The 60,948-nt window shown below is 43.8% G+C and overlaps 7 protein-coding genes, 1 long non-coding RNA gene and 1 pseudogene across 16 annotated transcripts in view; all 9 read right to left on the bottom strand.

The window, feature by feature from the left end:
• Window positions 1-52, bottom strand: part of LOC148062465 (uncharacterized) — a 2,618-nt gene extending 2,566 nt beyond the window's left edge. The window contains exon 1 of the mRNA XM_087812633.1: window positions 1-52. This exon is cut by the window's left edge and continues 52 nt beyond it. The gene's annotated coding sequence lies outside the window, so the exon portion shown is untranslated.
• Window positions 53-3,853: 3,801 nt separating this feature from the next.
• On the bottom strand, window positions 3,854-6,845 carry LOC148062466 (uncharacterized). Of its 2 annotated transcripts, none has more exons than XM_087778878.1 (7): window positions 6,743-6,845; window positions 5,640-5,834; window positions 5,392-5,511; window positions 5,106-5,162; window positions 4,755-4,964; window positions 4,430-4,552; window positions 3,854-4,204 (listed from the first exon to the last, which is right to left on the bottom strand). In XM_087778878.1, exons 2-7 carry the CDS (start codon window positions 5,814-5,816, stop codon window positions 4,142-4,144), a joined length of 750 nt encoding a protein of 249 aa, XP_087635004.1. In that variant the 5' UTR covers window positions 5,817-5,834; window positions 6,743-6,845; the 3' UTR covers window positions 3,854-4,141. The 2 variants fall into 2 exon arrangements, with proteins under 2 accessions (XP_087635004.1, XP_087635003.1); XM_087778877.1 differs by lacking the exon at window positions 6,743-6,845 and adding an exon at window positions 6,364-6,466.
• Window positions 6,846-13,841: 6,996 nt separating this feature from the next.
• LOC148062467 (uncharacterized) lies at window positions 13,842-16,511 on the bottom strand. The gene is made up of 7 exons (XM_087778869.1): window positions 16,409-16,511; window positions 15,682-15,876; window positions 15,434-15,553; window positions 15,141-15,197; window positions 14,796-15,005; window positions 14,471-14,593; window positions 13,842-14,201 (listed from the first exon to the last, which is right to left on the bottom strand). The coding sequence occupies exons 1-7, from the start codon at window positions 16,412-16,414 to the stop codon at window positions 14,139-14,141; spliced, it is 774 nt and encodes a 257-aa protein (XP_087634995.1). The 5' UTR covers window positions 16,415-16,511; the 3' UTR covers window positions 13,842-14,138.
• Window positions 16,512-30,425: 13,914 nt separating this feature from the next.
• On the bottom strand, window positions 30,426-33,059 carry LOC148062468 (uncharacterized). Its single transcript, XM_087778879.1, has 7 exons — window positions 32,938-33,059; window positions 32,213-32,407; window positions 31,965-32,084; window positions 31,678-31,734; window positions 31,327-31,536; window positions 31,002-31,124; window positions 30,426-30,776 (listed from the first exon to the last, which is right to left on the bottom strand). Exons 2-7 carry the CDS (start codon window positions 32,387-32,389, stop codon window positions 30,714-30,716), a joined length of 750 nt encoding a protein of 249 aa, XP_087635005.1. The 5' UTR covers window positions 32,390-32,407; window positions 32,938-33,059; the 3' UTR covers window positions 30,426-30,713.
• Window positions 33,060-40,401: 7,342 nt separating this feature from the next.
• On the bottom strand, window positions 40,402-46,803 carry LOC148062469 (membrane-spanning 4-domains subfamily A member 8-like). 4 transcript variants are annotated; one of them, XM_087778874.1, is made up of 7 exons: window positions 46,776-46,803; window positions 42,242-42,436; window positions 41,994-42,113; window positions 41,701-41,757; window positions 41,356-41,565; window positions 41,031-41,153; window positions 40,402-40,761 (listed from the first exon to the last, which is right to left on the bottom strand). In XM_087778874.1, the coding sequence occupies exons 2-7, from the start codon at window positions 42,416-42,418 to the stop codon at window positions 40,699-40,701; spliced, it is 750 nt and encodes a 249-aa protein (XP_087635000.1). In that variant the 5' UTR covers window positions 42,419-42,436; window positions 46,776-46,803; the 3' UTR covers window positions 40,402-40,698. The 4 variants fall into 4 exon arrangements, with proteins under 4 accessions (XP_087635000.1, XP_087634999.1, XP_087635002.1 ...); XM_087778873.1 differs by lacking the exon at window positions 46,776-46,803 and adding an exon at window positions 43,903-43,984; XM_087778876.1 differs by lacking the exon at window positions 46,776-46,803 and adding an exon at window positions 43,907-43,927.
• Window positions 44,425-46,841, bottom strand: LOC148062470 (membrane-spanning 4-domains subfamily A member 15-like). Of its 2 annotated transcripts, none has more exons than XM_087778887.1 (7): window positions 46,776-46,841; window positions 46,033-46,227; window positions 45,785-45,904; window positions 45,497-45,553; window positions 45,239-45,355; window positions 44,913-45,035; window positions 44,425-44,797 (listed from the first exon to the last, which is right to left on the bottom strand). In XM_087778887.1, exons 2-7 carry the CDS (start codon window positions 46,207-46,209, stop codon window positions 44,735-44,737), a joined length of 657 nt encoding a protein of 218 aa, XP_087635013.1. In that variant the 5' UTR covers window positions 46,210-46,227; window positions 46,776-46,841; the 3' UTR covers window positions 44,425-44,734. The 2 variants fall into 2 exon arrangements, with proteins under 2 accessions (XP_087635013.1, XP_087635012.1); XM_087778886.1 differs by having other exon boundaries at window positions 44,425-44,800.
• A 2,392-nt stretch (window positions 46,842-49,233) lies between these two features.
• LOC148062471 (uncharacterized) lies at window positions 49,234-52,988 on the bottom strand. 3 transcript variants are annotated; one of them, XM_087778880.1, is made up of 7 exons: window positions 51,800-51,877; window positions 51,057-51,251; window positions 50,809-50,928; window positions 50,520-50,576; window positions 50,186-50,392; window positions 49,858-49,980; window positions 49,234-49,594 (listed from the first exon to the last, which is right to left on the bottom strand). In XM_087778880.1, the coding sequence occupies exons 2-7, from the start codon at window positions 51,231-51,233 to the stop codon at window positions 49,532-49,534; spliced, it is 747 nt and encodes a 248-aa protein (XP_087635006.1). In that variant the 5' UTR covers window positions 51,234-51,251; window positions 51,800-51,877; the 3' UTR covers window positions 49,234-49,531. The 3 variants fall into 3 exon arrangements, with proteins under 3 accessions (XP_087635006.1, XP_087635008.1, XP_087635007.1); XM_087778882.1 differs by lacking the exons at window positions 51,057-51,251; window positions 51,800-51,877 and adding an exon at window positions 52,797-52,988; XM_087778881.1 differs by lacking the exon at window positions 51,800-51,877 and having other exon boundaries at window positions 51,057-51,764.
• A 1,017-nt stretch (window positions 52,989-54,005) lies between these two features.
• Window positions 54,006-54,752, bottom strand: LOC148062472 (uncharacterized). The gene is made up of 3 exons (XR_015709201.1): window positions 54,737-54,752; window positions 54,395-54,517; window positions 54,006-54,283 (listed from the first exon to the last, which is right to left on the bottom strand). It is a non-coding gene; the product is annotated as an uncharacterized LOC148062472 (long non-coding RNA).
• Window positions 54,753-55,984: 1,232 nt separating this feature from the next.
• LOC148062473 (uncharacterized) lies at window positions 55,985-57,935 on the bottom strand (annotated as a pseudogene). Its single transcript, XR_015709199.1, has 6 exons — window positions 57,759-57,935; window positions 57,514-57,630; window positions 57,226-57,282; window positions 56,883-57,098; window positions 56,609-56,731; window positions 55,985-56,344 (listed from the first exon to the last, which is right to left on the bottom strand). The product of XR_015709199.1 is annotated as an uncharacterized LOC148062473 (transcript).
• Between the last annotated feature and the right edge of the window lie 3,013 nt (window positions 57,936-60,948).

The following is a 60,948-nucleotide window of genomic DNA, read 5'->3' on the forward strand; positions in this document are numbered from 1 at the left end:
AAACTGCGCAATCACTGGATTAGGAAGAGAAACACTTCCCTTTAAGTGAAAGATCCGCCTCTTCTAGGAAGTGAAGTGCAAAAAATATTAACTATTTCAGTGACACTCTTTTAAACGACATACAGGCTGCAAAGGTTTTTGGTCAAAAATGACTTATAAATATATAGACTGGCATTTTACAAACATGTATATGATTTCACAAAAACAGGATTAGGGAAAAGTTGACTAAAATGACGCACAAACACATCACACTGAAGGTGTGGCTACATCTAGATGTATAAAAGGTGTCAGAATCATGGGCCAGCGTACTTCTCGATATGACGTATTGAAACAACTTAAATGTTCTGTTATTAATGCTTCTACAAAGATCACACAGAACTAGGCAGCAAGAATTCTGAGCAGCTCTAGTAGAAGAACTCACATTTCCCCGATCCTCTTCACCGGCTGCCAGTTTCTTTCAGGATCAACTTTACAATTCTGGTTCTTACTTTCAGATCTATTCATGGTCAGACTCCTCCTTACATCAGTGATCTGATCCAGCCTTACACCCCAGCCCAGGTCTGTGGATCAGAATCTACTGATGGTTCCTCGCACACAGTTCAGAACCAGAGGACAGCAATCCTTCATGGCGGTTGCTCCTAAGCTTTGGAACAATCTTCCTCTCTCTCTGTGTTGGATGGATCTACTGACTCCTTCAAGAAACCTCTCAAGACTTTTTTATTCATGCAGGCTTTTCCTTAATATTCTGAGACTCCTGTGTTTGTCTCGGTGTTGTCTTGACCTTTAAGTATATCTTTTATTGAGTATTGTTTTGATTGTTTAAGCCATTTTCTTTATTTGCTAAACATAAACAGCTTCCTTGGTAGCATTTTCTGGAAGCGAAACTTGTAGGCTCGCTGCATTCTCTCTCCAGTAACTCACATAGTCATCAAAGTCAACATGAGCGGTGTCAAGTCAAAGAGCAGGTCGACGGGCAGGTGTCGTGACCGCTCGAGGATGATGTAGTATTGGGGCGTGGCCTGTTGCCTCACTATTCGTGCAATAATATGCACTGTTTTGGTAAGTGACTCGTTCCATTCATTGTTCGCCTTGTTCTGTCCAGTACCCTGCGGGTGATATGGTGTCGGGACTCTGAGGCCTCCAGTGTTCCACACTCCAAGCTCGGACCATTGATTAACCCCTCAGGATGTGATGAAGGCGAACAAGTGGCAACTTTCTTCATCCGGGAAACACTGGTGAAAAACCTTTCCCTGGTCTGCCATGGAATACCAGAGGCTTCCAGCCCACAATCTTCTTCTCCATCTCCCCTTAAGATAACTTTGTTGGGATTTAACAATTCATATAAAATCGAATTAAATTAAAATGAACACACTACAAACTACTGTCCATTATGGATGATGACAGTCATCCTCTGAACACTGTCATCAGCAGGGGCGGACTGGCGTACGGGGCTACTGGGGATTTCCCCGGGGGGCGTGTGGGTTTTTGGGCCGGTGGGCCGACGTGCCGGGCCGTTATTATTATTATTTTTTTAAAGGCTATCTCATCGGCCAAAGGCGTTATGTTCCGCCTGTGTGACTGGGTCGGCGGCTATTGTTGTGATAGGTTCTCCATGTGTTCACCTTTCACTGTTTATGCTGATAGCCAATCACATTTCGTCTCGGTTGGTAAGTCCCAGCCATTTCTCACCTGTCAATCAAGCTTCTGTAGACGCGCTAGAACTTTGATATACAATTGATAACAAGCTAATTCTGGGAAAATGGAGCATAAAAAAACGCAAAGGTGCTGCTGAAAAGCTCAGGGATAAAAAAGAAAAATAATTGAGTCAACTTGCAGCTACAAGTTTTTAAATAATGGAACTATTTGGACTTCGTTCGGGACCGGTGTCCGCCGATGATGACGTACTCAGCAGTAGCGCTGGCAAAGATGGTGTTGACTCTGAGATGACAGAGCACAGTACAGAGCGAACGACCTCATGATAAGGTAAGTTATATTTGTAACTTGGTGAAAATTATAATAACGTTTAATCTAGACACTCACCAACTGGATGCGTCCTGTTTTTATCAACCTGCCTATGCAACAACTAAATTGTCGGGGTCTTATCTGGGAAATGGCACAAACGATTGTACAAATGAAATGGAAATGATGATTCAGCATCATTAGTGCATTCATAGCTAGTGATGAGAAGCATTATAAACTTTGTTATGTATGAGTTTAAGGTAAGGTAAGGTAAGGTATATACATACACTGACGATGATGCTGCTGTTCATAAAGATGGTCAAGACAAGGAAGCCAGTGCTCTTCATGCAGCAGTTGATAATTTCATCAAACCAAAGGAAAAAATATTAGAACTCTTCCTTCATTTTCACCCACAGCAAAAGTCAGAAAACCATGTAGTGCAGAGGGCATTTTTCTACAAACATGCATTTGCATGGCTTACACTAATCCTAGGGATAGCGGCTCCTTCATCACTGGCATGTCCAACTTAACACACATTCACCTTAGAGTCGATGAGCATGAGCAAATTGATATCCACCGAAATTGTGCCGAGGTATACTTCCTAAGGTCGTTTAAAAATTAACAATTAAGGATCTTCTCCTGGGACCTCAGATGTCTCCTCATAGACAGCAAGTCCTCAGATGGCGAGAAGTGTTAGAGCGGCGCGTCATAGACGTCATGAAGCTCATCGGCAAAAGGGGTTTGAGCTACAGAAACAAGCAGGCTGAGGCAGCATAGACACTGGACTATGACACTATTGATCATGGGAGATTTTTAGAAATAATTCTTTGAAATAACTTCTAATTGAGTAAGGTAGAAGTATTTCTATTGACGTTGCTTTAATTATTAATTTAAATATTTATCTCTTTGGTTTTCACTAAGGCTTTGGGATGTTTTAATTGCATTCAATTAAATCCTATAAAAAGTACGTCAGTTGCCTTTACAATTTTTCATATTTTTGTATAATCACTTTAAGAGCCTCTTACCCAGTAAAGAACAGATAATCACGACAACAAGTAGTAACTTCAGTTAAATGAGATTGATTAACACTAGTGTTTCATAGTTAATTAATAAGGCAAATTAAATTAATTATTATCCACGCTTAAATGTAATAGTTTCCCTTGTACTATAAAACAAAGGGTGGTGCTCCAACTTCAGGTAAATTTTACCTAGAGGCAATTTTAAATTTAAATCGACCAGAACTAAGATGTTCTGAAAATAAACCGTTTTATAAGGCATATATAATAACTACACAGTCATCCTCTGGACACTGTCATCAGTGAGCAGCTGTTTGTAGTTTTTCTGTCAAGTGTTTGATATCTACCGGTGGATCCCATGACTTTAAGACTCTCGAGAGAAATAGTGTGGCCTGTATTATTATTCAACATCAGTCACCAAAACAGGCTCAGTTGGCGCTCCTCTTTCTGGAATTCATTCCAGCACGTCATTGAGATCAGGCCCAACCACATGTACTCAGCAGTATAGCCTCATTTGATTCAGGGTTCAGCGTGACTTCCACCTTTTCTTTGTCTCTAGCGCCACCTCCTGGCTGGCTAATATTCAGAATAAAGTAAAATAAAATTGGGCAGTAACTATTTTCATATATTAAACACTGCACATTGCCACACATACACAAAGTATTGATAAAAAAAATAAGTTCATGTTAATATAATATCACAGTGTTGTGGACCAGTGGTTCAGCTGAAAGAGGGATGGATTACTTGGTATCGTGAGAAGTCAGCAGCACAACGTTTACTTTGTTTTTAGAACCTAGTCCAGAGATGAATCAATTAAAAAAAAAAAAACATTGATCTCATAATTTTCAAAGTAAGATCCAACTACATCAACACAAACATGACTTTTGTATTTATTTATTTAAAAGAAAACATACCACTATATTTACCAGGGCAATAAAATATAATGTCCACATAAACAATTAAACTGAATAATTCAAATTACCTGTGAAAACAAAGGTTTCCATTTTAAGTGGCATAAGACAATAAGGCACAATACAAATGAAGCAGAAACAAATGCAAATGTTTAGTTTATAAATCTCTTCCCATCGTTATTGTATAAATGAAAGATACCCTAGAACAATAGCAGAGTTTGTAAAGCAGCATGCAAGAGGTCAACATCCCTTTGTTTAGGCGGTGCAGTTGTCTTTGTCCTCCAAAAGTGGACTGTAGATTTCTGGATCAAAGTCAGCCTTAAAAATAAAAAAACATTTAATTTATGCGTTTATTTCAGTTTTATTTGTATTATTCCTTTATGGCAAACAGGACTCAGAATATGTTTTCCTGACAGATGTGTTAAAAAGATCTTTGTGAGTCATGTTTGTTGTCATGTATGAACGCGAAAGTGATGGATGTCGATACAGAAACAACTGGAAGAGACTCAGTGATTTGATCACTAAAATATGTCCAGTATTTACCTTTTCTTCTGGATTCTCTCTCTTCCTCAGAGCCTTGATGCCCAGCACAGAAGAGCTGATGGACAGACACAACTGAAGAGCCGACAGGATGATCAGCAAAGCGTTGACACCATGAAAAACCATCTATGGAGATGAAGACGGGTTTTTTTTTGTTTGTTTGAAATTGTAGGAATGTCTACATCAAACTAGAAAAAAATAGTTTGCAATGCAATCCATCGGGACCAAAACATATGTGTAAAAAACAGTTTCTATCCATTTGATTCTGATTAAAACACATCATTGTAAGATGGAACTCGAAAAAAACAAATGTTAATCTCATACTTACAACGAGCACAAACGATGCCCGAAGGCAGTTCTCCTTCATAGCACTGTGTGGAGTTGGAGATGGTTGCACATCTTCTGACCGGTATCTATAATAATAATCCGGATTGCAAAAGTCCCAAAATCCAATGTGTGCCATGTTGATGCTGTACAGAACTATTGCTGTAATCGCAAAAGCAACTCCACACAGATTCAGAAGCACATTGATGATGACCTTCAAGGGAGAAAAAGACAGTCAAAGAATTTCGTTGTACAAAAGAACTCTATAAAATAATGACTTTATTGATAGTCAAATACAAGCTGCTACACATCAGTGTGGACGATGCAGATGTACTTTTGTTCAACATGCTCTCACCAGACAAGGACTTGAAAATCGGTGGGACAGAATGCAAACGATTCCAAACAGCATGAACTAGACAAAACAAAAGAAAAAAAATCAGAAACAACAGATTTCAGCAAATATTTATTTTGTATTGTTATAGAAAATAGCTTTATGAATAAAGAAGATGCAGTCATATTTTTTTCAGTGCCAAGATTATTAAACATTATTTCAATATCAAACTTCTTGAATTGATTTAGGAATGGACAATTGCAGATATGAAGAATATATTTTTCACACTTAATTTGCTCTTCATACTTACCAATCCACCCAGCCAATAAGGGAATCCATATTCAGCCATTTGCCACCAAGACCCAACACGGGAGATAATCAAGATCATCCCGAGACCGATGTTGAGCAAACCAACCAGGATCTGCAAAGCCTGTCAAGAACAAGCAAATAATGAAGTTCTTGAAATAAACAAACCTTGATTTGGTTTCTGTTGTCCATCATTCTCTGTCATGCTGGATGAAAGTGTGTCTTCACAGAGCATGTATTTCTGTCACTCACCCCCAGAGTGGATTGAGAACCTCCCTGGACTCTCCTCAGGGTCCTGGACACGCTGCAGCACACTGGGCTGTAGCACAAGTTCTTCAGAATTTGGCAAATTGGAGGCAAACTACTCTTTGGGTCGGCTGTCACCGTGAACACCGTGGCGCCCTCGGACTTGGACATGGTCACAGACATCCTGCTGGATCCTTGAAGCTGAAAAAATACATCGTTTAGTTCATTAAAGAAAATAGTTTTTGCATCAAATGATGACAAATGTGACAAGAATATAAACTAGTAGCAATATTTATCATCATCTTAGTTATTATTTTTAATAACATAACGATTCATTTATTCATATGTCTTTGGGAGAAACTTTGAAATCAGAACCAAAACATGAAGATATGTGTACATAATGATTGAATGAACAAAATGAATCATAACACCATGAAAGCACCATCGTTTAATGATGATTTAACAAAGTGTTGAGAACGGAACACGCCTTTTGTCAACATCCAACTATAACCATAATAAAACAAAATGGTGTGACTACTATGATCAAGTTTTATTTCATATCTTCCCGTTTTAAATTTAAATTATTGTTAAAAAACATGGATTCAGCAGCAAAGTTTTAAAGTTCAACCAGGAGATACACCAGGTAAACGAACTAACTAGTAAAGAGCAGCTAAAATCACTTAATTCACCGGTAGATTTAACACTAAACCGAGACAATAAAGGTCAATACCTGCACAGAACCACTTCAGAAACAAGAAAACACTGGATAAAATATTCCAACAAACTGCGCACTAACTGGATTAGGAAGAGAAACACTTCCCTTTAAGTGAAAGATCCGCCTCTTCCAGGAAGTGACAGCAAAACATATTAACCATTTCAGTGACACTATTTTAAATTACATACAGGCTGCAAAGGTTTTTGGTCAAAAATGATCTTTAAATATTTAAGAGACTGGCATTTTACAAACATGTATATGATTTCACAATAACAGGATTAGGGAAAAGTTGACTTAAATGACGCACAAACTTTTCACACTGAAGGTGTGGCTGAATTTTTTGTTTACAAACATCTAGATGTATAAAAGGTGTCAGAATGATGGGCCAACGTACCTCTTGATGTGATGTATTGATTCGTTGAAACTGTCAAAACAACTTAAATGTTCTGTTATTATTGCTTCTACAAAGAACACACAGAACTATGCAGCGAGAATTCTGAGCCGCTCTAGTAGAAGAACCCCTGAGTTATCTATCATAACCTCAGGTTCTACGAGTTGGTGCGAAGCCCTCTAACGGCTTCGCTATTGGTTTACCCCAAGGCACCGCCTCGTCTCTGAGAAAGCTTAATGAACTCGCCACCCAGCAGGGGGCAGTCCACTTCCTATAAAGGCGGGAAGCACCCGCCGCACTTTCTCCAACTGAAAACTCAGCGAGAAGGGCGGCCGCTGGGCGACGAGGTTAGAGGGCTTCGCACCAACTCGTAGAACATGAGGTTATGATAGATAACTCAGGGGTTCTACGTCATTGGTGCTCCGCCCTCTAACGGCTTCGCTATTGGTTTACCCAAAAGGCGAAGCCTGACGGGATAAATGTACCCCCAGCTGGACGCCGCTCCTGAAGCAGCATCGCTAGGGCCCCACCGGCCCAGGATCCAAGTCCACTGGAGCCGTGGGCCTCGAGGGGGGGCACAGCAGCGCTCAAAACCGTATGAGCTACTGATCCCGCCGTCACGTCGAAGAGATAGGCCTTAGCAAGGTAGATGTGGACGCCCAAGAAGCAGCTGAGCAGATATCCTCTGCTGCCACACCCCGCAAAAGAGCCATTGAGGCTGCCACGCCACGGGTGGAATGTGCCCTCAGACCGCTAGGAGCGGATCCACCCGCTGCTCGGTAGGCCCGGATAATGGCCGATCTCACCCAATGAGAGAACCTCTGGGGGGAGACCGCCTCTCCCCGTCGGCATCTACCGTGGCAGATAAAGAGGGCATCAGAGCGCCTAAACACGGCCACCCGCCGCAAGTAACAGGCCAACGCCCTCACTGGACACAACAGGTGGAGACGTTCCTGACCCGGGTCCGAGTGGGGCGGCGGGTGAAAGGCCCGCAGCGTGAAGGTCGTCGCCCAGAACAAGGAACTCAGAATCTTCGGGCGGAACGCTGGGTTAGGACACAAAGACACCGAAGACTCCTCGACGCCAAAGGAAGACACTCAGGGCTAATGGAGAGGGCACAAAGCTCACTTGCTCTCTTCGTGGTTGTTAGGTTGCCAGAAGGAGCGATACCTTGAAAGACAAGATATCCAGTGGGACTTGGTCAAGAGGCTCGAAGGTCGGGCCTGTGAGAGAGTCCAGTACCAACTGGAGATCCCACTGAGGGCTGGAAGGCCTTGCAGGAGGTCGAAGCCTGCAGGCACCCCGCAGGAAACGCGCCACCAAGGGGTGGGCGCGAACCGAAGCACCCTCAAAACCGACATGCCTCGTCGCTATGGCTGATGCGAACACTCTCAGTGTCGCCACAGTCCGCCCGTTATCCAGCAAATGTTGCAGGAAAGACAGGATAGCGGAGACCAAACAAGAGCTGGGGTCCAAGGACCTGTCTGAACACCAGCGGGAGAAATCCCCCACTTTGAGGCATAAAGCCTGCGTGTTGACGGGGCCCGGGCGTTCTCCAGTGTGTGGAGAACGTCCGGGTCCAAAGTCCCGATCAGCTCGTCCCGTGCAGGAGCCACACCTTGAGAGGCCGACCCAGCACCGGGGGCGCTGTCAGAGTCCCCCCCCGCCTGACACAGGGCAGCAGGGCCCCAAGGGATGGCCCACGGGGCCCCGACCGCCATGCGCACCAGCTGTGGGAACCAGAGCGCCCCCGGGGAGTCTGGTGCTACTAGAATTAACCTCAGCCCCCCCCCGCCTCGCCCTCCGAATCAAGGGGAGAAGGAGCAGCGGAGGAGGGAAGGCGAACAGTAGACCGACCGGCCACCTCGAATGGGCTAAGTGTCCACGCCTAGTGGGGGGCATCCGAAGCCCTGAGGGAGAACCAAAGAGGGCATTTGAAGTTCTCCTTGCTGGCGAAGAGGTCTGCAACCGGGTGACCGAATCGAGACCAAATCTCGCTTGCCACTGCCTCGGACAGACCCCATTCGTCCTGGACGGCCCCCCTCGACAGTCTGTCCGCTACTGCATTCAGCTCGCCCGGTACGTGCTGAGCTCTGAGCGAAAGCAGGTGACAGTCTGCCCACAGCCAAATCTTCTTTGCCACACTCAGAAGGGCTGGGGATCTGACTCCACCTTGGCGATTTACGTACGCCACGGCGGTGGAGCTGTCGGATAGTACTAGGACGTTGGACCGTGACAGTTGGGGAGAGAGGTGAAGCAGGACAATGTGAATCGCCTTCAGCTCTAGCCAGTTTATGTGTCTGAGCACCGGACTGCTCCAGACCCCACTGGCGTAGGCCTGACCCGAGGTGCCTCCCCAACCTGTCAGAGAAGCGTCTGTAAACACTTGAGTGTAACGAAGGACGCAACCCAATGGAACTCTCCGCCTGAGGTTGGCTAGAGAGTTCCAAAACTGGATGTCCTGCAAAACCCGAGCGGGAAGGCGCACTTTCCGACCTCTTTCCCGCTTTAGGTCTAGCTTGAGACGACCAAACCATCTCTGAAGCTCCCTCATGTGCAGCAAGCCCAGCCGAACAACCGTGTGGGCTGCTGCCATGAGCCCCAGGAGGGACATAACAGTGCCTGCTGTTGTCACGTGACACCGAGCTTCCAGCAACTGTGTTGTCAGTCGGAGAATGGGCTGGATACGCACGTCCGGGAGGCGCGCGTATCCCTCCTCCGAGTTCAACAGTACCCCCAGGTAAACTAACTGTTGAACTGGAGTCAGAGCGCTCTTGCTGAGGTTCACTGTGAACCCCAGGGTGGCAATATGGCTCAACACCTTCTGTGTGTGAGCGTAACTTTCTGCCTCTGACCTGGCAAGGATCAACCAGTCGTCCAGATAGGTCAAGATCCTTACCCCACTCACTCTCAGTGGCTCCACTGCCTCTTCCACACACTTGGTGAAGGTCCTGGGTGCCAGAGAGTAGCCGAACGGGAGTCGAGTGTATTGAAACACCCGACCCTCGAGGGCGAAACGCAAGTACTTTCGATGTCTCTTGACTATCGGTATGTGAAGTACGCGTCGGTCAGGTCGATAGATGTCATCCAATCTCCTGGACTTACACCTGAAAGCAGTTTCTTGACCGTCAACATGCGAAACGGGCGGGTAGCTATGAACTTGTTCAAATAGCTGAGGTCCAGAATGGGCCTCCAACCCCCGGTCTTCTTCGCCACGAGGAAGTACCGGGAGTAACCCTGTCATCATATCGGCTGCAGGGACCAGTTCTACGACCTCCTTCTGCAGCAGAGTAGACACCTCGTTTCTCAAACAGGATAATTTCTCCTGCTCCGCCATACGCGTCCAGAGAATCCCTGAAAACGCGGGGGTTGACGGGCAAAAAGTAGCGCATAGCCCCGCCTGATTACTCCCCCCAGCCAAGTGGGTCTTAGAAGTAAAACCAGGCGACTCCAAGCCGAATAATGTTCTGTCAGAACCGCAGCCCTGGCGAACCTTGGGTAGTCCTACCAAGGGCGGGCCGTAGACGAAAGGGCATCACACAAGCCGCGTCTCTATCTCTTGAATCCACAGAGCATGTACTCGAGTTGGATTCACTAGAACCCCCACTCTCATACATAAAACCGGCTCTGTGGGAGAAGCGCGCAAGTGCGCGTGAGACACCTCAGATGCGCGTCGTGCGTGTTCCCTTCCCCCCCCGGAAGTCTTCCCAACTCCCTGAGCACTTCTTAGTGTCACCGGAGCTGACAAAACCCGCGATGTGGAGGAATGTGCTGGAGAATTAACCCGGAGCTGAAGTGAGTTAGGTCGCGCGCGCGTCGGCACCGCATCACTCACCCGGTCCCGTACATTCTCAAGCTCCGCTGGCGGTCCAGACCTGCTCGTCACTCGTGAGATCCGACCGCCACGCACCTCTCCAGTTGATCGACCAGACGGGGCGGAAGTTCTTCGCCCTCGCCTGGTCTCAGGACGGCGAGAAAACTTGTGCGTAAAACACCAGGTTGCGTCAGTTCCATGGCGTTTCTCTGCCGCCAAACGTGACGTCCTCCACGGTGCCAGTGCTTGTAGACAGCGCTGTGGGGGAAGGAACAACCTCCGGTCAACATAGACATGTCTGGACTAGTTCCACTCACCTCCGCTGTCAAGCTCTGTCGGGCACGAGCGCTGGTCGACGCGGAAGTAAACACAGCTGACTCAGCCGGTCTCGCGGACCTCTGCTCGTCTGTAAACAAAACACATGTGGTTGGAGTCTGCCCCTCATTCGTGTGGACAGACTCCGTTATTACAATCTCGGCATGACCCGGGCGAAGGGGTTTAAACCCTCCTTCGAACTGTGTTCTGAGAGGAAACTCTCGCCGTCTATGAACGGCGGAGCATGTTAGCTTAGCATTAGCGGCGAAAGTCTCTAATGACGCCTGTGAATACGTCACACTCACAGGCGGAAACACATGCACACTACTAACATCTCTCAGAACGAACCACAGAAACGTCATACGTTCTCTTGTTTTATTCCCGACACATTCCCTTGAATGAATAGGGTGGAGGATCCCTCGGCCGTCGACTCTGCTGCGGCTGCTGGCTCCCCGGCTCGCGCTGCGGATCTTGGCGACGCTCACTCGTCGCACGCCGCCGCCGATGTTGTTGGTGCTGCTGGGGTGGCTGGTCTCTGGTGACGCTTCCCCCCAGCACCAGATGATGATGCCGACGAACGGGATCTCTGTGTATCCCCGTCGCGCCTCGTCATCACGTCAAACGTGACGTCATCCATGACGTTTCTCCGCCAAACGTGACGTCATCCATGGCGCCGGGATTTTCTTGACAACGCTCATCGGCGGTCAAACCCCGTCAGCGCATGTCAACACGGAAGTAAACACAGCTGATCAAGCCGGTCTCGTGGACATTTGCTTATCAGGCCGACGAACGGGATCTCCGTCTCCACGTATCCCCGTCGCGCCTCGTCATCACGCCCATGCAGGTGATGGCGGAGCTGCGCCGCCTCCTGCCGGGCCATTCCTCTCAATGGTGCGTCCGTTCCATGGCGTTTCTCCGCCAAACGTGACGTCATCCATGACGTTTCTCCGCCAACGTGACGTCATCCATGACGTTTCTCCGCCAAACGTGACGTCATCCATGGCGCCGGGATATTTTTGACAACGCTCATCGGCGGTCAAACCCCGTCAGCGCATGTCAACACGGAAGTGAAGTAAACACAGCTGATCAAGCCGGTCTCGTGGACATTTGCTTATCTGGAAACAAAGCACATGGTTGAGTCTGCCCTTCATTCGTGTGGACAGACTCCGTTATTACAGTCTCGGCATGACCCGGACGAAGGGGTTTAAAACCTCCTCCGAACTGTGTTCTGAGAGGAAACTCTCGCCGTCTATGAACGGCGGAGCATGTTAGCTTAGCATTAGCGGCGAAAGTCTCTAATGACGCCTGTGAATACGTCACACTCACAGGCGGAGCCACATGCACACTAACGCCTCTCAAGTGAACCCGTCGAGTGCTGCAGGAGGGCCATGTGGCCTGCAAGTACTTACCTGATCGCTCTCGCATACCTCATGGTGGACTCCATGCAGCGAGCCAGTCGTCCTCCTCGTCGACGTCTGTTCATGATACATGGACGACTCAGCTCGACTCATCAGGGCCCAACACGTTGGAACGTGAGCTTGTCGAGTGCAGCTCACAGGACTGCCGTGTTGTTTTCTTAAACAACACGGCAGTCCTGTGTTGATCATAATCATGATCTGAGGCGGCGTGGGTCGACAAGCCTCGAACGCTTCCCAACACTGTCAAAAGCCGTGGGAAGCGCTCGGAAGGCCACATAATCATCACGTGTGATTTGGGCCTCTAGGCAAAACGAAGCAGACATGTGTGTCTCCTCTTCAGGGAGTCTTCGTGCACACATGGTTCACTTCAATATTCATTCGCCATCATTACATTCCACTGTCAGGAGCTTTCTCGCTGAGTTGAAAAAGGAGAAAGTGCGGCGGGTGCTTCCCGCCTCTATAGGAAGTGGACTGCCCCCTGCTGGGTGGCGAGTTCATTAAGCTTTCTCAGAGACGAGGCGGTGCCTCGGGGTAAACCAATAGCGAAGCCGTTAGAGGGCGGAGCACCAATGACGTAGAACTCACATTTCCCCGATCCTTAAAACTCTTCACCAGCTTCCAGTTTCTTTCAGGATCAACTTTACATTTCTGGTTTTAACTTTCAGATCTATTCATGGTCAGGCTCCTCCTTACATCAGTGATCTGATCCAGCCTTACACCCCAGCTCAGGTCTGTGGATCAGAATCTACTGATGGTTCCTGAACACACACTTCAGGACCAGAGGAGAGAAATCCTTCCAGGCTGTTGCTCCTAAGCTTTCGACAAACTACTGTCCATCATGGATGATGACAGTCATCCTCTGAACACCGTCATCAGTGAGCAGCTGTTTGTAGTTCTTCTGTCAAGTGTTTGATATCTACAGGTGGGTCCCATGACTTTGGTCGTTGTACTGTTCTTGTCTTCCTGTGTCTAGCCATTTACTTTTGACTGGACGTCAGCTGCATATAACTTCTTGACTTGTTGAAGGTGAACATCGACTTTAAGACACTCGAGAGAAAAAGTGTGGCCTGTATTATTATTCAACATCAGTCACCAGAACGGGCTCAGTTGGCGCTCCTCTTTCTGGAATTCATTCCAGCACGTCATTGAGATCAGGCCCCACCACATGTACTCAGCAGTATAGCCTCATTTGATTCAGGGTTCAGCGTGACTTCCACCTTTTCTTTGTCTCTAGCGCCACCTCCTGGCTGTCTAATATTCTGAATAAAGTAAAATAAAATTGGGCGGTAACTATTTACATATATTAAACACTGCACATTGCCACACATACAGAAAAGTATTGATTAAAAAAAAAGGTTCATGTTAATATAATATCACAGTGTTGTGGACCAGTGGTTCAGCTGAAAGAGGGATGGATTACTTGGTATCGTGAGAAGTCAGCAGCACAACGTTTACTTTGTTTTTAGAACCTAGTCCAGAGATGAATCAATTCAAAAAAACAAAAACATTAATCACATCATTTTCAAAGTAAGATCCAACTAAATCAACAAAAACATGACTTTTGTATTTATTTATTTAAAAGAAAACATACCACTATCTTTACCAGGGCAATAAAATATAATGTCCACACAAACAATTAAACTGAATAATTCACATTAACTGTGAAAACTAAGGTTTCAGTTTTAAGTGGCATAAGACAATAAGGCACATTACAAATGAAGCAGAAACAAATGCAAATGTTTAGTTTTTAAATCTCTTAAGGCTCTTCCCATCGTTATTGTATAAATGAAAGATACCCTAGAACAATAGCAGAGTTTGTAAAGCAGCATGCAAGAGGTCAACATCCCTTTGTTTAGGCGGTGCAGTCATCTTTGTCCTCCAAAAGTGGACTGTAGATTTCTGGATCAAAGTCAGCCTTAAAAAAAAATTAAAAAAAAATGTATACAATTATTTCTGTTTAATTTGTATTACCGGTATTCTTTTATGGCAAACAGGACTCAGAATATGTTTCCTGACAGTTGTGTTTAAAAGGTCTTTGTGAGTCATGTTTGTTGTCATGTATGAAGTGAAAGTGATGTTTGGATCAAAACGTTACATAAAAGATTTTATACTTGGATGGATTCGTAACAGAAATAACTGGAAGAGACTCAGTGATTTGATCACTAAAATATGTCCAGTATTTACCTTTTCTTCTGGATTCTCTCTCTTCCTCAGAGCCTTGATGCCCAGCACAGAAGAGCTGATGGACAGACACAACTGAAGAGCCGACAGGATGATCAGCAAAGCGTTGACACCATGTAAAACCATCTATGGAGATGAAGACGGGTTTTTTTTTGTTTGTTTGAAATTGTAGGAATGTCTACATCAAACTAGAAAAAAATAGTTTGCAATGCAATCCATCGGGACCAAAACATATGTGTAAAAAACAGTTTCTATCCATTTGATTCTGATTAAAACACATCATTGTAAGATGGAACTCGAAAAAAACAAATGTTAATCTCATACTTACAACGAGCACAGACCATGCCCGAAGGCAGTTCTCCTTCATAGCACTGGGTGGAGTTGGAGATGGTTGCATATCTTCTGACCGGTATCTATAATAATAATCCGGATTGCAAAAGCCCCAAAATCCAATTTGTGCCATGTTGATGCTGTACAGAACTATTGCTGTAATCGCAAAAGCAACTCCACACAGACTCAGAAGCACATTGATGATGACCTTCAAGGGAAAAAAAGACAGTCAAAGAAGTTCATCATACAAAAGATGAAATAATAACTTTATTGATGGTCAAATACAAGCTGCTACACATCAGTGTGGACGATGCAGATGTACATTTGTTCAACATGCACTCACCAGACAAGGACTTGGAAATCGGTGGGACAGAATGCAAAAGATTCCAAACAGCATGAACTAGAAAGAACAAAAGAGAGAAATCAGAAACAACAGATTTCAGCAAATATTCATTTTGTATTCTTTTAGAAAACAGCTTTAGAAATAAAGAAGGTCAAAGATGGAGTCATATTTTTCAGTGCCAAGATTATTAAACATTATTTCAATATCAAACCTCTTGAATTGATTTAAAAAAGATGGACTATTACATATATAAGGAATATATTTTTCAAACTTAATTTGCTCTTCATACTTACCAATCCACCCAGCCAATAAGGGAATCCATATTCATCCATTTGCCACCAAGACCCAACACCGGAGATAATCAAGATCGTCCCGAGACCGATGTTGAGCAAACCAACCAGGATCTGCAAAACCTGTCAAGAACAAGCAAATAATGAAGTTCTTGAAATAAACAAACCTTGATTTGGTTTCTGTTGTCCATCATTCTCTGTCATGCTGGATGAAAGTGTGTCTTCACAGAGCATGTGTTTCTGTCACTCACCCCCAGAGCGGATTGAGAACCTCCCTGGACTCTCCTCAGGGTCCTGGACACGCTGCAGCACACGGGGCTGTAGCACAAGTTCTTCAGAATTTGGCAAATTGGAGGCAAACTACTCTTTGGGTCGGCTGTCACCGTGAACACCGTGGCGCTCTCGGACTTGGACATGGTCACAGACATCCTGCCGGATCCTTGAAGCTGAAAAAATACATCGTTTAGTTCATTAAAGAAAATAGTTTTTGCATCAAATGATGACAAATGTGACAAGAATATAAACTAGTAGCAATATTTATCATCATCTTAGTTATTATTTTTAATAACATAACGATTCATTTATTCAGAAGTCTTTGGGAGAAACTTTAAAATCAGAACCAAAACGTGAAGTTATGCGTACATAATGACTTAAATGAACAAATTGAATCATAACACCATGAAAGCACCATAGTTTAATGATGATTTAACAAAGTGTTGAGAACGGAACACGCCTTTTGTCAACATCCAACTGTAACCATAATAAAACCAACAGTTGTGACTCCTATGATCAAGTTTTATATCATATCTTCCCGTTTTAAATTTAAATGATGGTTAAAAAATAAAGGGATTCAGCAGCAAAGTTTTAAAGTTCAACCAGGAGATACACCAGGTAAACGAACTAACTAGTAAAGAGCAGCTAAAATCACTTAATTCACCGGTAGATTTAACACTAAACCGAGACAATAAAGGTCAATACCTGCATAGAACCACTTCAGAAACAAGAAAACACTGGATAAAATATTCCAACAAACTGCGCACTAACTGGATTAGGAAGAGAAACACTTCCCTTTAAGTGAAAGATCCGCCTCTTCTAGGAAGTGAAGTGCAAAAAATATTAACTATTTCAGTGACACTCTTTTAAACTACATACAGGCTGCAAAGGTTTTTGGTCAAAAATGACTTATAAATATATAGACTGGCATTTTACAAACATGTATATGATTTCACAAAAACAGGATTAGGGAAAAGTTGACTAAAATGACGCACAAACACATCACACTGAAGGTGTGGCTAAATATTTTGTTTACAAACATCTAGATGTATAAAAGGTGTCAGAATCATGGGCCAGCGTACTTCTCGATATGACGTATTGAAACAACTTAAATGTTCTGTTATTAATGCTTCTACAAAGATCACACAGAACTATGCAGCAAGAATTCTGAGCAGCTCTAGTAGAAGAACTCACATTTCCCCGATCCTCTTCACCGGCTGCCAGTTTCTTTCAGGATCAACTTTACAATTCTGGTTCTTACTTTCAGATCTATTCATGGTCAGACTCCTCCTTACATCAGTGATCTGATCCAGCCTTACACCCCAGCCCAGGTCTGTGGATCAGAATCTACTGATGGTTCCTCGCACACAGTTCAGAACCAGAGGACAGCAATCCTTCATGGCGGTTGCTCCTAAGCTTTGGAACAATCTTCCTCTCTCTCTGTGTTGGATGATCTACTGACTCCTTCAAGAAACCTCTCAAGACTTTCTTATTCATGCAGGCTTTTCCTTAATATTCTGAGACTCCTGTGTTTGTCTCGGTGTTGTCTTGACCTTTAAGTATATCTTTTATTGAGTATTGTTTTGATTGTTTAAGCCATTTTCTTTATTTGCTAAACATAAACAGCTTCCTTGGTAGCATTTTCTGGAAGCGAAACTTGTAGGCTCGCTGCATTCTCTCTCCAGTAACTCACATAGTCATCAAAGTCAACATGAGCGGTGTCAAGTCAAAGAGCAGGTCGACGGGCAGGTGTCGTGACCGCTCGAGGATGATGTAGTATTGGGGCGTGGCCTGTTGCCTCACTATTCGTGCAATAATATGCACTGTTTTGGTAAGTGACTCGTTCCATTCATTGTTCGCCTTGTTCTGTCCAGTACCCTGCGGGTGATATGGTGTCGGGACTCTGAGGCCTCCAGTGTTCCACACTCCAAGCTCGGACCATTGATTAACCCCTCAGGATGTGATGAAGGCGAACAAGTGGCAACTTTCTTCATCCGGGAAACACTGGTGAAAAACCTTTCCCTGGTCTGCCATGTGTTACCAACCAGGGCTCCTCATTATGCAGGCGGATGATGCGGGGTTGGGGGCGTGTCTAGGTGTGCATGCTCTGAGTGCATGTTCTGTGCGTGTTCGTTGTTGTGATGGTGAGGAGGCGAGGAGTGAAGCCGCATATGCACGTTTGTCCGGTAAAAATAGTAAGAGAAATAAAAACCCTTGAAGCCAGTAAAGTTGTCGTTCCTGTGGAGACTCTCCGTGACTATCTTCAGCTCAACTATACGGACATTAAGTTACCAACGACGAACGAGCAGCTAAGTTGATAACTTAGTTTCGGGAACCAGCGGGTCTTAACTAAGGTAAAGACGCCAGAAGGCTGGAAAGGTAACACTGGGGGCTCGTCCGGGATCGTTTTGCACATGAAGACCGGAGTTTCACAGAGAGAAAAGAGGAAATACGAACTTTTAAGTGGATATAGTGACAAGATGGCGGCCCGCGGTGAAGACGCGAATCAAATCACCGGAGCGACATATTTCAAAATAAGGACACCAGTAAGCAATAACCCTTTTCTGTCGGATATAAAACATGTTGAAGTTGAAGACGACGGGGATTATATGAATGACGGACATTTTCCTCTATTAGAGTTAAACCCGATTCGAGCTAACTTTGCTAGAAGGCTAACAAGTGATGAGCCGACATGTTACACTCCAGCCACACCGCATCAGGGAGCCATGTTGCTCAGTCCTCCAACTTTTGCATCCACCAACCCTTTCTTAACGGAATATTCTGCAGCAAGGAGTGTGTTTCCGAGCCCTGCCCAGCCAGAATATGATGGTTACAATTACATTTCTTCCCTGAATTCCATTGAAAATGACTTTGAACGGACTGCGATTACTGACAATTACCTACCTACAGTCCTATCCATTCCCACAACGTGCCATCGTTCTCCAGCTGGATATCCAACCCATCCAACAACAGTTCATCCTTATTACAGTACCATGACTCATTCAACACCAATGGGCGATGGCCAACTTTACAGTGCAGGCCAGCAAGATTCGCGACGGGTCCACTCCACACCATGCCGCCGTCATGCACGGAAGGTAGTTAACCGGGACGCCACAGACAGCAGCGATGATGAGCAGCGTGGAACGAGAGAGAGAATTCCCACGCTGCGACCAGGTCAGTTTGACGGTTCAGGTTCATGGAAAGACTTCCTTTACCAGTTTGAAAGCTGTGCAAGTGCTAACCACTGGACTGAGAAGACCATGGCCGTCCAACTGCGCTACAGTCTGACTGGTGCAGCTGGTGCCATCGTCCATAAGAACCCCGGATCTGCCAATTGGAGCTTTAAGCGCATGGTGGAGGAGGTGGAGATCGCCTATGGACCATGCTCGGAACATGCGGCCGCCATTGGCATCGAATTGAGGCAAAGAGTCCGTAAGCCAGGTGAACCTCTACACGCACTGAGGGACGACATATACGAGAAGGTCTCCATTGTTTATGCTGACCGGACTGATGCAGAGCAAGACTGTATCCGTGTTGAGATCTTCACCAACGCCCTGGCGGATGCTGAGGTAGTGCAGAGGCTCTTAGAAGACCGACCCCGCACCCTGGCGAGAGCTTATGAAATAGTACATAAGTATGAAGCCACCAGGAGAGCTGCCAGGGCCGTAACACAAATGATGCATCAAGGGGGCCGTGGCTCTGTGGCACCAACGACCAGAACTGCGATGCTACGGGAACCGGCGTGCATGGTGAGGAATGAGGAACCTGAGAGGGCACCAAGGATGCTCACTGAAACACCGCAGAGGGCACCAAAAACGTCCATACCATGGCAGGCTAACAGAAGCAGGTACAAAAAGGCAAGCAGAGGAGAAGTTGTATGTCACAACTGCTCTGGAGTGGGACACATTCAGAAGAACTGCCCCTCTCCTCGACAGCAACCATGGCGTCCCACTAATGATGGCCTCAACTCCGCACTTGATCCAACCACAGTCATCTTTGTGACAAAGAGTGAAGATGGCGAGATGTGTGTCGGAATATGGATACATGGACAAGAACTGCAGGCACTGTTGGACTCTGGAGCACGTAGAAGCGTGTTGCCTCTACATCATTTTAACTCCATTCCCTTAGACTTTAGACCCTCACTCCAGCCATCTGTGGCACAAGTTTTACAGGGTATCGGACCAGCTGGGCTACCCGTCCTGGGGGAAGTTATCATCCCTGTGCAGACCGGAGGCACAGTTACCCAGGTGAACTTTATCGTGGTCGATACGGTTCAAAGTACTGAAGTCATCCTGGGTCACCCTTTCTTGCAGCAAGCACAGGCTCTTCTCGACTATGGCCGTCTCATCTTGTCAGGGTGGCACGCACGACTGTGTTGGAACCAGGACGTGAGTATGTTGTCCCCGGCGCTTCCCGTTTGGGCCATGTTATTGGTAGGGACATGATGTTAAGTCCCACCCAGGGTTTCATTGAGAAGCACCATGTTTTGGTGGCCCGGGTCGTCGTGAAGCAGCAGCAGTCCACCAGCGTCCCCATTCGCGTTTTCAATGCAAGTGCCACACCTGTAACTTTGAAGAGAGGGGCCGTTGCGGGGGTCCTCCAGTCTGCCCAAGTGTTGAGCGCCGGGGAGTCTGTCTTTCCAGAGGCTCAAACAGATTTTGCTCTCAGCAACCCCGATAATGTCCTTGTACCGAGTCACCTGCAAGCCCTATATGTTGAGAGTTGCCCTAACCTGTCCCAAAGTGATCGTCAAAATCTGGCAGCCTTGCTGAAGTCTCACAGTGATGTGTTCTCTTCCAGCCCCACTGATCTCGGCCGTACTAGCATTGTCCAGCACGACATTCTGACAATTCCTGGACCACCTGTAAAACAACCACCACGCAGAATGGTCAGGGACAAACAAATATCATCGGACCAGCAGTTACAACAAAGCCTGGATGCTGGTGTGGCCCGGCCCAGTAACAGCAGCTGGGCAGCACCGGTTGTGATGGTCAGAAAGAAAGACCAAACTCATCGGCTCTGTGTAGATTACAGACCCCTGAATGAACGGACTATTAAGGATGCCTACCCTTTGCCCCGCATCCAAGACACTCTAGACACACTATCTTCTGCCAAGTTCTTCAGCACTCTAGATCTGACGTCAGGGTACTGGCAAGTACAAATGACCCCCAGGGCCCGAAAAGCTGCTGCATTCTGTACACGAAAGGGACTCTTCGAGTGGAATGTGATGCCATTTGGACTGTGCAATGCGCCCGCCACGTTTCAGAGACTTATGGACCGTGTCTTAGTTGGACTACAATGGGAGACCTGCCTTGTCTACCTTGATGACATAATTGTTCTGGGACGGGACAGCGCTCAAATGCTGGAGCGGTTAGGCCAGGTGTTTGCTAGGTTGCGGGAAGCAAACTTAAAGCTAAAACCTTCCAAATGTTGTCTGTTCCGGGAGCAAGTTGTTTACTTGAGTCATGTGGTCTCTGCTAAGGGAGTAGCTACTGACCCCCAGAAGATCGAACAAGTGAAGGACTGGCCTGTACCCAGGAATGTCCATGAAGTCCGGCAGTTTGTTGGTCTGGCCTCCTACTATCGGCGTTTTGTGGCAGACTTCGCAACAATAGCCCAGCCGCTCCACGAACTCACCAAAAAGTATGCTCACTACCGATGGACAGAAGAATGTCAGGAGGCATTTGAGGAACTCAAGCAGCGACTGACCTCGGCTCCTATTCTGGGCTATCCGCTCGATGAAGGTGAACTGTTCGTTGACACTGATGCTAGTGACTGGGGGATAGGAGCTGTCTTGTCCCAAGTGCAGGGTGGTGAGGAGAGAGTCTTGGCATATGGAAGCAGAAGGTTGACGACTACAGAGCAGAATTACTGCACAACGAGACGAGAACTCTTAGCAGTGGTAGGGTTCACTTCCCATTTTAGACAGTACCTGCTGGGCCGACCCTTTACCATCCGCACCGACCACAGCAGCCTGAGATGGTTGACCAGGTTAAGGGAACCGGAAGGTCAGCTAGCTCGTTGGTTGGAAAAGCTCGCTGAATATAATTTCTGTGTGGTCCACCGGCCGGGGAAAAACCACCAAAATGCAGATGCACTTTCGAGGAAACCGTGTCGGAGCTCATGTCCATGTACGATACCAGACCCTGCCATCAACATTGTCCAGTATCAGCATAAGGAGGTACAGTGCAACCTAACTGGTGACATAGAGAAGTCGGTTGTTATTGCAGGTACCACAGAGCAACCGCCAGTGGGGGTAGTGGAGCCTGAAGGCTGGGTTGTCAGCAGGGTTGCAGAACTGGGGCCAGTGATAGTGGGGGTAGGGCACAGTGGAGTCAGCAGCTGCAGGGGGGTAGACACTTACCCAACCATTCACAAAGTTAGTGAGACAGCTCAAAGTGAATTGTTCAGAGGTTGGACCTGCGAGCAGCTCAACACAGCTCAGAAGTCAGATCCAGACATAGCACCAGTGTTGGAGTGGATAGACGAAGGAAGCGTTAGGCCGCCTTGGGCTAACATAGCAGCCTGCAGCCCCGCTACAAAAGCTTACTGGGCGCAATGGAAAAGGTTGTATAAGAGGGATGGAGTACTTTTGAGGAAGTTTTATTGCACCGAAGGGAAGGTTCAGTATTCGCAGATCTTGCTGCCCCATGCTTGCCGCAAACCAGTGATGGAGCAGATGCATGAAGGACCTGTGGGTGGCCACTTTGGAGCAGAGAGAACACTAGCACGCCTTAAAACCAGATATTATTGGTACAACATGAGAGATGATGTTATATTGTGGTGCCGTACCTGCACCAGTTGCGCTGCGAAGTCCCGGGCCAAGAAAACCCCTCATGCCGCTATGGGCACCGTACGAGTCAGTGCACCTATGGAGAGAATTGCAGTCGACTTGATGGGGCCTTTGAATGAGACGGAGAGACACAACAGATACATACTGGTAGTGCAGGACTATTTTAGTAAGTGGGTGGAAGCTTATCCAGTCCCCAACGAGCAAGCAACAACGGTGGCCGAGAAGATTGCCTCTGAGTGGGTATGCAGATACTATCCATACTCTCTTCACAGTGACCAGGGCACCAACTTCGAATCAGCTGTCTTCCAAGGAATGTGCGAGATGTTGGGGATCGAAAAGACAAGGACTACCTCCTACCATCCTCAGTCGGACGGTCAAGTGGAACGTTTTAATGCCACCCTACAGAAGATCCTAGCCACCACAGCAGAACGATGTCACTGGGATTGGGACATAATGATTCCATATGCAGTTATGGCCTACCGTGCAACTAAGCACAGCTCCACAAATCTCACCCCAAACATGATGCTCTTTGGCCGGGAGGTAACGGAACCCATCGACCTCGTCGTTGGCCTGCCACCTGACGGTGTGGACAATACTCCTGCAGAATACGTCCAACAGCTCAGGGAACGGTTCGAGGTCTCACACCAGCTAGCCCGAGAGTCATTAGGAAAAGCATCTGAGCGTGCCAAGAGACAGTATGATAAAAATATTTGTCAAGTCCAGTACAAGGTTGGCGACACAGTTTGGTACCTGATTAAAGGGACCAAAAGAGTGAAGAACAAAGTCCGGAAGTTCCTACCTTTTTACGAGGGCCCTTACTTTGTCGTAGGTCAACTGGACGACCTAATCTATCGGATCAAGAAGAGCTCCAGGTCCAAAACCAAAGTGGTTCATCACGACAAGCTCAAGCACTACTACCCTAGAACTCCACTTGACAACAGCTGGGTGTTCCAGGACATCAACATGCAAACACAAGAGAGGACACCATCAGCCGCTGTAGACGAGGATGCTTCGGACGATGACATCGGTCCCCTCGACTTGTGGGACGCCTCATCTGATGCTGAGCATCCTGCTGCAGAGAGCTCACGCGTCGCTCCACCTTTTCCATCCAGCGGGGACCAGGCTCAGGAGAGCCCTGACCAGTCTCAACGGGGGGAGGCCGACGACGAGCATCAGGGAGAGAGACTAGCCGGCCGCCCATTGGTGTGTGCTGCACCCCTTCCTCGGCGACCACCAAGGGTGCGCAGAGCTCCAGACATGTTTGGTGACTGGCTGAGTCACTGAACGCGGGGTGATGATCACCTGAGATAGGGTGTAGGCGGATCGCTGCCCTACTCAGGTCGAAAAAAAACACTGTTACATTGTTTACAATCGTTGGTTGCTAAAATGTGTATTCATATTGTTATCTTTATCACAGTTTTATGATGATAAGAGTAAGGAGAATGTTTCGTTCTGAAAGAAAAAAAAGCTTAAAGGTTTACTAAATTACCTTTTGTGTAGTAATTGAGGTTTTCAGGGCATGTACACGTTTGATATGAATATTTTGATACCCAAAGCTAAATACCTTGTGCCTTATATTGACGGGAATGTTAGAATGTGAAATTGAGCAACTGTTACCTATTTCCGGAGTAATGCACATATTCGTGATGGACACTTTGTTGCATTTACATGTGAATGGTACGGGTTTTTGTCATTTCGGTTTGCACAATAGATTAGACCAGGGGTCTCAAACTCAATTTACCTGGGGGCCACTGGATGCAGAGTCTGGGTGAGGCTGGGCCGCAAGAAAATATTTCTTGAAAAAAATCTTTTTAAATGTCTTTATTTTTATTTTCAACACAAAATAAAATCAAAATATAAATGAACAAAATCAGAATTAAGTAAATAAATCAGTCATAATTAATAACAATAATAATTAGATTTCTCCAGTCAGCAACAATGTATACACATACTTACTATGTGAGAATTAACGATAACTAAATCCGTGAACTTGAACATGGCTTGAACATGGCTTCTCTTGCCTACTTCTTGCTGCTAGACACCTGACAGCGCTTCCTCTCGCATAGTTGAGCTACATTTGGCTGGAGAGAGGAAGCAGTTGAGACCCTCAGTATTGCTTGAAGATGATCATCAGTAAGTCTGGACCTGTACTTGGACTTATTGAAGTTCAAGGTGGAGAAGAGCTTTTCGCACAAGTATGTGCTCCCAAAAAGGCACATGGTCCTCTTGTACATTCGGGAAAGCTCAGGGAAGCTGGGAGGCAATTCTCTCAAAAATTGTCCAAGTTTGTCTGCTTTTCCACCCACCTCCCTGAACTTGGCTTTGAGGTCAGAGTTGCACTGCAGGTCAATTAGCTCCATTTGAAGCAAAGGAGGTGCATCTTGCACATCAATGGAGAAGGGGTCTGCAAAAATTTGAAATGTGGCTCTGTGTGTCTTGAAGTCTGCAAATCTGTGATCAAATTCCTCCCCTAGCTTCAAAATGGCATCAACATACATCTCACCACTGAATGGTGTGCCTGCATCCACTAGTGCCTTGCATGCTGGGAAATGGCAAAGGTTTGTCTGAGAGAGCTGGGTTTTCCATAACAGACATTTTGTGGAGAATGCTCTCACGTTGTCATAGGCAGCACTGATGAGTTGCCCCTGGCCTTGTAATTTCTTGTTCAGTACATTAAGCTCATGTGTGATGTCAACAAGAAAAGCTAAGTCCATGAGCCATTTGGGATCACTTAGCAAAGGAACATCCACCCCAACCTTCTCCATGAAGGCTTTCACCTCTGCTCTCAACTCAAAAAATCTCTTCAACGAGTTTCCCCTGCTGAGCCAACGTACCTCAGTGAAGTAGATCACATCCCCATATTCAGACTCCATTTCCTCTAAAAAAGCACGGAAACTTCGGTGCTTTAAGCCCCTAGATCTGATTTGGTTTATGCATTTGACAACAACAGACATCACATGATCGAACTTCAGGCATTTGCTGCAAAGGGCCTGCTGATGGATAATGCAGTGCAAAGCAATGGCCTCTTCTGCGCCCTCCTCTTTCAGTTTTTTTTGAACAAGTGTCACTAGTCCATTTTTCCTCCCAGTCATTGATGGCGCTCCATCGGTTGTTATTCCAATTAACCTCTTCCATGGCAAACCGGCATTCTCAATGGCATCACACAGCTGGTGAAATATCTCCTGAGCGGTGGTCTGGCCATGCATTGGAGCTACTGTGAGCAACTCCTCTATCACTTCAAAATTGTCATCAATACCACGGACATGTATTGCGAGCTGGGCAGTGTCTGTGATGTCTGTGGTCTCATCAAGAGCGACTGAGTATGAACTGAAATATTTGGCTTTCTCGCACAGTTGATCATAAATGTTAGTTGACAAGTCAGAAATGCGCTCTGCCACGGTATTGGCAGAAAGGCTGATGTTGCTAAACTGATCCATCTTTTCCGGACAAACTATACTTGCAGCCTTTAACATGCACTTTTTAATGAATTCACCTTCTTTGAGTGGCTTTCCCGCGCTAGCAACCATCTCACTCAGCATGTAGCTAGCTTTGACTGCTGCATCGCTCTTTTTGGTTGCTTTCTTGAAGAAATCTTGTTGCCTCAGTAGACTCTTTTTTAAATTTGCAACTCGGTTCACTCTCTCATCTCCCTGGTATTTTTCATACTCCTCAGCATGTCTAGTTGTGTAATGACGTTTCAAATTGTATTCCTTGTGCACCGCAACTTTCTCTGTGCAAATAAGACACGTCGGGGTGCCCCCGTGCTCAAAAAATAAATAATGCATCTCCCACTTTTCCTGGAATCGTCTTTGCTCATCACTAACCTTTCTCTTCACTGCAGGCTTTGAAAAAGACATGTTTGGGGTTGTGGAATATATTTGTATTCAGCCGACGCACGGAGAATAATGTTATTTCCGCAATGTGTGTAGATCCGCTTTTCCTCCCTACAGCGACACGGCGGTCGGCGGATAATAGCCGGCAAAGTACCGGGATAGCGAGCGCAAAAAAAGTGACGGCTCCCGGAGTGTTATCCGGCGTCATAAAGAAATATATGTTCATCGTGTGAGGCAACACAAATTAAACAATAAAAAAAAAAAAACGGTTTGAATTGGTCCAGGTTATCGGGGACTGTTATTACTGACGTACAGGTGTCGCGGTGTGACTGCAGCCAGGCACGTAAATAAACCCTCGTCTCCATGGCAACGTTCCTGTCGCGATCACTCATTTGCCGCTTTTCCACTACACACAAAATCATCTCTGTCTGGAGCCAACGGGAGGGGGTGGGGGGGCTCGCCGTGGAGTTTACAGTTATGGTAGCACAATTAGCCCCGAACGGGCGAACATCACGACTATCGTGTTTCACGTCCGTTTCGCCCGGCGACTCTCTGTCGGAGCATCAGCGCTGGGGTCCAGTGCACCACAGTTTTGTATTGTCGCTCAGGCGGAGTGAAGCTACCGGACCGCTCGTCTCCCAAGCCCGTTTACAGCGGCGCCGGGGGAGGGAGCAGGGGAGAGACACAGTGACAGAGAGAGCGAGAGAGCAGGCGGGCGAGCGAGCGAGGAAGGGAGGGAGGAAGAGCGCGTGCGGGTCTAGTGGAAACAAAAGTTTCTCTCCTTGCATCACACAAGTGACGTCAATGTCCGGCCCCCGAGAGCCATATACCACACCGTGATTGGTAGATTTCTTCAGCTCCGCACACAATGCTGTCAAGCGCCATTCATATACAACTCGCGGGCCGCACTAACATTAAACTTTTATATTAAGGTGGGGGCCGCAAAATAACGTCTCGCGGGCCGCAATTGGCCCGCGGGCCGCGTGTCTGAGACCCCTGGATTAGACGATCATTCTCATAACAGGTTTTCTCCCGCTTAGAATAGCCACTGAGGGCCCCTAGGGGTTGGGATGAGTATTGTGGGAATGTTTGCAAGTGTGATGTCACATGTCCTGTCTATAATGTGTATTATGTCCTGGAGTGATATTAGGAGTTAATTATCATCCAGAGTGGGGGTAGTGTTACCAACCAGGGCTCCTCATTATGCAGGCGGATGATGCGGGGTTGGGGGCGTGTCTAGGTGTGCATGCTCTGAGTGCATGTTCTGTGCGTGTTCGTTGTTGTGATGGTGAGGAGGCGAGGAGTGAAGCCGCATATGCACGTTTGTCCGGTAAAAATAGTAAGAGAAATAAAAACCCTTGAAGCCAGTAAAGTTGTCGTTCCTGTGGAGACTCTCCGTGACTATCTTCAGCTCAACTATACGGACATTAAGTTACCAACGACGAACGAGCAGCTAAGTTGATAACTTAGTTTCGGGAACCAGCGGGTCTTAACTACGGTAAAGACGCCAGAAGGCTGGAAAGGTAACACATGGAATACCAGAGGCTTCCAGCCCACAATCTTCTTCTCCATCTCCCCATAACTTTGTTGGGATTTAACAATTCATATAAAATCGAATTAAATTAAAATGAACACACTACAAACTACTGTCCATTATGGATGATGACAGTCATCCTCTGAACACTGTCATCAGCAGGGGCGGACTGGCGTACGGGGCTACTGGGGATTTCCCCGGGGGGCGTGTGGGTTTTTGGGCCGGTGGGCCGACGTGCCGGGCCGTTATTATTATTATTTTTTTAAAGGCTATCTCATCGGCCAAAGGCGTTATGTTCCGCCTGTGTGACTGGGTCGGCGGCTATTGTTGTGATAGGCTCTCGATGTGTTTACGTTTCACTGTTTATGCTGATAGCCAATCACATTTCGTCTCGGTTGGTAAGTCCCAGCCATTTCTCACCTGTCAATCAAGCTTCTGTAGACACGCTAGAACTTTGATATACAATTGATAACAAGCTAATTCTGGGAAAATGGAGCATAAAAAAACGCAAAGGTGCTGCTGAAAAGCTCAGGGATAAAAAAGAAAAATAATTGAGTCAACTTGCAGCTACAAGTTTTTAAATAACGGAACTATTTGGACTTCGTTCGGGACCGGTGTCCGCCGATGATGACGTACTCAGCAGTAGCGCTGGCAAAGATGGTGTTGACTCTGAGATGACAGAGCACAGTACAGAGCGAACGACCTCATGATAAGGTAAGTTATATTTGTAACTTGGTGAAAATTATAATAACGTTTAATCTAGACACTCACCAACTGGATGCGTCCTGTTTTTATCAACCTGCCTATGCAACAACTAAATTGTCGGGGTCTTATCTGGGAAATGGCACAAACGATTGTACAAATGAAATGGAAATGATGATTCAGCATCATTAGTGCATTCATAGCTAGTGATGAGAAGCATTATAAACTTTGTTATGTATGAGTTTAAGGTAAGGTAAGGTAAGGTATATACATACACTGACGATGATGATGCTGTTCATAAAGATGGTCAAGACAAGGAAGCCAGTGCTCTTCATGCAGCAGTTGATAATTTCATCAAACCAAAGGAAAAAATATTAGAACTCTTCCTTCATTTTCACCCACAGCAAAAGTCAGAAAACCATGTAGTGCAGAGGGCATTTTTCTACAAACATGCATTTGCATGGCTTACACTAATCCTAGGGATAGCGGCTCCTTCATCACTGGCATGTCCAACTTAACACACATTCACCTTAGAGTCGATGAGCATGAGCAAATTGATATCCACCGAAATTGTGCCGAGGTATACTTCCTAAGGTCGTTTAAAAATTAACAATTAAGGATCTTCTCCTGGGACCTCAGATGTCTCCTCATAGACAGCAAGTCCTCAGATGGCGAGAAGTGTTAGAGCGGCGCGTCATAGACGTCATGAAGCTCATCGGCAAAAGGGGTTTGAGCTACAGAAACAAGCAGGCTGAGGCAGCATAGACACTGGACTATGACACTATTGATCATGGGAGATTTTTAGAAATAATTCTTTGAAATGACTTCTAATTGAGTAAGGTAGAAGTATTTCTATTGACGTTGCTTTAATTATTAATTTAAATATTTATCTCTTTGGTTTTCACTAAGGCTTTGGGATGTTTTAATTGCATTAAATTAAATCCTATAAAAAGTACGTCAGTTGCCTTTACAATTTTTCATATTTTCGTATAATCAATTTAAGAGCCTCTTACCCAGTAAAGAACAGATAATCACGACAACAAGTAGTAACTTTAGTTAAATGAGATTGATTAACACTAGTGTTTCATAGTTAATTAATAAGGCAAATTAATTAATTATTATCCACGCTTAAATGTAATAGTTTCCCTTGTAATATAAAACAAAGGGTGGTGCTCCAACTTCAGGTAAATTTTACCTAGAGGCAATTTTAAATTTAAATCGACCAGAACATAGAAAATAAACCGTTTTATAAGGCATATATAATAACTACACAGTCATCCTCTGGACACTGTCATCAGTGAGCAGCTGTTTGTAGTTTTTCTGTCAAGTGTTTGATATCTACAGGTGGGTCCCATGACTTTAAGACACTCGAGAGAAAAAGTGTGGCCTGTATTATTATTCAACATCAGTCACCAAACAGGCTCAGTTGGCGCTCCTCTTTCTGGAATTCATTCCAGCACGTCATTGAGATCAGGCCCAACCACATGTACTCAGCAGTATAGCCTCATTTGATTCAGGGTTCAGCGTGACTTCCACCTTTTCTTTGTCTCTAGCGCCACCTCCTGGCTGGCTAATATTCTGAATAAAGTAAAATAAAATTGGGCAGTAACTATTTACATATATTAAACACTGCACATTGCCACACATACACAAAGTATTGATAAAAAAAGAAGTTCATGTTAATATAATATCACAGTGTTGTGGACCAGTGGTTCAGCTGAAAGAGGGATGGATTACTTGGTATCGTGAGAAGTCAGCAGCACATAGTTTACTTTGTTTTTAGAACCTAGTCCAGAGAAAAAACAAAAAACATTGATCTCATAATTTTCAAAGTAAGATCCAACTAAATCAACACAAACATGACTTTTGTATTTATTTATTTAAAAGAAAACATACCACTATATTTACCAGGGCAATAAAATATAATGTCCACACAAACAATTAAACTGAATAATTCAAATTACCTGTGAAAACAAAGGTTTCCATTTTAAGTGGCATAAGACAATAAGGCACATTACAAATGAAGCAGAAACAAATGCAAATGTTTAGTTTATAAATCTCTTCCCATCGTTATTGTATAAATGAAAGATACCCTAGAACAATAGCAGAGTTTGTAAAGCAGCATGCAAGAGGTCAACATCCCTTTGTTTAGGCGGTGCAGTCGTCTTTGACCTCCAAAAGTGGACTGTAGATTTCTGGATCAAAGTCAGCCTTAAAAATAAAAAAACATTTAATTTATGCGTTTATTTCAGTTTTATTTGTATTATTCCTTTATGGCAAACAGGACTCAGAATATGTTTTCCTGACAGATGTGTTAAAAAGATCTTTGTGAGTCATGTTTGTTGTCATGTATGAACGCGAAAGTGATGGATGTCGATACAGAAACAACTGGAAGAGACTCAGTGATTTGATCACTAAAATATGTCCAGTATTTACCTTTTCTTCTGGATTCTCTCTCTTCCTCAGAGCCTTGATGCCCAGCACAGAAGAGCTGATGGACAGACACAACTGAAGAGCCGACAGGATGATCAGCAAAGCGTTGACACCATGAAAAACCATCTATGGAGATGAAGACGGGTTTTTTTTTGTTTGTTTGAAATTGTAGGAATGTCTACATCAAACTAGAAAAAAATAGTTTGCAATGCAATCCATCGGGACCAAAACATATCTGTAAAAAACAGTTTCTATCCATTTGATTCTGATTAAAACACATCATTGTAAGATGGAACTCGAAAAAAACAAATGTTAATCTCATACTTACAACGAGCACAGACGATGCCCGAAGGCAGTTCTCCTTCATAGCACTGGGTGGAGTTGGAGATGGTTGCACATCTTCTGACCGGTAGCTATAATAATAATCCGGATTGCAAAAGTCCCAAAATCCAATGCGTGCCATGTTGATGCTGTACAGAACTATTGCTGTAATCGCAAAAGCAACTCCACACAGACTCAGAAGCACATTGATGATGACCTTCAAGGGAGAAAAAGACAGTCAAAGAATTTCGTCGTACAAAAGAACTCTATAAAATAATGACTTTATTGATAGTCAAATACAAGCTGCTACACATCAGTGTGGACGATGCAGATGTACTTTTGTTCAACATGCACTCACCAGACAAGGACTTGGAAATCGGTGGGACAGAATGCAAAAGATTCCAAACAGCATGAACTAGACAAAACAAAAGAAAAAAAATCAGAAACAACAGATTTCAGCAAATATTTATTTTGTATTGTTATAGAAAATAGCTTTATGAATAAAGAAGATGCAGTCATATTTTTTTCAGTGCCAAGACTATTAAACATTATTTCAATATCAAACTTCTTGAATTGATTTAAGAAATGGACAATTGCAGATATGAAGAATATATTTTTCACACTTAATTTGCTCTTCATACTTACCAATCCACCCAGCCAATAAGGGAATCCATATTCAGCCATTTGCCACCAAGACCCCGCACGGGAGATAATCAAGATCATCCCGAGACCGATGTTGAGCAAACCAACCAGGATCTGCAAAGCCTGTCAAGAACAAGCAAATAATGAAGTTCTTGAAATAAACAAACCTTGATTTGGTTTCTGTTGTCCATCATTCTCTGTCATGCTGGATGAAAGTGTGTCTTCACAGAGCATGTATTTCTGTCACTCACCCCCAGAGTGGATTGAGAACCTCCCTGGACTCTCCTCAGGGTCCTGGACACGCTGCAGCACACGGGGCTGTAGCACAAGTTCTTCAGAATTTGGCAAATTGGAGGCAAACTACTCTTTGGGTCGGCTGTCACCGTGAACACCGTGGCGCCCTCGGACTTGGACATGGTCACAGACATCCTGCTGGATCCTTGAAGCTGAAAAAATACATCGTTTAGTTCATTAAAGAAAATAGTTTTTGCATCAAATGATGACAAATGTGACAAGAATATAAACTAGTAGCAATATTTATCATCATCTTAGTTATTATTTTTAATAACATAACGATTCATTTATTCAGATGTCTTTGAGAGAAACTTTGAAATCAGAACCAAAACATGAAGATATGTGTACATAATGACTTAAATGAACAAAATGAATCATAACACCATGAAAGCACCATCGTTTAATGATGATTTAACAAAGTGTTGAGAACGGAACATGCCTTTTGTCAAAATCCAACTATAACCATAATAAAACAAAATGGTGTGACTCCTATGATCAAGTTTTATATCATATCTTCCCGTTTTAAATTTAAATGATTGTTAAAAAACATGGATTCAGCAGCAAAGTTTTAAAGTTCAACCAGGAGATACACCAGGTAAACGAACTAACTAGTAAAGAGCAGCTAAAATCACTTAATTCACCGGTAGATTTAACACTAAACCGAGACAATAAAGGTCAATACCTGCACAGAACCACTTCAGAAACAAGAAAACACTGGATAAAATATTCCAACAAACTGCGCAATCACTGGATTAGGAAGAGAAACACTTCCCTTTAAGTGAAAGATCCGCCTCTTCCAGGAAGTGACAGCAAAACATATTAACCATTTCAGTGACACTATTTTAAATTACATACAGGCTGCAAAGGTTTTTGGTCTAAAATGATCTTTAAATATTTAAGAGACTGGCATTTTACAAACATGTATATGATTTCACAATAACAGGATTAGGGAAAAGTTGACTAAAATGACGCACAAACTCTTCACACTGAAGGTGTGGCTGAATTTTTTGTTTACAAACATCTAGATGTATAAAAGGTGTCAGAATGATGGGCCAACGTACCTCTTGATGTGATGTATTGATTCGTTGAAACTGTCAAAACAACTTAAATGTTCTGTTATTATTGCTTCTACAAAGAACACACAGAACTATGCAGCGAGAATTCTGAGCCGCTCTAGTAGAAGAACCCCTGAGTTATCTGTCATAACCTCAGGTTCTACGAGTTGGTGCGAAGCCCTCTAACGGCTTCGCTATTGGTTTACCCCGATGCACCGCCTCGTCTCTGAGAAAGCTTAATGAACTCGCCACCCAGCAGGGGTCAGTCCACTTCCTATAAAGGCGGGAAGCACCCGCCGCACTTTCTCCAACTGAAAACTCAGCGAGAAGGGCGGCCGCTGGGCAACGAGGTTAGAAGGCTTCGCACCAACTCGTAGAACCTGAGGTTATGATAGATAACTCAGGGGTTCTACGTCATTGGTGCTCCGCCCTCTAACGGCTTCGCTATTGGTTTACCCAAAAGGCGAAGCCTGACGGGATAAATGTACCCCCAGCTGGACGCCGCTCCTGAAGCAGCATCGCTAGGGCCCCACCGGCCCAGGATCCAAGTCCACTGGAGCCGTGGGCCTCGAGGGGGGGCACAGCAGCGCTCAAAACCGTATGAGCTACTGATCCCGCCGTCACGTCGAAGAGATAGGCCTTAGCAAGGTAGACGTGGACGCCCAAGAAGCAGCTGAGCAGATATCCTCTGCTGCCACACCCCGCAAAAGAGCCATTGAGGCTGCCACGCCACGGGTGGAATGTGCCCTCAGACCGCTAGGAGCGGATCCACCCGCTGCTCGGTAGGCCCGGATAATGGCCGATCTCACCCAATGAGAGAACCTCTGGGGGGAGACCGCCTCTCCCCGTCGGCATCTACCGTGGCAGACAAAGAGGGCATCAGAGCGCCTAAACACGGCCACCCGCCGCAAGTAACAGGCCAACGCCCTCACTGGACACAACAGGTGGAGACGTTCCTGACCCGGGTCCGAGTGGGGCGGCGGGTGAAAGGCCCGCAGCGTGAAGGTCGTCGCCCAGAACAAGGAACTCAGAATCTTCGGGCGGAACGCTGGGTTAGGACGCAAAGACACCGAAGACTCCTCGACGCCAAAGGAAGACACTCAGGGCTAATGGAGAGGGCACAAAGCTCACTTGCTCTCTTCGTGGTTGTTAGGTTGCCAGAAGGAGCGATACCTTGAAAGACAAGATATCCAGTGGGACTTGGTCAAGAGGCTCGAAGGTCAGGCCTGTGAGAGAGTCCAGTACCAACTGGAGATCCCACTGAGGGCTGGAAGGCCTTGCAGGAGGTCGAAGCCTGCAGGCACCCCACAGGAAACGCGCCACCAAGGGGTGGGCGCGAACCGAAGCACCCTCAAAACCGACATGCCTCGTCGCTATGGCTGATGCGAACACTCTCAGTGTCGCCACAGTCCGCCCGTTATCCAGCAAATGTTGCAGGAAAGACAGGATAGCGGAGACCAAACAAGAGCTGGGGTCCAAGGACCTGTCTGAACACCAGCGGGAGAAATCCCCCACTTTGAGGCATAAAGCCTGCATGTTGACGGGGCCTGGGCGTTCTCCAGTGTGTGGAGAACGTCTGGGTCCAAAGTCCCGATCAGCTGGTCCCGTGCAGGAGCCACACCTTGAGAGGCCGGCCCAGCACCGAGGGCGCTGTCAGAGTCCCCCCCCCGCCTGACACAGGGCAGCGGGGCCCCAAGGGATGGCCCACGGGGCCCCGACCGCCATGCGCACCAGCTCTGGGAACCAGAGCGCCCCCGGGGAGTCTGGTGCTACTAGAATTAACCTCAGCCCCCCCCGCCTCGCCCTCCGAATCAAGGGGAGAAGGAGCAGCGGAGGAGGGAAGGCGAACAGTAGACCGACCGGCCACCTCGAATGGGCTAAGTGTCCACGTCTAGTGGGGGGCATCCGAAGCCCTGAGGGAGAACCAAAGAGGGCATTTGAAGTTCTCCTTGCTGGCGAAGAGGTCTGCAACCGGGTGCTTGCCACTGCCTCGGACAGACCCCATTCGTCCTGGACGGCCCCCCTCGACAGTCTGTCTGCTACTGCATTCAGCTCGCCCGGTACGTGCTGAGCTCTGAGCGAAAGCAGGTGACAGTCTGCCCACAGCCAAATCTTCTTTGCCACACTCAGAAGGGCTGGGGATCTGACTCCAGCTTGGCGATTTACGTACGCCACGGCGGTGGAGCTGTCGGATAGTACTAGGACGTTGGACCGTGACAGTTGGGGAGAGAGGTGAAGCAGGACAATGTGAATCGCCTTCAGCTCTAGCCAGTTTATGTGTCTGAGCACCGGACTGCTCCAGACCCCACTGGCGTAGGCCTGACCCGAGGTGCCTCCCCATCCTGTCAGAGAAGCGTCTGTAAACACTTGAGTGTAACGAAGGACGCAACCCAATGGAACTCTCCGCCTGAGGTTGGCTAGAGAGTTCCAAAACTGGATGTCCTGCAAAACCCGAGCGGGAAGGCGCACTTTCCGACCTTTTTCCCGCTTTAGGTCTAGCTTGAGACGACCAAACCATCTCTGAAGCTCCCTCATGTGCAGCAAGCCCAGCCGAACAACCGTGTGGGCTGCTGCCATGAGCCCCAGGAGGGACATAACAGTGCCTGCTGTTGTCACGTGACACCGAGCTTCCAGCAACTGTGTTGTCAGTCGGAGAATGGGCTGGATACGCATGTCAGGGAGGCGCGCGTATCCCTCCTCCGAGTTCAACAGTACCCCCAGGTAAACTAACTGTTGAACTGGAGTCAGAGTGCTCTTGCTGAGGTTCACTGTTAACCCCAGGGTGGCAATATGGCTCAACACCTTCTGTGTGTGAGCGTAACTTTCTGCCTCTGACCTGGCAAGGATCAACCAGTCGTCCAGATAGGTCAAGATCCTTACCCCACTCACTCTCAGTGGCTCCACTGCCTCTTCCACACACTTGGTGAAGGTCCTGGGTGCCAGAGAGTAGCCGAACGGGAGTCGAGTGTATTGAAACACCCGACCCTCGAGGGCGAAACGCAAGTACTTTCGATGTCTCTTGACTATCGGTATGTGAAGTACGCGTCGGTCAGGTCGATAGATGTCATCCAATCTCCTGGACTTACACCTGAAAGCAGTTTCTTGACCGTCAACATGCGAAACGGGCGGGTAGCTATGAACTTGTTCAAATAGCTGAGGTCCAGAATGGGCCTCCAACCCCGGTCTTCTTCGCCACGAGGAAGTACCGGGAGTAACCCTGTCATCATCTCGGCTGCAGGGACCAGTTCTACGACCTCCTTCTGCAGCAGAGTAGACACCTCGTTTCTCAAACAGGATAATTTCTCCTGCTCCGCCATACGCGTCCAGAGAATCCCTGAAAACGCGGGGGTTGACGGGCAAAAAGTAGCGCATAGCCCCGCCTGATTACTCCCCCCAGCCAAGTGGGTCTTAGAAGTAAAACCAGGCGACTCCAAGCCGAATAATGTTCTGTCAGAACCGCAGCCCTGGCGAACCTTGGGTAGTCCTCCGGCCCGCACCCCAAGGGCGGGCCGTAGACGAAAGGGCATCACACAAGCCGCGTCTCTATCTCTTGAATCCACAGAGCATGTACTCGAGTTGGATTCACTAGAACCCCCAATCTCATACATAAAACCGGCTCTGTGGGAGAAGCGCGCAAGTGCGCGTGAGACACCTCAGATGCGCGTCGTGCGTGTTCCCTTCCCCCCCCGGAAGTCTTCCCAACTCCCTGAGCACTTCTTAGTGTCACCGGAGCTGACAAAACCCGCGATGTGGAGGAATGTGCTGGAGAATTAACCCGGAGCTGAAGTGAGTTAGGTCGCGCGCGCGTCCGCACCGCATCACTCACCCGGTCCCGTACATTCTCAAGCTCCGCTGGCGGTCCAGACCTGCTCGTCACTCGTGAGATCCGACCGCCACGCACCTCTCCAGTTGATCGACCAGACGGGGCAAGTTCTTCGCCCTCGCCTGGTCTCAGGACGGCGAGAAAACTCGCGCGTAAAACACCAGGTTGCGTCAGTTCCATGGCGTTTCTCTGCCGCCAAACGTGACGTCCTCCACGGTGCCAGTGCTTGTAGACAGCGCTGTGGGGGAAGGAACAACCTCCGGTCAACATAGACATGTCTGGACTAGTTCCACTCACCTCCGCTGTCAAGCTCTGTCGGGCACGAGCGCTGGTCGACGCGGAAGTAAACACAGCTGACTCAGCCGGTCTCGCGGACCTCTGCTCGTCTGTAAACAAAACACATGTGGTTGGAGTCTGCCCCTCATTTGTGTGGACAGACTCCGTTATTACAGTCTCGGCATGACCCGGGCGAAGGGGTTTAAACCCTCCTTCGAACTGTGTTCTGAGAGGAAACTCTCGCCGTCTATGAACGGCGGAGCATGTTAGCTTAGCATTAGCGGCGAAAGTCTCTAATGACGCCTGTGAATACGTCACACTCACAGGCGGAGCCACATGCACACTACTAACATCTCTCAGAACGAACCACAGAAACGTCATACGTTCTCTTGTTTTATTCCCGACACATTCCCTTGAATAAATAGGGTGGAGGAGCCCTCGGCCGTCGACTCTGCTGCGGCTGCTGGCTCCCCGGCTCGCGCTGCGGATCTTGGCGACGCTCACTCGTCGCACGCCGCCGCTGTTGCCGATGTTGTTGGTGCTGCTGGGGTGGCTGGTCTCTGGTGATTTCCCCCAGCACCAGATGATGATGCCGACGAACGGGATCTCCGTGTATCCCCGTCGCGCCTCGTCATCACGCCAAACGTGACGTCATCCATGACGTTTCTCCGCCAAACGTGACGTCATCCATGGCGCCGGGATTTTCTTGACAACGCTCATCGGCGGTCAAACCCCGTCAGCGCATGTCAACACGGAAGTAAACACAGCTGATCAAGCCGGTCTCGTGGACATTTGCTTATCAGGCCGACGAACGGGATCTCCGTCTCCGCGTATCCCCGTCGCGCATCGTCATCACGCCCATGCAGGTGATGGCGGAGCTGCGCCGCCTCCTGCCGGGCCATTCCTCTCAATGGTGCGTCCGTTCCATGGCGTTTCTCCGCCAAACGTGACGTCATCCATGACGTTTCTCCGCCAACGTGACGTCATCCATGACGTTTCTCCGCCAAACGTGACGTCATCCATGGCGCCGGGATATTTTTGACAACGCTCATCGGCGGTCAAACCCCGTCAGCGCATGTCAACACGGAAGTGAAGTATCACAGCTGATCAAGCCGGTCTCGTGAACATTTGCTTATCTGGAAACAAAGCACATGGTTGAGTCTGCCCTTCATTCGTGTGGACAGACTCCGTTATTACAGTCTCGGCATGACCCGGACGAAGGGGTTTAAAACCTCCTCCGAACTGTGTTCTGAGAGGAAACTCTCGCCGTCTATGAACGGCGGAGCATGTTAGCTTAGCATTAGTGGCGAAAGTCTCTAATGACGCCTGTGAATACGTCACACTCATAGGCGGAGCCACATGCACACTAACGCCTCTCAAGTGAACCCGTCGAGTGCTGCAGGAGGGCCATGTGGCCTGCAAGTACTTACCTGATCGCTCTCGCATACCTCATGGTTGACTCCATGCAGCGAGCCAGTCGTCCTCCTCGTCGATGTCTGTTCATGATCGATGGACGACTCAGCTCGACTCATCAGGGCCCAACACGTTGGAACGTGAGCTTGTCGAGTGCAGCTCACAGGACTGCCATGTTGTTTTCTTAAACAACACGGCAGTCCTGTGTTGATCATAATCATGATCTGAGGCGGCGTGGGTCGACAAGCCTCGAACGCTTCCCAACACTGTCAAAAGCCGTGGGAAGCGCTCGGAAGGCCACATAATCATCACGTGTGATTTGGGCCTCTAGGCAAAACGAAGCAGACATGTGTGTCTCCTCTTCAGGGAGTCTTCGTGCACACATGGTTCACTTCAATATTCATTCGCCATCATTACATTCCACTGTCAGGAGCTTTCTCGCTGAGTTGAAAAAGGAGAAAGTGCGGCGGGTGCTTCCCGCCTTTATAGGAAGTGGATTGCCCCCTGCTGGGTGGCGAGTTCATTAAGCTTTCTCAGAGACGAGGCGGTGCCTCGGGGTAAACCAATAGCGAAGCCGTTAGAGGGCGGAGCACCAATGACGTAGAACTCACATTTCCCCGATCCTTAAAACTCTTCACCAGCTTCCAGTTTCTTTCAGGATCAACTTTACATTTCTGGTTTTAACTTTCAGATCTATTCATGGTCAGGCTCCTCCTTACATCAGGGATCTGATCCAGCCTTACACCCCAGCTCAGGTCTGTGGATCAGAATCTACTGATGGTTCCTGAACACACACTTCAGGACCAGAGGAGAGAAATCCTTCCAGGCTGTTGCTCCTAAGCTTTCGACAAACTACTGTCCATCATGGATGATGACAGTCATCCTCTGAACACCGTCATCAGTGAGCAGCTGTTTGTAGTTCTTCTGTCAAGTGTTTGATATCTACAGGTGGGTCCCATGACTTTGGTCGTTGTACTGTTCTTGTCTTCCTGTGTCTAGCCATTTACTTTTGACTGGACGTCAGCTGCATATAACTTCTTGACTTGTTGAAGGTGAACATCGACTTTAAGACACTCGAGAGAAAAAGTGTGGCCTGTATTATTATTCAACATCAGTCACCAGAACGGGCTCAGTTGGCGCTCCTCTTTCTGGAATTCATTCCAGCACGTCATTGAGATCAGGCCCAAGCACATGTACTCAGCAGTATAGCCTCATTTGATTCAGGGTTCAGCGTGACTTCCACCTTTTCTTTGTCTCTAGCGCCACCTCCTGGCTGTCTAATATTCTGAATAAAGTAAAATAAAATTGGTCAGTAACTATTTACATATATTAAACACTGCACATTGCCACACATACAGAAAAGTATTGATTAAAAAAAAAGGTTCATGTTAATATAATATCACAGTGTTGTGGACCAGTGGTTCAGCTGAAAGAGGGATGGATTACTTGGTATCGTGAGAAGTCAGCAGCACATAGTTTACTTTGTTTTTAGAACCTAGTCCAGAGATGAATCAATTCAAAAAACAAAACATTAATCACATCATTTTCAAAGCAAGATCCAACTAAATCAACACAAACATGACTTTTGTATTTATTTATTTAAAAGAAAACATACCACTATCTTTACCAGGGCAATAAAATATAATGTCCACACAAACAATTAAACTGAATAATTCACATTAACTGTGAAAACTAAGGTTTCAGTTTTAAGTGGCATAAGACAATAAGGCACATTACAAATGAAGCAGAAACAAATGCAAATGTTTAGTTTATAAATCTCTTAAGGCTCTTCCCGTCGTTATTGTATAAATGAAAGTTACCCTAGAACAATAGCAGAGTTTGTAAAGCAGCATGCAAGAGGTCAACATCCCTTTGTTTAGGCGGTGCAGTCGTCTTTGTCCTCCAAAAGTGGACTGTAGATTTCTGGATCAAAGTCAGCCTTAAAAAAAAATAAAAAAATAATTTATACAATTATTTCTGTTTAATTTGTATTACCGGTATTCTTTTATGGCAAACAGGACTCAGAATATGTTTCCTGACAGTTGTGTTTAAAAGGTCTTTGTGAGTCATGTTTGTTGTCATGTATGAAGTGAAAGTGATGTTTGGATCAAAACGTTACATAAAAGATTTTATACTTGGATGGATTCGTAACAGAAATAACTGGAAGAGACTCAGTGATTTGATCACTAAAATATGTCCAGTATTTACCTTTTCTTCTGGATTCTCTCTCTTCCTCAGAGCCTTGATGCCCAGCACAGAAGAGCTGATGGACAGACACAACTGAAGAGCCGACAGGATGATCAGCAAAGCGTTGACACCATGTAAAACCATCTATGGAGATGAAGACGGGTTTTTTTTTGTTTGTTTGAAATTGTAGGAATGTCTACATCAAACTAGAAAAAAATAGTTTGCAATGCAATCCATCGGGACCAAAACATATGTGTAAAAAACAGTTTCTATCCATTTGATTCTGATTAAAACACATCATTGTAAGATGGAACTCGAAAAAAACAAATTTTAATCTCATACTTACAACGAGCACAGACCATGCCCGAAGGCAGTTCTCCTTCATAGCACTGGGTGGAGTTGGAGATGGTTGCACATCTTCTGACCGGTATCTATAATAATAATCCGGATTGCAAAAGCCCCAAAATCCAATTTGTGCCATGTTGATGCTGTACAGAACTATTGCTGTAATCGCAAAAGCAACTCCACACAGACTCAGAAGCACATTGATGATGACCTTCAAGGGAAAAAAAGACAGTCAAAGAAGTTCATCATACAAAAGATGAAATAATAACTTTATTGATGGTCAAATACAAGCTGCTACACATCAGTGTGGACGATGCAGATGTACATTTGTTCAACATGCTCTCACCAGACAAGGACTTGGAAATCGGTGGGACAGAATGCAAAAGATTCCAAACAGCATGAACTAGAAAGAACAAAAGAGAGAAATCAGAAACAACAGATTTCAGCAAATATTCATTTTGTATTCTTTTAGAAAACAGCTTTAGAAATAAAGAAGGTCAAAGATGGAGTCATATTTTTCAGTGCCAAGATTATTAAACATTATTTCAATATCAAACCTCTTGAATTGATTTAAAAAAGATGGACTATTACATATATAAGGAATATATTTTTCAAACTTAATTTGCTCTTCATACTTACCAATCCACCCAGCCAATAAGGGAATCCATATTCATCCATTTGCCACCAAGACCCAACACCGGAGATAATCAAGATCGTCCCGAGACCGATGTTGAGCAAACCAACCAGGATCTGCAAAACCTGTCAAGAACAAGCAAATAATGAAGTTCTTGAAATAAACAAACCTTGATTTGGTTTCTGTTGTCCATCATTCTCTGTCATGCTGGATGAAAGTGTGTCTTCACAGAGCATGTATTTCTGTCACTCACCCCCAGAGTGGATTGAGAACCTCCCTGGACTCTCCTCAGGGTCCTGGACACGCTGCAGCACACGGGGCTGTAGCACAAGTTCTTCAGAATTTGGCAAATTGGAGGCAAACTACTCTTTGGGTCGGCTGTCACCGTGAACACCGTGGTGCCCTCGGACTTGGACATGGTCACAGACATCCTGCTGGATCCTCAAAGCTGAAAAAGATTTACAGTGAAGGACACGACTTGATTACTTTATCACAAATTTGGTAAAAAATAAGTTGTTTAGTTCATTAAAGAAAATAGTTGTTGCATCAAATGATGACAAATGTGACAAGAATATAAACCAGTGGCAACCTTGATCATCATCTTAGTTATTATTATTAATAACATAAGGATTCATTTATTCAGAAGTCTTTGCAAGAAACTTTGAAATCAGAACCAAAACATGAAGATATGTGTACATAACGAATGAACGAACAAATTGAATCACAACACCATGAAAGCACCATAGTTTAATGATGGTATATCAAAGTGTTGAGAACGGAACACGCCTTTTGTCAACATCCAACTATAACCATAATAAAACCAACAGTTGTGACACCTATGATCAAGTTTTATTTCATATCTTCCCGTTTTAAATTTAAAAGATGGTTAAAAAACATGGATTCAGCAGCAAAGTTTTAAAGTTCAACCAGGAGATACACCAGGTAAACGAACTAACTAGTAAAGAGCAGCTAAAATCACTTAATTCACCGGTAGATTTAACACTAAACCGAGACAATAAAGGTCAATACCTGCACAGAACCACTTCAGAAACAAGAAAACACTGGATAAAATATTCCAACAAACTGCGCACTCACTGGATTAGGAAGAGAAACACTTCCCTTTAAGTGAAAGATCCGCCTCTTCTAGGAAGTGACAGCAAAACATATTAACCATTTCACTGACACTATTTTAAACGACATACAGGCTACAAAGGTTTTTGGTCAAAAATGACTTATAAATATTTAAGAGACTGTCATTTTACAAACATGTATATGATTTCACAAAAACAAGATTAGGGAAAAGTTGACAAAAATGAGTCAAACACTTCACACCGAAGGTGTGGATGAATTTTTTGTTTACAAACATCTAGATGTATAAAAGGACAAAACTTGATTTACCATTTAAAAAATAATCGAGTAAAGAAAATCATTTTAATCATAAGAAAAAAAAAATTGTTGCGTCCAACAATGATGACAAAATGTGAAACGACAAGGAATAGAAACTAGTAGCAACCTTGATCATCATCTTAGTTATTATTCTAATATTACAACGACTGTTTCTTCAGAAGTCTTTGGGAGGAACTTTGAAATGAGGATTGACAAACAAAATGAATCACAACACCATGAGATTTCAGCGTCGTTATTGAATAACGGTATAACAAAAAAAGTATTGAGATCGGAACACGCGTCTGTCAGCATCCAAATGTAATGATATTAAAAGAACATCGGAACGCAGTTGGGACTCCTATCATCGGGTTAAGCATTATATATATTTTTCAAACCTAAATTCTGATAACAAACATGGATTCAGCGTCGCAGTTTTATAGATCTGCCAAGAAATAAAGAAAAAAAATCTCTCCTGTCGCACCAGATGAACAAATGTCACACTAAACAAAGCCAATAAAAATTCAATACTTGCACAGAAACGCCCGCAATAGAGTTACCAAATAAACTGCCACTTAATAAACGGGAAAATAAACTCTCGCCTGTACCGGAAAGATCCGCCTCTTCCTGGCAGTAACGCAAAAGTTTAACTGACACTTTTTTTAAACGACATAAAGGTGAAAAAAGTTTTGTTCTCAAATGGAAATTTTTTTTTTTGTTGTTTAAATCAATTACCGACACATTGATACAGATGTACATTTTCCAAGGGAAAAGTTTACCCTGCTGTTTTAAGAACATCACCGGAAATAGCGGGAGCAGAACCGGATATGTTGCTCTAATTTTAATTTACCAAATTAAACTTCTCAGTTAAAGGACGCCGAGAACATTCAGAAAATGACTTGGTTCTGCTGAGGGAGAAATGGCTTTATTCTGAGATTAACTAAATTCAACGTGTGAAGTCAGCAGCTCAACATTTACTTAACCTCGTCCAAAACTTTGAACCCAAATGTGTTTCCAACATAAGATCAAATTCAACTATATCAACACAGGAAAGACTTTTGAGAATATATATTTATTTATTGAAAGAAAACATACCACCACCTGTACCAGGGTTGTAAAATATAATAATTTCCACACAGATGATTAAACCGAACAATTAATATTCATTTTGAAAACAAGGTTCCTGTTTTAGGTATTACAAGACGATTGAGTACTTTACACTCAAAATCAGTACAAATCAAGCAAAAACAAGTGCAACTATTACTGTTTAAAACCTTTGCCATCAGGCTCTTCACGCCGTGATTGTATAAATTAAATACATCCCAGGAAAATAGCAGAGATCGGTAAGAAACATCTTTCTTTTTCAGTCGGTGGAGTCATCCTTGTATTCCAGAAGAGGACTGCAGAATTCTGGATCAACGTCAGCCTTCTTAGAAAATCAGAACAAAGTAAATATTGCCATTAAGGCATACATGTCACAGATGACAGATGTAACAGAAACAGCAGGTAGAGTTGATCACTAATATATGTCCAGTATTTACCTTTTCTTCTGGATTCTCTCTCTTCCTCAGAGCCTTGATGCCCAGCACAGAAGAGCTGATGGACAGACACAACTGAAGAGCCGACAGGATGATCAGCAAAGCGTTGACACCATGAAAAACCATCTATGGAGACAAAGAGGGTTTTTTTTTAGTTGTTTGAAACTATAGGAATGTCTACATCAAACTAGAAAAAAATGTTTTGCAATGCAATCCATCGGGACCAAAACATACCTGTAAAAAACTGTTTCTATCCATTTTTGATTCTGATTAAAACACCTCTTTGTAAGATGGAACTCGAAAAAAACAAATGTTCATCTCATACTTACGAGCTCAGATGATTCCAGGTCCCAATATCCAATGCGTGCCATGATGATGCTGTACAGAAATATTGCTGTAATCGCAAAAGCAACTCCACACAGATTCAGAAGCACATTGATGAAGACCTTCAAGGGAGAAAAAGACAGTCAAATAAGTTTGCTGTACAAAAGATCTCTATAAAATACTGACTGTATTGATGGTCAAATACAAGCTGCTACACATCAGTGTGGACGATGCGGATGTACTTTTGTTCAACATGCACTCACCAGAAGAGGACATGAAAATCGGTGGGACAGAATGCAAAAGATTCCAAACAGCATGAACTAGAAAGAACAAAAGTAAGGAATCAGAAACAACAGATTTCAGCAAAAATTCATTTTGTATTATATAGAAAATAGCCTTATGAATAAAGAAGATGCAGCCTTTTTTTTTTCAGTGCCAAGATTATTAAACATTATTTCAATATCAAACCTCTTGAATTGATTTTAAGAAAAATGGACAATTACAGATATAAGGAATATATTTTTCAAACTTAATTTGCTCTTCATACTTACCAATCCACCCAGCCAATAAGGGAATCCATTTTGAAACAAATGCCAAGCAGACCCCCCACGGGAGATATGCAAGATCATCCCGAGACCGATGTTGAGCAAACCAACCAGGATCTGCAAAGCCTGTCAAGAACAAGCAAATAATGAAGTTCTTGAAATAAACAAACCTTGATTTGGTTTCTGTTGTCCATCATTCTCTGTCATGCTGGATGAAAGTGTGTCTTCACAGAGCATGTGTTTCTGTCACTCACCCCCAGAGTGGATTGAGAACCTCCCTGGACTCTCCTCAGGGTCCTGGACACGCTGCAGCACACGGGGCTGTAGCACAAGTTCTTCAGAATTTGGCAAATTGGAGGCAAACTACTCTTTGGGTCGGCTTTCACCGTGAACACCCTGACGTCCTTGGACTTAGACATGGTCACAGACATCCTGCTGGATCCTTGAAGCTGAAAATATTGTAGGACAAAACTAGATTTACCATTTAAAAAATAATCGAATAAAGAAAATCATTTTAATCATAAGAAAAAAAAAATTGTTGCGTCCAACAATGATGACAAAATGTGAAAAGACAAGGAATAGAAACTAGTAGCAACCTTGATCATCATCTTAGTTATTATTCTAATATTATAAGGACTGTTTCTTCAGAAGTCTTTGGGAGGAACTTTGAAATGAGGATTGACAAACAAAATGAATCACAACACCATGAGATTTCAGCGTCGTTATTGAATAACGGTATAACAAAAAAAGTATTGAGATCGGAACACGCGTCTGTCAACATCCAAATGTAACGATATTAAAAGAACATCGGAACGCAGTTGGGACTCCTATCATCGGGTTAAGCATTATATATATTTTCCAAACCTAAATTCTGAAAACAAACATGGATTCAGCGTCGCAGTTTTATAGATCTGCCAAGAAATACAGAAAACAAATCTCTCCTGTCGCACCAGATGAACAAATGTCACACTAAACAAAGCCAATAAAAATTCAATACTTGCACAGAAACGCCCGCAATAGAGTGTCCAAATAAACTGCCATTTAATGGACGGGAATATAAACTCTCGCCTATACCGGAAAGATCCGCCTCTTCCTGAAAGTGTCAGCAAAAGTTTAACTGACACTTTTTTTAAACGACATACAGGCTGAAAAAAGTTTTTGTTTTCAAATGCAAAGTTGGTTTTTTTTGTGTAAATCAATTACCGACACATTGATACCGATGTACATTTTCCAAGGGAAAAATGGCTTTATTCTGAGATAAACTAAATTCAACATGTGAAGTCAGCAGCTCAACATTTACTTAACCTCGTCCAAAACTTTGAACCCAAATGTGTTTCCAACATAAGATCAAATTCAACTATATCAACACAGGAAAGACTTTTGAAAATATATATTTATTTATTGAAAGAAAACATACCACCACCTGTACCAGGGTTGTAAAATATAATAATTTCCACACAAATGATTAAACCGAACAATTAATATTCATTTTGAAAACAAGGTTCCTGTTTTAGGTATTACAAGACGATTGAGTACTTTACACTCAAAATCAGTACAAATCAAGCAAAAACAGGTGCAACTATTACTGTTTAAAACCTTTGCCATCAGGCTCTTCATGCCGTGATTGTATAAATGAATTACATCCCAGGAAAATAGCAGAGATCGGTAAGAAACATCTTTCTTTTTCAGTCGGTGGAGTCATCCTTGTCTTCCAGAAGAGGACTGCAGAATTCTGGATCAACGTCAGCCTTCAAAGAAAATCAGAACAAAGTAAATATTGCCATTAAGGCATACATGTCACAGATGTTGTAACAAAAAGAGCAGGTAGAGTTGATCACTAAAATATGACCAGTATCTACCTTTACTTCTGGATTCTCTCTCTTCCTCAGAGCCTTGATGCCCAGCACAGAAGAGGTGATGGACAGACACAACTGAAGAGCCGACAGGATGATCAGCAAAGCGATGAGACCAAACGCAACCATCTATGGAGACAAAGACGTTTTTTTTGTTTTTGTGTACATCAAACGAGTACAGAAAATAACTATGAAAATGTATGATTTTGACACTAACCTTAAAACTATGAACGCATGAGTGTCTTCATTTCACCTGCTTCTCTGAAAATAATGAGTCAATAAAACATTTTCAAAGTTGTTTGAATATGTGAACATAAATATGTAAAACACCAACTGTTCATCTCACACTTACAGTGATGATATATTTTTGCCTCAAGGCAGTTCCTCTTCATACGACTGGGTGAAGTTACATTTCTTGGGTGGTTTCCCCAATAGTGATAATCGTCACGGCACATCCACCAAAATCCAATGTTTCCCATGTTGAAAGCAAAAGCAACTCCACACAGATTCAGAAGCACATTGATGATGACAAACATCTAGATGTATAAAAAGTGTCAGAATGATGGGCCAACGTACCTCTCGATGTGATGTATTGATTCGTTGAAATTGTCAACATAACTTAAATGTTCTGTTATTATTGCTTCTACAAAGAACACACAGAACTATGCAGCGAGAATTCTGAGCAGCTCTAGTAGAAGAACTTGCATTTCCCCGATCCTTAAAACTCTTCACCGGCTTCCAGTTTCTTTCAGGATCAACTTTACATTTATGGTTTTTACTTTCAGATCTTTTCATGGTCAGACTCCTCCAACACACACTTCAGGACCAGAGGAGAGAAATCCTTCCAGGCTGTTGCTCCTAAGCTTTCGACAAACTACTGTCCATCATGGATGATGACAGTCATCCTCTGAACACTGTCATCAGTGAGCAGCTGTTTGTAGTTCTTCTGTCAAGTGTTTGATATCTACAGGTGGGTCCCATGACTTTGATTATTGTACTGTTCTTGTCTTCCTGTGTCTAGCCATTTACTTTTGACTGGACGTCAGCTGCAAATAACTTCTTGACTGGTTGAAGGTGAACATCGACTTTAAGACACTCGAGAGAAATAGTGTGGCCTGTATTATTATTCAACATCAGTCACCAGAACGGGCTCAGTTGGCGCTCCTCTTTCTGGAATTCATTCCAGCACGTCATTGAGATCAGGCCCAACCACATGTACTCAGCAGTATAGCCTCATTTGATTCAGGGTTCAGCGTGACTTCCACCCTTTCTTTGTCTCTAGCGCCACCTCCTGGCTGGCTAATATTCAGAATAAAGTAAAATAAAATTGGGCAGTAACTATTTACATATATTAAACACTGCACATTGCCACACATACAGAAAAGTATTGATTAAAAAAAAGGTTCATGTTAATATAATATCACAGTGTTGTGGACCAGTGGTTCAGCTGAAAGAGGGATGGATTACTTGGTATCGTGAGAAGTCAGCAGCACATAGTTTACTTTGTTTTTAGAACCTAGTCCAGAGATGAATCAATTAAAAAAACAAAAAAACATTAATCACATCATTTTCAAAGTAAGATCCAACTAAATCAACACAAACTTAACTTTTGTATTTATTTATTTAAAAGAAAACATACCACTATATTTACCAGGGCAATAAAATATAATGTCCACACAAACAATTAAACTGAATAATTCACATTAACTGTGAAAACAAAGGTTTCCGTTTTAAGTGGCATAAGACAATAAAGCACATTACAAATGAAGCAGAAAAAAATGCAAATGTTTATTTTTAAAATCTCTTAAGGCTCTTCCCATCGTTATTGTATAAATGAAAGATACCCTAGAACAATAGCAGAGTTTGTAAAGCAGCATGCAAGAGGTCAACATCCCTTTGTTTAGGCGGTGCAGTCATCTTTGTCCTTCACAGCCGGACTGTAGATTTCTGGATCAAAGTCAGCCTTAAAAAAATAAAAATAATAATTTATTCATTTATTGTGTTTTATTTCTATTATTCTTTTATGGCAAACAGATCTCAGACTAAGTTTTCCTGACAGTTGTGTTGAAAAGGTCTTTGTGAGTCATGTTTGTTGTCATGTATGAACGCGAAAGTAATGTTTGGACCATAACGTTACATAAAAGATTTTATACTTGGATGGATTCGTAACAGAAACAACTGGACGAGACTCAGTGATTTGATCACTAAAATATGTCCAGTATTTACCTTTTCTTCTGGATTCTCTCTCTTCCTCAGAGCCTTGATGCCCAGCACAGAAGAGCTGATGGACAGACACAACTGAAGAGCCGACAGGATGATCAGCAAAGCGTTGACACCATGAAAAACCATCTATGGAGACAAAGACGGGGTTTTTTTTGTTTGTTTGAAATTGTAGGAATGTCTACATCAAACTAGAATAAAATAGTTTGCAATGCAATCCATTGTGACCAAAACATATGTGTAAAAAACGGTTTCTATCCATTTTTGATTCTGATTAAAACAACTCGTTGTAAGATGGAACTCAAAAAAACCCAAATGTTCATCTCATACTTACAACGAGCTCAGAGGATGCCTGAATGCAGTTCTTCTTCATAGCACTGGGTGGAGTTGGAGATGGTTGCAAATCGGACCGGTATCTATAATAATAATCCGGAATGCAATAGTCCCAAGATCCAATGCGTGACATGTTGATGCTGTACCAATATGTTGCTATAAACGCAAAAACAACTCCAAAAAGATTCAGAAGCACATTGATGAAGACCTTCAAGGGAAAAAAAGAAAGTCAAATAAATTTGTTGTACAAAATATCTCTATAAAATAATGACTTTATTAATGGTCAAATACAAGCTGCTACCATTCAGATGTACTTTTGTTCAACATGCACTCACCAGACGAGGACATGGAAATCGGTGGGACAGAATGCAAAAGATTCCAAACAGCATGAACTAGAAAGAACAAAAGTAAGGAATCAGAAACAACAGATTTCAGCAAATATTCATTTTGTATTATTATAGAAAATAGCTTTATGAATAAAGAAGATGCAGCCTTTTTTTTTTCAGTGCCAAGACTATTAAACATTATTTCAATATCAAACCTCTTGAATTGATTTTAAGAAAAATGGACAATTACAGATATAAGGAATATATTTTTCAAACTTAATTTGCTCTTCATACTTACCAATCCACCCAGCCAATAAGGGAATCCATTTTGAAACAAATGCCAAGCAGACCCCCCACGGGAGATATGCAAGATCATCCCGAGACCGATGTTGAGCAAACCAACCAGGATCTGCAAAGCCTGTCAAGAACAAGCAAATAATGAAGTTCTTGAAATAAACAAACCTTGATTTGGTTTCTGTTGTCCATCATTCTCTGTCATGCTGGATGAAAGTGTGTCTTCACAGAGCATGTGTTTCTGTCACTCACCCCCAGAGTGGATTGAGAACCTCCCTGGACTCTCCTCAGGGTCCTGGACACGCTGCAGCACACGGGGCTGTAGCACAAGTTCTTCAGAATTTGGCAAATTGAAGGCAAACTACTCTTTGGGTCGGCTGTCACCGTGAACACCCTGACGTCCTCGGACTTAGACATGGTCACAGACATCCTGCTGGATCCTCGAAGCTGAAAATATTGTAGGACAAAACTAGATTTACCATTTAAAAAATAATCGAATAAAGAAAATCATTTTAATCATAAGAAAAAAAAAATTGTTGCATCCAACAATGATGACAAAATGTGAAAAGACAAGGAATAGAAACTAGTAGCAACCTTGATCATCATCTTAGTTATAATTCTAATATTACAACGACTGTTTATTCAGAAGTCTTTGGGAGGAACTTTGAAATGAGGATTGACAAACAAAATGAATCACAACACCATGAGATTTCAGCGTCGTTATTGAATAACGGTATAACAAAAAAAGTATTGAGATCGGAACACGCGTCTGTCAACATCCAAATGTAACGATATTAAAAGAACAACGGAACACAGTTGGGACTCCTATCATCGGGTTAAGCATTATATATATTTTCCAAACCTAAATTCTGATAACAAACATGGATTCAGCGTCGCAGTTTTATAGATCTGCCAAGAAATACAGAAAACAAATCTCTCCTGTCGCACCAGATGAACAAATGTCACACTAAACAAAGCCAATAAAAGTTCAATACTTGCACAGAAACGCCCGCAATAGAGTGTCCAAATAAACTGCCACTTAATGAACGGGAATATAAACTCTCGCCTATACCGGAAAGATCCGCCTCTTCCTGAAAGTGTCAGCAAAAGTTTAACTGACACTTTTTTTAAACGACATACAGGCTGAAAAAAGTTTTTGTTTTCAAATGCAAAGTTGTTTTTTTTTGTTTAAATCAATTACCGACACATTGATACCGATGTACATTTTCCAAGGGAAAAATGGCTTTATTCTGAGATAAACTAAATTCAACGTGTGAAGTCAGCAGCTCAACATTTACTTAACCTCGTCCAAAACTTTGAACCCAAATGTGTTTCCAACATAAGATCAAATTCAACTATATCAACACAGGAACAACTTTTGAAAATATATAATTATTTATTGAAAGAAAACATACCACCACCTGTACCAGGGTTGTAACATATAATAATTTCCACACAAATGATTAAACCGAACAATTAATATTCATTTTGAAAACAAGGTTCCTGTTTTAGGTATTACAAGACGATTGAGTACTTTACACCCAAAATCAGTACAAATCAAGCAAAAACAAGTGCAACTATTACTGTTTAAAACCTTTGCCATCAGGCTCTTCACGCCGTGATTGTATAAATGAATTACATCCCAGGAAAATAGCAGAGATCAGTAAGAAACATCTTTCTTTTTCAGGCGGTGGAGTCATCCTTGTCTTCCAGAAGAGGACTGCAGAATTCTGGATCAACGTCAGCCTTCAATGATAATCAGAACAAAGTAAATATTGCCATTAAGGCATACATGTCACAGATGACAGATGTTGTAACAAAAACAGCAGGTAGAGTTGAGCAAACCAACCAGGATCTGCAAAGCCTGTCAAGAACAAGCAAATAATGAAGTTCTTGAAATAAACAAACCTTGATTTGGTTTCTGTTGTCCATCATTCTCTGTCATGCTGGATGAAAGTGTGTCTTCACAGAGCATGTGTTTCTGTCACTCACCCCCAGAGCGGATTGAGAACCTCCCTGGACTCTCCTCAGGGTCCTGGACACGCTGCAGCACACGGGGCTGTAGCACAAGTTCTTCAGAATTTGGCAAATTGGAGGCAAACTACTCTTTGGGTCGGCTGTCACCGTGAACACCGTGGCGCCCTCGGACTTGGACATGGTCACAGACATCCTGCTGGATCCTCGAAGCTGAAAATATTGTAGGAGAAAAATTGATTTACCGTTTTAAAAATAATCGAATAAAGAAAATCATTTTAATCATACGAAAAAAATAATTGTTGCATCCAACAATGATGACAAAATGACAAGACAAGGAATAGAAACTAGTAGCAACCTTGATCATCATCTTAGTTATTATTCTAATATTACAACAACTGTTTCTTCAGAAGTCTTTGGGAGGAACTTTGAAATGAGGATTGACAAACAAAATGAATCACAACACCATGAGATTTCAGCGTCGTTATTGAATAACGGTATAACAAAAAAAGTATTGAGATCGGAACACGCGTCTGTCAACATCCAAATGTAACGATATTAAAAGAACAACGGAACGCAGTTGGGACTCCTATCATCGGGTTAAGCATTATATATATTTTTCAAACCTAAATTCTGAAAACAAACATGGATTCAGCGTCACAGTTTTATAGATCTGCCAAGAAATACAGAAAAAAAATCTCTCCTGTCGCACCAGATGAACAAATGTCACACTGAACAAAGCCAATAAAAGTTCAATACTTGCACAGAAACGCCCACAATAGAGTTACCAAATAAACTGCCACTTAATGAACGGGAATAGAAACTCTTCTCTTTCCTGGAAAGATCCGGCTCTGCCTGGAAGTGACAGCAAAAGTTTAACTGACACTTTTTTTAAACGAGGCTGAAAAAAGAATTTTGCTTTCAAATGTAAAGTTTTTTTTTTTTGTTTAAATCAATTACCAACACATTGATACCGATGTACATTTTCCAAGGGAAAAATGGCTTTATTCTGAGATAAACTAAATTCAACGTGTGAAGTCAGCAGCTCAACATTTACTTAACCTCGTCCAAAACTTTGAACCCAAATGTGTTTCCAACATAAGATCAAATTCAACTATATCAACACAGGAAAGACTTTTGAGAATATATATTTATTTATTGAAAGAAAACATACCACCACCTGTACCAGGGTTGTAACATATAATAATTTCCACACAAATCATTAAACCGAACAATTAATATTCATTTTGAAAACAAGGTTCCTGTTTTAGGTATTACAAGACGATTGAGTACTTTACACTCAAAATCAGTACAAATCAAGCAAAAACAAGTGCAACTATTACTGTTTAAAACCTTTGCCATCAGGCTCTTCACGCCGTGATTGTATAAATGAATTACATCCCAGGAAAATAGCAGAGATCGGTAAAGTACATCCTTCTTTTTCAGTCGGTGGAGTCATCCTTGTCTTCCAGAAGAGGACTGCAGAATTCTGGATCAACGTCAGCCTTCAAAGAAAATCAGAACAAATTAAATATTGCCATTAAGGCATACATGTCACAGATGACTGAACAAAAACAGCAGGTAGAGTTGATCACTAAAATATGACCAGTATCTACCTTTACTTCTGGATTCTCTCTCTTCCTCAGAGCCTTGATGCCCAGCACAGAAGAGCTGATGGACAGACACAACTGAAGAGCCGACAGGATGATCAGCAAAGCGATGAGACCAAACGCAACCATCTATGGAGACAAAGACGTTTTTTTTGTTTTTGTGTACATCAAACGAGTACAGAAAATAACTATGAAAATGTATGATTTTGACACTAACCTTAAAACTATGAACGCATGAGTGTCTTCATTTCACCTGCTTCTCCGAAAATAATGAGTCAATAAAACATTTTCAAAGTTGTTTGAATATGTGAACATAAATATGTGAAACACCAACTGTTCATCTCACACAGTGATGATATATTTTTGCCTCAAGGCAGTTCCTCTTCATACGACTGGGTGAAGTTACATTTCTTGGGTGGTTTCCCCAATAGTGATAATTGTCACGGCACATCCACCAAAATCCAATGTTTCCCATGTTGAAAGCAAAAGCAACTCCACACAGATTCAGAAGCACATTGATGATGACAAACATCTAGATGTATAAAAAGTGTCAGAATGATGGGCCAACGTACCTCTCGATGTGACGTATTGATTCGTTGAAATTGTCAACATAACTTAAATGTTCTGTTATTATTGCTTCTACAAAGAACACACAGAACTATGCAGCGAGAATTCTGAGCAGCTCTAGTAGAAGAACTTGCATTTCCCCGATCCTTAAAACTCTTCACCGGCTTCCAGTTTCTTTCAGGATCAACTTTACATTTATGGTTTTTACTTTCAGATCTATTCATGGTCAGACTCCTCCAACACACACTTCAGGACCAGAGGAGAGAAATCCTTCCAGGCTGTTGCATCTAAGCTTTCGACAAACTACTGTCCATCATGGATGATGACAGTCATCCTCTGAACACCGTCATCAGTGAGCAGCTGTTTGTAGTTCTTCTGTCAAGTGTTTGATATCTACAGGTGGGTCCCATGACTTTGATTATTGTACTGTTCTTGTCTTCCTGTGTCTAGCCATTTACTTTTGACTGGACGTCAGCTGCATATAACTTCTTGACTGGTTGAAGGTGAACATCGACTTTAAGACACTCGAGAGAAAAAGTGTGGCCTGTATTATTATTCAACATCAGTCACCAAACGGGCTCAGTTGGCGCTCCTCTTTCTGGAATTCATTCCAGCACGTCATTGAGATCAGGCCCAAGCACATGTACTCAGAAGTATAGCCTCATTTGATTCAGGGTTCAGCGTGACTTCCACCTTTACTTTGTCTCTAGCGCCACCTCCTGGCTGTCTAATATTCTGAATAAAGTAAAATAAAATTGGGCGGTAACTATTTACATATATTAAACACTGCACATTGCCACACATACACAAAGTATTGATAAAAAAAAAGAAGTTCATGTTAATATAATATCACAGTGTTGTGGACCAGTGGTTCAGCTGAAAGAGGGATGGATTACTTGGTATCGTGAGAAGTCAGCAGCACATAGTTTACTTTGTTTTTAGAACCTAGTCCAGAGATGAATCAATTCAAAAAACAAAACATTAATCACATCATTTTCAAAGCAAGATCCAACTAAATCAACACAAACATGACTTTTGTATTTATTTATTTAAAAGAAAACATACCACTATATTTACCAGGGCAATAAAATATAATGTCCACACAAACAATTAAACTGAATAATTCACATTACTTGCGAAAACTAAGGTTTCCGTTTTAAGTGGCATAAGACAATAAGGCACATTACAAATGAAGCAGAAACAAATGCAAATGTTTAGTTTATAAATCTCTTAAGGCTCTTCCCATCGTTATTGTATAAATGAAAGATACCCTAGAACAATAGCAGAGTTTGTAAAGCAGGATGCAAGAGGTCAACATCCCTTTGTTTAGGCGGTGCAGTCGTCTTTGTCCTTCACAGCCGGACTGTAGATTTCTGGATCAAAGTCAGCCTTAAAAAAACAACAACATTTAATTCATGCAATTATTTCAGTTTTACTTGTATTATTCTTTTACGGCAAACAGGACTCAGGTTATGTTTTCCTGACAGTTGTGTTTAAAAGGTCTTTGTGAGTCATGTTTGTTGTCATGTATGAAGTGAAAGTGATGTTTGGATCAAAACGTTACATAAAAGATTTTATACTTGGATGGATTCGTAACAGAAATAACTGGAAGAGACTCAGTGATTTGATCACTAAAATATGTCCAGTATTTACCTTTTCTTCTGGATTCTCTCTCTTCCTCAGAGCCTTGATGCCCAGCACAGAAGAGCTGATGGACAGACACAACTGAAGAGCCGACAGGATGATCAGCAAAGCGTTGACACCATGAAAAACCATCTATGGAGACAAAGACGGGTTTTTTTTGTTTGTTTGAAATTGTAGGAATGTCTACATAAAACTAGAAAAAAATAGTTTGCAATGCAATCCATCGGGACCAAAACATACGTGTAAAAAACAGTTTCTATCCATTTTTGATTCTGATTAAAACACATCATTGTAAGATGGAACTCGAATAGCAGTTCTCCTTCATAGCACTGTGTGGAGTTGGAGATGGTTGCACATTTCCAAACCGGTAACTATAAAAAATATTATCCGGATTGCAAAAGTCCCAAAATCCAATGCGTGCCATGTTGATGCTGTACAGAGCTATTGCTGTAATCGCAAAAACAACTCCAAACAGATTCAGAAGCACATTGATGATGACCTTCAAGGGAAAAAAAGACAGTCAAAGAAGTTCATCGTACAAAAGATCTCTATAAAGTAATGATTATATTGATGGTCAAATACAAGCTGCTACCATTCAGATGTACTTTTGTTCAACATTCTCTCACCAGACGAGGACATGGAAATCGGTGGGACAGAATGCAAAAGATTCCAAACAGCATGAACTAGAAAGAACAAAAGTAAGAAATCAGAAACAACAGATTTCAGCAAATATTCATTTTGTATTATTATAGAAAATAGCTTTATGAATAAAGAAGATGCAGTCATTTTTTTTTCAGTGCCAAGATTATTAAACATTATTTCAATATCAAACCTCTTGAATTGATTTTTAAAAAATGGACAATTACAGATATAAGGAATATATTTTTCACACTTAATTTGCTCTTCATACTTACCAATCCACCCAGCCAATAAGGGAATCCATATTGAAACAAATGCCAAGCAGACCCCCCACGGGAGATATGCAAGATCATCCCGAGACCGATGAGCAAACCAAGCAGGATCTGCAAAGCCTGTCAAGAACAAGCAAATAATGAAGTTCTTGAAATAAACAAACCTTGATTTGGTTTCTGTTGTCCATCATTCTCTGTCATGCTGGATGAAAGTGTGTCTTCACAGAGCATGTGTTTCTGTCACTCACCCCCAGAGTGGATTGAGAACCTCCCTGGACTCTCCTCAGGGTCCTGGACACGCTGCAGCACACGGGGCTGTAGCACAAGTTCTTCAGAATTTGGCAAATTGGAGGCAAACTACTCTTTGGGTCGGCTGTCACCGTGAACACCCTGACGTCCTTGGACTTAGACATGGTCACAGACATCCTGCTGGATCCTCGAAGCTGAAAAAATTGTAGGACAAAACTTGAATCAACGTAAAATAAACGAATAAAGTAAATCATTTTAATCATAAGAAAAAAAAAATTGTTGCGTCCAACAATGATGACAAAATGTGAAAAGACAAGGAATAGAAACTAGTAGCAACCTTGATCATCATCTTAGTTCTTATTCTAATAATACAACGACTGTTTATTCAGAAGTCTTTGGGAGGAACTTTGAAATGAGGATTGACAAACAAAATGAATCACAACACCATGAGAGATTTCAGCGTCGTTATGCAGTTATGAATAACGGACTTAAGTAAAGTTGGCTCGATATTGACAGATTCGATCTTTGCGCTCTAATACCTCTTTATACAAGTTATTAAAGGGAGGGGACCGTCTAAAAAAATTACTTACCAGCAGACTTTCTTTCAAACATATTTTTTCATATATTTTCACTCCAATCATTTTCATTATTTTTTTACATTTTAGTGTATTGTTTTAGTTATTTAGTTATTAAATCCATATTTATTATCCATTTTTAATTACAACTGTTATGGGCAGCACATTTTGTCACAATCATCCATATCATGTTACTTTACTATTTAGTTATTTTTAATTTATTCTAAATTCTTTCATATCTATATTTACATGGAATCTTTAAAAAAAAAAAGCTATGCAGTACTTCCATATCAAGTTACTACTCTCATTAGTTTTTCAAATTTCATCCATACATTTTCAAAATCACCATTTATGTGCAATATTTAACATACATTTTGTAATAGCTTTGTAATTACAATTGTGATGGTCACCAAATTCATGTCACTTATGACGTACCTTCGTATCAAGTTACTACACTCATTCGTTTTTCGGATTTCTTCTTGAAATTTTCAAAATCACTATTTTTGTGCAATATTTCACATACATTTTGTAATAGCTTTGTAATTATAATTGTGATGGTCACCAAATTCATGTCACTTATGGAGTACCTTCATATCAAGTTACTACACTCATTCGTTTTTTTAATTTCTTCTTGAAATTTTCAAAATCACTATTTTTGTGCAATATTTCACATACATTTTGTAATAGCTTTGTAATTATAATTGTGATGGTCACCAAAGAAGGGTCCATGGGGCTCAAGGTGCCGTCTTCAGGAACATCACAACCGGCTGGGGAAGGACTCAGGGGACGGTATGGAGAAAGTCTGTCCTGGTGCAGCACCACCATGCGTCTTCTGTTTGGCAGCCGCACCCGATACACCACTTCAGACAAGCGGTCAATTACTTCACCAGGAACTTGCCAGTGACTGCGGAGCTTAGGGGAAACTCCCTATTTGCGGACCGGACAGTAAACCCACACCTTGTCTCCCGGCTCAAAGGCACGCCCTCGACAGCGTGTATCATAGGTCCTCTTTTGCCGGGCGCCAGCACTGTCTTGAGACTGCCGACTGTAGTCGTGTACCACCTGTAGTCGGTCCTTCGGTCTGCGGAGGTAATCCATCTCCTTTCCTCCAGGAATCTCATGTTCTGGCGGGGCACCAAATACCAAATCCACTGGTGTCCGCAGCTCTCTCCCGAACATCAGAGCAGCAGGAGTGCATTGGCTGGATTCCTGCACAGCAGATCGGTATGACCACAGAACCAGGGGTAGGTGACGATCCCAGTCCTTTTGATGTTCACTCGTCAAGATAGCAAGCTGAGTCGCAAGAGTGCAATTAAATCGCTCCACCAAACCGTCGCTCTGTGGGTGGAGCGGCGTGGTCCTTGTCTTCCTCACCCCCAGCCGTCTGCAGACCTCCTGGAACACCCGGGACTCAAAGTTTCTCGTCAGGAACTCCAAACCGAGAGAACATCTCGTCCACCAACTTCTCTGCTGTTGTGATGGCACTTTGATCTGGTACTGCGTATGCCTCTGGCCACTTGGTGAAATAATCCATGGCCACTAAGACATAGCGATTGCCAGAGTCTGACACCGGAAAGGGACCAAGAATGTCCACTCCAACTCTCTCCATCGGAGCCCCCACCAAGTACTGTTGGAGTGGGGCATGGGACCGCTGTGTTGGCCCCTTCTGGGCAGTGCAGGCATCACAGCAGTGGACATACAGCTCCACATCTCGTCTGCATCCTGGCCAGTAGAACCGGCTCCGAAGGCGATGTAGGGTCTTTGTATTTCCATAGTGTCCTGCCCCCACCGAGCCGTGGACATGCTGAAGAACTTTGGGCCGGAGAGCCTTGGGCACCATGAGCTGCAGGAGATCTCTTCCTCCCCATGGTGCTTGCCACCGCCGTTACATCACACCAGTGTGGACCTCGAAGTTGCCCCATTGGGAGCGGTATGCCTTCACCTCGGGTCCTAAAGCCGACACCTCCGACCAGCTTGGACGTTGTCCGGCCTCCAACCAACCCTTCACCGACGCCAAGGTTGCGTCAGCGGCCTGTTGTTGCTTCAGCTCTGGAGGTGTAAGTTCCAACCCATCCTCTTCCCCGCTGCTGGCGCGCACCGATATCACCCTTTGTGCCACATGGTCCCGTTCTTCCTGTCGGCAACAGTATCGACACTCAGCTTCAGCACAGGGGCGACGTGAGAGGGCATCAGCATTTCCATGGAGCTTTCCTGCCCGGTGCTTGATCTCAAAGTCAAAACCTTGGAGCGTTTCCAGCCATCGAGCCACTTGACCTTCAGGGTTCTTGAAACTCAAGGTGAGCGAAGCATGGTCAGTTCGAAGTAGGAAGTGATTACCTTGCAAGTATGGCCGGAATTGATGCAGGGCCAGGACCACGGCCAGCAGCTCACGACGGGTGACGCAGTAATTCTTCTCCTCCTTGCTAAGTGCCCGGCTGAAATAGGCCACAGCTCATTCTCCATCTTCCCCTTGTTGTGAAAGGACAGCCCCAACGCCAACATTACTGGCATCCGTGTCCACAATGAAGGGCCGCTGCCCATCAGGATATGCCAAGATGGGAGCTTCAGTGAGGGAAGTCTTGAGCTGAGTAAAGGCAGCGGAACAGTCAGCATC

The sequence above is a fragment of the Callionymus lyra genome, chromosome 17, assembly GCF_982586985.1.
Source record: "Callionymus lyra chromosome 17, fCalLyr1.hap1.1, whole genome shotgun sequence".
NCBI lineage: Eukaryota > Metazoa > Chordata > Actinopteri > Syngnathiformes > Callionymidae > Callionymus > Callionymus lyra.

Bases quoted from the DNA above. Each gene is read 5' to 3' on its own strand.
- LOC148062466 (XM_087778878.1), bottom strand. From the start codon at position 5,816: ATGTCTGTGACCATGTCCAAGTCCGAGGGCGCCACGGTGTTCACGGTG. The intron at 5,512-5,639 runs GTGAGTGACAGA...TGTTCTTGACAG, and splicing joins GTTCTCAATCCACTCTGGGG to GCTTTGCAGATCCTGGTTGG. The intron at 4,965-5,105 runs GTGAGAGCATGT...TCTCCCTTGAAG, and splicing joins GATTTTCAAGTCCTTGTCTG to GTCATCATCAATGTGCTTCT.
- LOC148062467 (XM_087778869.1), bottom strand. The intron at 15,198-15,433 runs GTAAGTATGAAG...TGTTCTTTCTAG, and splicing joins CTTATTGGCTGGGTGGATTG to TTCATGCTGTTTGGAATCTT. The intron at 14,594-14,795 runs GTAAGTATGAGA...TCATCTCCATAG, and splicing joins GGGCATGGTCTGTGCTCGTT to ATGGTTTTACATGGTGTCAA.
- LOC148062468 (XM_087778879.1), bottom strand. From the start codon at position 32,389: ATGTCTGTGACCATGTCCAAGTCCGAGGGCGCCACGGTGTTCACGGTG. The intron at 31,537-31,677 runs GTGAGTGCATGT...TCTCCCTTGAAG, and splicing joins GATTTCCAAGTCCTTGTCTG to GTCATCATCAATGTGCTTCT. The intron at 30,777-31,001 runs GTAAATACTGGA...TTTATTTTTAAG, and splicing joins GAGAGAATCCAGAAGAAAAG to GCTGACTTTGATCCAGAAAT.
- LOC148062469 (XM_087778874.1), bottom strand. From the start codon at position 42,418: ATGTCTGTGACCATGTCCAAGTCCGAGGGCACCACGGTGTTCACGGTG. The intron at 41,566-41,700 runs GTGAGAGCATGT...TTTCCCTTGAAG, and splicing joins GATTTCCAAGTCCTTGTCTG to GTCATCATCAATGTGCTTCT. The intron at 40,762-41,030 runs GTAAATACTGGA...TTTTTTTTTAAG, and splicing joins GAGAGAATCCAGAAGAAAAG to GCTGACTTTGATCCAGAAAT.
- LOC148062470 (XM_087778886.1), bottom strand. From the start codon at position 46,209: ATGTCTGTGACCATGTCTAAGTCCAAGGACGTCAGGGTGTTCACGGTG. The intron at 45,905-46,032 runs GTGAGTGACAGA...TGTTCTTGACAG, and splicing joins GTTCTCAATCCACTCTGGGG to GCTTTGCAGATCCTGGTTGG. The intron at 45,036-45,238 runs GTAAGTATGAGA...TTGTCTCCATAG, and splicing joins ACCTGGAATCATCTGAGCTC to ATGGTTTTTCATGGTGTCAA.
- LOC148062471 (XM_087778882.1), bottom strand. From the start codon at position 52,973: ATGTCTGTGACCATGTCCAAGTCCGAGGGCGCCACGGTGTTCACGGTG. The intron at 50,393-50,519 runs GTGAGTGCATGT...TTTCCCTTGAAG, and splicing joins GATTTCCATGTCCTCGTCTG to GTCTTCATCAATGTGCTTCT. The intron at 49,595-49,857 runs GTAAATACTGGA...TATTTTTTTAAG, and splicing joins GAGAGAATCCAGAAGAAAAG to GCTGACTTTGATCCAGAAAT.